Below are 52,873 nucleotides of genomic sequence, written 5' to 3'. Positions count from 1 at the left end.
CCCAAAACACCTCCGGTCTCGGGCGCGGCCACCCCCTCCGATAATGACAAGGCACAGCTCGTGCGGTGACATAAATGCATTTCTGTGTGCAGACCCTCGCTGTGGGATGTTTGAACACAGGGGTAACTGCCAGGGGAAGCTGCCTTGGGCCGCACAAGCGCAGGGCGAGCCCACAGCCGCGGCTCTGGCGCGATGCCCCTTAGCCCTCTCCGGGATGTCCCCGGAGCCCCAGGCCGGGCGGGAGCAGCGGGCAACCGCAAGCACAAGGTCGGGAACCAGGGCCGCGCTGAAGGCGTCAAAAGGCGAAATGAAAACTCAAGCAGTTCAGTTGAAGCGCCCGCGGGCAGCGAGGGCCGGGCCGGCCGGCGGAAGTGACGCAGGCGTGCGGGCGGAAGCGCCGCCCGGGCAGGGCGGAGGTGCCGGGGGAGCGGCGCGGTTTGGAGCAGGTGAGTGTGGCCCGAGCTGCCCAGAGCAGCGTTGGCTTCAAAGCTTAAACGCTGCTGCTCGAAAGCATTCGGGAGAGCATTGTGGAGCTCCGTTTCTCTGTAAAGTAAACGCCGTTCGCTGTGACACACTGGTGCTGCACTGGTGCTTAGGGCCCTTCACTGTCATAACTGAGCTTCCTGCCCAGGCTCACACTTGAACTAAAGTTGGTTGATTCAGAAGTGGATGTTGGCCCTCGAAGCAATCTATGGCTTTACTGCCTTCTGTGCTCTTATGTTTTCTTTAAGTCTGACTGTGATTTCTCGTCCCAACCACGCCTGTAGAACTTCCTGCAGTGCTGGTGGGATTTTCAGACAGTGTCTACGGCAGGTCCAGACCATGACAGAAAACTCTTTTGTGAGACTTTTGATATAGACAGGGTGTGCAACAGCAGATGATAGTGTGGCCACACAGCAATCAGTATGTTGTGGAGGACAAAGGTGCTCATAGTCCTTGGACAGCATTTCTGATCCCTTCCCTGTGTTCCTAGGACAATATCTCAGTGTGTGGCTTATGCTGGCTGGCTGCTGGTCCCTCTGGGCAACCAGACGGTGTTTGGTGAGCTTTTAAGTAGCCAGTTGCAAAGCTGGAGGTTCGCAGGCTGCAGGATGCTGGGGTTAGTGCTGATCGTCAGGAGTTTGTTAGTTGTCCTGCGTGTTTTCTCTGAGCTCTGGTGGGCAGAGATGCCAACTCCTGACGGCCAAGGGGGTGTTGCTGATGTGCTGCAATGGCTTCCATGGGAGGACACAGGAAAAGGAAGCCTGTGAGGAAAGCAAAGTGTTTTCCCTAGATTCATTCTATCTGCAGGTCCCACGTGTACTGAAGCAAAGGCTTTGAGGAAAGGGTTCCTGGAAGAACATCCCAGCTCATCAACAATGGCTGCTTAGTTGTCTTCTTGTGCTGACAGTTTCCCAGAGAAACAAAGGCAGTTTGAAGCCACGCTGCATTTCTTGATGAAGTGTTTTGGTGGGGAGAGACTTGTCCAAGTTCATGTCGAGCTGTGTGTGGAGGAGGCTTCTTGCAAAGAGCTAAGCAGCAGCCTTTGCTTCCAAGTGTGTGTTTGGTGCCTGTTAAAGCAGACATCCTCCTCTTCTGGGCTTTGAAGCCTGTGATGTCAGGGCAGGGAACACTTGGTTTGGGATGCGTGTTCCACTCCTTATGGATATGAGAGAGGGTCTGAGCAAGTGAAGTCTGGCTGTGGGAGCTCTGTTGTGGCAGCAAGCTCCATAAATAAACAGCAAGTAGGTGTGTGCTTATGCTAGGAATACGCACAAAAAAAGATGGAGCTGTCTGTGGAGGTTTCAGTTTTTGCTGTGCAGTTGCGAGGGGAGTGGGCTGGAAAGGAGCTTTTCTGCATTCTCAGCATCAGTCAGAGCCACAGTGAGATCCCAGGTGTTTTTGTGTTAGTCCCTTCCCTCACAGTAGCAAGGTACCATAGCAGGGTGCTCCTTCCTGCCTTGAAGTGGCCTTTGGTTGATGGTTTTACACCAATATCTTGCATAAAACCAATAAACAAATGTAAAACATCTTAGCCCCCTTTCTTCTCTTAGAACCAAGATCATCTCACTTAACCAGCCTTTGTAAAGAATGAGATCCCTGAAAACAGTATAAATATTCCAAGTGTAGGTCGTAAATTCTAAAGGCAGTAAATCTTGTGTCTGAGCATCTTTCCCAGAAGGTTTCTCCCCACATATTTTACAATCAATTATGGTAATAGTATAAGTGAAACCATGGCATCAGGTCAGTGGCTGTGCCTGCACAATGGTTGAACTCTGTTTTTGTCTGACATTGGGGCAGAGATTTACTTCCATGCTTTGCATATTCTCATGTATTCTGCCTATCCCCATGGCAGATAACTGTAGTTTTAAAATCCGAGTCCACTTTCTTTTCCAGCTTCTCGATAAATCATGAAAGTCCTTCTGGTTTTTTAAAAGTGGAAGAAATCAAATATGCACAAACTATTTCAACATACCAAGGGTGGGAGGGTGCCAAGTCTGCAGTATTAGTGCTGATCAGTGACTGAAATAAACGTGAAATGTATTTGCAGACAGTTTACTTGCTGCCTGTGAGAAATGAATTGCTGGTCCCAGGCTCTGGGAATGAGATGTGGGGAGCAATAGTCACCAATATTTTCCTGCCTGGTAGATGGGAGGTGGAGTGGAGCCTTCCTGGTGAGTTGTCATGTACACAGAGGTAAATAAATCTCACTCTTGTTTTTCAACCCCAAACTGTCCTGGGCAGTAAATGAAGATGCTTGGAAATAGCATGGCTTCTGCCAATAAGGGTCCAGTGAAAGAGAACTAAATCAGGGGGTTCACATCAGGAAGAAAGACATTTTTCACTTGGGAGATCTGAGTGAGAAGGAGAGCAAACAGAGTCAGGGCTTGCATTGTCCAAATCTATGTGGACAGGCTCTTGCATCCTGCCAGGGATGTTAAAGGGAGATCCGGAGAAGACAGCATGCTCTGTAGTGAGGCTTGTGGAGGGAGTTAAAGCAGATCAATACATTCACAATATATTGGTGAGCAGTCCCAATTCCACAACAGTAGGACAAATCCAAACAGAGATAATTACCCTGAAAATTTAGGTTTTCAGATTTCAATAGAAAAGGTGCAACCCCCGTTTTCTGAACTAAAGCTTCTGAGAGTATGGTGGAGGGGAGGAACTGTGTGTGTCCACCCCAAAACCTTGACTTCCCTTGAGCAAATTAAAATTCCTGGATAGAAGAAGGAGCTACAATGTGCCCTTGCTCTGCTGGTAATTTGGAGAAAATACATTCTGGCTTTCTCCATCATAGCCTTCCGTCATAATGATTTAACACACCTGAGGTCCACCTGTGACTGGACCCCTGTCCATGCAGAATTCTTAAAATTGTTAATATTTGAGGCTGAGTTATATCAGGTTTTAGGACCAATGCATCCAACAGATCTACTTCATATCAACTGGGGCTTTGCAATTCATGGATTATCAATGCATATGTGGAAATGGGGTCCTGAGGGTCCGACTTGGCCTGCCAGGGTTTATTTGCACAGCTCTAAAAACTTTATTCAGTTTGGTATAAGTGCCTCTAGCACTTAGTCTAGCTTTACAGGGAGCTGAAAAAGTCATATGGCAAGAATCAATTATTCTAGTGGGACCTTTCAAGGTCTTGTAAGCTGTACTGGCCAGAACCCCACCTGGTGTGGGGGTTGCACAGGGAGAAGCAGTAAGAAGGTGGTATGAACGGAGGGAGCACCCAGAGTGCTCAAAATACAGGAATTGCCTGGCAGTCTACTGGAGCAGGAGCCTCCCTTCTTCTATGAAACCTACCCCTCAAGTTGAGCCCCACCTGAAAAGTGTGTGGTTCACTGAAGCATCTTCCAAAAGAGAGGGAAATACTGAGCAGTGTTCCTGCGTGTTGATTCAGGGGACAGAATTGTGACAATGGGAGAAGAAAGTGCTCAGATGGGAGAATTGATAGCCATGTGCAGGGTGATTGTTAGAGGCTGACAATAAAGAACCAGTGTTTGTACAAACCCCTATGCTGTTTTTAAAGGATGCACCAATTGGCTCCCATTTTGTGAACAAAACCAGTGGACAATCTATTGAGTTGCTAGTATGGTAGTGAGAGAAGTGGGAAGACATCCTAAATTTTTTAAGCAAAAGTATTTATTGGTGAGATGGAATCCTGCCCGCCAGAAGAGGGACAATCTGGCTCACCTGTTGAATAACCAGGTAGATTCATTGCCCCGTGTGGCAGATATGCAGTAAAGGTAGAAGAAAAATGGAAACATCTGCTAGAGTGGTTACATGTCAAGGGATACCATTCAGGAATCCAAGGATCTTTTTAAGGAAGCTGGTATCACAGGGTGACCTGTCACCTGGAGACTGTGTAACACTGTCATCTCAGTCTGTGGCCAGTGTTGTACAGGGCTAGAGAAACACGTGCCCTTGCCGGGGGCATCCCTTCACTAATGACACGGAAAAGGCCTCTGGGAGACCTGGCAGGTGGACTATATAGGGCCTTTCCTGAAGTCAGGGTGGAAGTAATGTCAGAGCTCACTCAAGCTGAGGCAAGAGCAGCAGGGCATAGCACTGTAAGGGGACTGAAGCTGTGGTTTAGTTATTTGCCATGGCCCCAAGCCCTCCAATCCAACAGTAGTCACTTTACTGCTGGGGTGGTTCAAGAGTGGGCACGGATGAAGGAATTCGGTGGATCTTTCACACTGCATACTACCCCCAGGCAAATGAGGTTGTTGAATGCACCAATGGATTCGAAGAGGAACCTGAAACCTCATGAATCTGAATGGGCAAGAGGGTATCAAGTGGGGTACATGGAGTCAGTAGCTGCTAGGTAGTTAATGGGTGCCCATAATTCGCAGCCTTTTGTCTTCAATCCCCACCCATCTCCCTGGAACAGAAGAAGCTAAAGACCCTGCAAATCCTCTTCATTACCTAGGACAACTGGTTTAGCAGAATTACCAAGAGTGGGATTGGTACCCCTGACCTTAAAAAAGTCACTTAACTTGTGTGCCAGGTGGTGGATTGTTCCCTCCTTTTAATCATGTTTTGTTTTTATGCATGTATATGTTTTACAGATTATCTGAAATCCAGTGCTGGACCTATGCTTTCAACTGTTGAGTGGACGGATCATTTTGTGTATTTTTTGTTTGATTTTTCTAGGCCTATTTTGCCTTTTTAAGAGAAAAAATGGTGTGGGAAAAGTTTTTGCTCTTATGTTACGGATGTATGATTTTGTCTCAAGCGACTGAGAATCAGAGTACTGAACCAAATTTAGCTTGGGAGTTGATACAAGGATTTATGCATATTTGGAATCATACAAATCAAGGAATATGTATTAACCTCCCCAACTCTGCATCAGAGGGGTTTAAATTTATGATGATTTGGTTAAATTTTTCGGAAATATTAACGAGAGAACTTGATAATCTTAAAAAAAAAGGAGGAAATGTTACATGGGGAATGGTCGAGTCCCGGTTCCTAGACCAGAAAGAAGGACAACAATGGGATGCAAATGGGACATGGGTAGAATACAAGAACACCTTTTACCAGCTCCCACGTGACTCTACCTGGAGCCATTTATGGAATCAGACATGCTATCAGTCATTAGACACCAACCCTACTGAGACATTGCAAAATATCACTTCTATCCCTTGCACTGTGGTACCGTGGTGGGATTCTCCTGCTGAGGGTGGGTTTTTTGAACATGAATACAATTTGCATTGGGATGCAGGATGGTGTATACAAATCCCTGATAACCCAGGAACCGCGCACCAAGTTAACCGAACAAATTATGAGTGGGCTTGGTCTCTGAAACAAATCTTTGACCCTGTCTCTACCCTACAATGGGCTTCCAGGGACCCCACAGGGAAAATAATAGAATGGGAAGTGGAGAAATCAGACTGTAAAGACCATCAGACCATACTACCTAATGGAGAGAGCATCTGCTGGAAAGTGAGGAACCATAGAAGCATTGCCCAAAGTAAATCAGACACCTCCTTTCTGAATTGTTCCCGGATATTAGATTGTACCACAGGAGCAGGTGAGCCTATAGAAACCTGGTACATCTCAGAGCTGAGAACTTTTATCCGGGACATGTGTACCTGTTGGGATTATCCCAACTATGGCTACCTAAACCAAGACACCCGATGCAATGGTTCTTATGAAAATTCGGAGACAGCACTGTCCTGTGGCATTCCCGTTACACACGGCCCTGACCGAAGTAGGGTCTGGAATTCAAGTAGCGAAGCACAGGAAATTCCCCAAGGTGACCTATATCAGTGTTCACAAGCCAAATATCCAGCTCCACGGGGAACGGTATGGGCATGTTCAGATGGGAAAATGTATTCCCACTTGAACATGTATGATATGGCTGGACTGCAGTGCACTATTGGGTTTCCTACCATGTGTCCATCTAAAACGTTCAATTATACACTTTATCGTAACAACAAAGTGCGGAGAGAAATCCACGATCCAACAGATGCAAAAGGGTGGATTCGGGGGATTCAAGTCCCCGACTATTATACCTGGGGACAAAATGTTGCTTTAGACTTAGAATCATTTTTTGTGTCCAGTGGAGTTACCCAACAGCACAAGTATGTCTTGGAGAACTTGACTAGGCAAGTCCATGTGTTAAACAACTGGACTGGACGTTCACTCAGGGAACCGAATGTGCAGGCCCAGCAGGCATCGAAAATGGCTTTGCAGAACCGCTTAGCCCTAGATATGTTGTTGTTGAAAGAGAAAGGAGTGTGTGGGATGCTAAACCTAACGGATGGAGAATGCTGTGTCACTGTCCATAACGCCACCACCACCATAGAAGAGGCTCGTCAGAAGATGAAGGAGATTGCTGAGCAAACGGGAGAACTGTTTCAAGCAATGCAACCGAAGGACTAGTTTGATGGACTGAGCCTGGATTGTGGATCTCATGTACTAAAGTGCCTTGGATTTATGGGATGGGGAAGGTGGCTTGTGTGCATGGCCCTTATGATATTGTGTGGATTTCTTGAGTTTGATGGTAGTCAAAAAATCACGTCAAACTGTGATGAGTTCATTATGGTTATACAGGAAAGGGATAGAGTTTCTAGCACTGTATAATTCCATACCATTCATGTAATGGCAAGAATGTGGTTGGAGCAGGAGGAAGTCAGGGGCTGGAAGTGGAAAGGTGACCATCTTTTGCTGTGCTTGTAGCTGTAGCTTTTCTGGTTTGGTGCTCAAAGACAGCACTGGTGAGTCCAAGAGCTGGTGAGCTCTTTCTGAGAGAAAGAAAGGAGAGTAAGCAGCAGCATGGCAGAGCCCAGCGGAGCCATGTGCAGCCCAGGCCGCAGCTGCTGTGACCGCAGCAGCCACTGGAGCTGCTGCTGGAACCACCAAGCTCTCCAGGCCCACTCCCACAAAGTCAGGCCCAGAAGGAGGGTCCTCTGACCTGCTTCAGAGCCCTGTCAGGTCCCACTGGGTTATGCCCTGGCCCTGTTCTTCCATTGCTTTTAGTCTGAGCGGGGAAAGTTAAGTTGCAAGCCCTTCCAACATTCTGCTTTTGTTTTCCCATATATACCAAGCTGCCCAGTGCGGGCTAGTCATCATTTTGCCTTTGTCTTGGAAAACCACACTGGGTGTGGTCTTTGGGAATTGTTTTTATTTGTTTGGTGGTGAATACCCTTTTGTGGGTAAAAGACTCTTTTGTACACTCTTTTTATTAATATTGTTGTGGTTATTGCAATTTTTCAGTAAACTGTGATTCCAATTTATAATCTCTTCTAGTGTTTCCTCCACTATGGAAGGGGGCAGGGGAAAGGGAGCAGCTCATGTGGGTTTTAAATCAGCACGGAGCTATAAGAAGGGGATGAAGGAGTTTGTTGGGAATTGTGAAAAGACTGGTGACCTCATAAAATAAAAAAAAGCTCATAAAAAGTCTCATAAAATAGCTCTCATTGAGTGAGGAATATTTGAGTTCACCACCAAAGACTCTAAGACATGCACTGCTGGAAATTTCATTGCTAGAATTGCTTAGCAAGTCCATGCAAGCATGTTGGGTTGGTACTTATAATTTTATAAGATAAATATGAAGACACACAGGCATGATTTATTGATAGAGCATAAGCTATATATAGTATCCTTAACTGTATTATTAAAACTGAAGGTAAATAATTAATAGAATGAAGGAGAGATACATACAGCTCTGGCAGTTTTGATGGGAAGCATTCCTGCCTTGCAGTAATTAAAATCGAATATATTCTGTTTGTATATCTTTCTGGCAAAAAAGATTATTTCCTCATTTCACCTGCATGCTAAGAGACACTGTGTGTGGCCACAGAAGCTGTGCAGCCAGTGTGAGAGGAGTCAGGGAGGGAAAATGCTCATGGCTGTCTTGAATCAGAACCATAAGCAGTTGTCAGACAGTCAAAGCAGTCCCAAGACTTCACCCAAGCACATTCCAACACAGCCACGGCCACAGCCTCCCTGCCTTACTGTCCAGGTGGGAGACCTGAACTGTGTACAGGGGGTGCATGGGAAACCATTCCCAAGTTCAGTCTCAGGAAAGCCTTGAAGTGAGAGAGAGAAGTCTTCTACTCTCATCACTGCATCTGCCCCACCCTTCTGTAAAGCCAGGGGTGTTCTGATGCCTGGCCTGAAGATGAACAGAAATCTAGAGATTTAAGTGCTTTCAGTGGTCATAATCTATAAAATTTGTTTCTGGCTGTAATTTTTCAGTAGCATTGCAGCTTTCTAAAGGTATAAGAAAAACCCCAAACAGTGAAAAAGTGCTTAATTTTTTACAGCATCAGGGCACTTGTGGTGAGTCCTTCTGAAACAGTGAGCCCACCTAGTCCAGTCCAAGCCCCAATGGGAATCTGTGCCTGTTCTCATGCTCAGAGAATTCTTTTCCCAGGTCTGTCATCTTTATTCATCTAAACAGTGTCTATCAGTCTCTCGAGGGAGGGTGTCAGAGGATGGAGCCAGGCTCGTCCTGATAGTGCCAAAAAATATGACAAATAAAGAAGGGGCAGAAACTGATGCACAGGAAATTCCAATTGCACATGAAGAATTTTATTGTACCTGTGACCGAGCACTGGAACAGGTTGTCCAGAGAGGTTGTGGAATCTCCCTCACTGGAGATATTCAAGAACCTGGATGCAATCTTCTGCCCTCTGCTCTAGGATGCTCTTCTTGAGCAGGGAGGTTGGACCACCTTACCAACTGTGGTCTCCTCCGAACTGACTCGTTCTGTAAAAAGGCTGAATAACCAACATTAAACTCAGAGCTCGTGCAAGTTCCAAAAGTTCTCCCATAGTTTCTAATAAATCTTGGCACGTATTACAAACAAGCAATCAGTCATAAATAATAAATTGCAGCCACGTTCACAGAGCTTTATGTATCTGCTCTCCCAAAACACCTCCGGTCTCGGGCACGGCCAGCCCCTCCGATAATGACAAGGCACAGCTCGTGCGCTGACATAAATGCATTTCTGCGTGCAGATCCTCGCTGTGGGATGCAGGTGGCCGGTGTTTGGACCCAAGGATAACTGCCGGGGGAAGCTGCCGTGGGCCGCACACGCGCAGGGAACTCGCTGGGCCGTGGCTCGGGAGCCCCGGGCCGGGCCGGGCGGAAGTGACGGCGGCCGGGCGGAAGCGGCGCCGGGAAGGGCGGAAGCGCCGGCGGGAGCGGCGGTGTCGCGCAGGTGAGTGGTGGCCGAGCTATGGCGGCAGCGAGGGCTCTCCTGCCCGCGGGAACCCCGGGGCGGCGGCGGGGCAGGCCCGGCCCGATCTCGCTCGGTGCAGCCGGCAGGGGCCCAGCACTTCGCCTTTGACCTAATGTAAAGAGGAACGCGGTTACGGGCACCGCGCGGCCCCCAGTCCAGTGGCCGTGCCCGCCGAGCAGGGAGATGCTGCGGGATGTGTACCGCTCTGTGCCTCCCTCCCTTCCCCCATCAGAGAGGCCTTGCCAGGCCGAGTCTCCGTCGCCTGTTTAAGACTTGATTCAGAGTAGTTTGTGAAAGTCTATGAGGACTGTGAACGCGGTGGGAACGCTGGGACGCATCAGCTCCTCAGTGTGTTAATAGCAGGTTGTTGTTTTTCATTTTATTATGCGCTATTCTGGTTCCTGTTTATTGCAGAGAGTCGGGACGAGCTGGGACAGCAGCGTTTCTGTTGGCAAGGTGCTGTGTGCATGCACAGGGTGTGTGACCGGCAGGTAGTCACAGTCACTGAGTCTTTTGTGACCAGCATGAGATGTGGAGTCTCTTTGAGGAGAATTTCTTGCAGCTAGGGTTTTTCATATGGGAGGAGTGTCTTTCCTCTGTCTGCCTTCTCTGGAGCAAGTAAAAGTCTCAAGAAGACTGGTGGCCATTACAGCATTGAGTGCAGAAAGCATTTTTGTGACAGAGCAGAGAATGCACATCACCGTTTTGCAAAGGAGCCAATAATCCTGACTGAGGCTTTCATTGCCTGCTGATCTGAAGTGGAGAAATTGCACTTTTCTGCTGGCTGCTGGGCTGCCCAGGAGAGACTGAGATTTGACTCTCTGCTTCTCCTTTTAAATTCTTACCACAACCAACAAGGTCTGAAGAAAGAGGTTAATTTGGGGCATTTATTGTGACAGCAGGACCTGGTATTCCTCTTTTGCACAAAATTGATAACTTTATCAAAATAATGCGAAGTTGTAGACTTGAGAATACGTAAAAAGGCCTTCCCCAGGGTCCACAAATGACAGTCGCAGTCAGAGATGATTTTTTCACTTCAACATACAATTCTTTTCTCTTTTGACTGTGTCAGGTTAATAGATGTTACTGACTTCCTTTGCATGTTGGGCTCTGCTGCTGTAGAAGAAAAAATGCATTGTAAATGCAAATGAACCAGAAGAAATTAAAAAGCCTACCAGTGTTGCATTTTATCAAATAAGATGATAGTGTGTCAACACAGCAATCAGTATGTTGTGGAGGACAAAGGTGTTCATAGTCCTTGGACAGCATTTCTGATCCCTTCCCTGTGTTCCTAGGACAATATCTCAGTGTGTGGCTTATGCTGGCTGGCTGCTGGTCCCTCTGGGCAACCAGATAGTGTTTGGTGAGCTTTTAAGTAGCCAGTTGCAAAGCTGGAGGTAAGCAGGCTGCAGGATGCTGGGGTTAGTGCTGATCGTCAGGAGTTTGTTAGTTGTCCTGCATGTTTTCTCTGAGCTCTGGTGGGCAGGAATGCCAACTCCTGACGGCCAAGGGGGTGTTGCTGATGTGCTGCAATGGCTTCCATGGGAGGACACAGGAAAAGGAAGCCTGTGAGGAAAGCAAAGTGTTTTCCCTAGATTCATTCTATCTGCAGGTCCCACGTGTACTGAAGCAAAGGCTTTGAGGAAAGGGTTCCTGGAAGAACATCCCAGCTCATCAACAATGGCTGCTTAGTTGTCTTCTTGTGCTGACAGTTTCCCAGAGAAACAAAGGCAGTTTGAAGCCACGCTGCATTTCTTGATGAAGTGTTTTGGTGGGGAGAGACTTGGACAAGTTCATGTCGAGCTGTGTGTGGAGGAGGCTTCTTGCAAAGAGCTAAGCAGCAGCCTTTGCTTCCAAGTGTGTGTTTGGTGCCTGTTAAAGCAGACATCCTCCTCTTCTGGGCTTTGAAGCCTGTGATGTCAGGGCAGGGAACACTTGGTTTGGGATGCGTGTTCCACTCCTTATGGATATGAGAGAGGGTCTGAGCAAGTGAAGTCTGGCTGTGGGAGCTCTGTTGTGGCAGCAAGCTCCATAAATAAACAGCAAGTAGGTGTGTGCTTATGCTAGGAGTACAATGAAATGTATTTGCAAACAGTTTACTTGTTGCCTGTAAGAAATGGATTGTGGGTCCCAGGCTCTCGGAATCAATAGTCACCAATATTTTCCTGCCTGGTAGATGGGAGGTGGAGTAGTTGCCTTCCTGGTGAGTTGTCATGTACACAGAGGTAAAAGTCTGTATAAGTCTCACCCTTGTTTTTCAACCCCAAACTAGCCTGGGCATCAAATGAAGATGCTTGGAAATAGCATGGCTTCTGCCAGTAAGGGTTCAGTGAAAGAGAACTGAAGCAGGAGGTCCACATCAGGAAGAAAGACATTTTCACTTGGGAGATCTGAGTGAGAAGGAGAGCAAACAGAGTCAGGGCTTGCATTGTCCAAATCTATATGGACGGTCTTTTGCATCCTGCCAAGGATGTTAAAGGGGGATCTGGAGAAGATGGTGTGCTGGAGGGGGAGGTTTCTGTCATACTGTGCCTCAGAGATTCTTGGTGGGTGCTGATACTCGAGTAGGTCAAATGTGTTGTCTTGGACAAGATGTTACTCTGACTTTGCAGATGCCAGGCCACTTTGTTGGCATTCTGGCAGTGATACAATTTTTGTCTGGCTTTTTGCTGGCTGCATGCCATTCTGCTCCTAGCTGGCTGAGAGACCTTGTGCAGACTTGTTGAATAGTCTTTTGTTCAGTGATGAAAAACAGGATTTCGTTTGTGTGGGACTCCCATTTAAGTGTTTGTATTTGGGTGATCCTGAATTAGGGAATCTGTAGTATGTACATAAGAGTGGGACCAAAATGAGTAGTTTTCCCATGCTGTTCCCATCCTATCTCCAGGAAATCCGGTTCTGTTTCCAGTTTTCCATGTGTTCGAGTTCTATGTGAAAATCACGTGTGGCTGGGCTGCAAGAGCAAGAAGGCAGGATGTTGTCGAGACCAAAGCCTGGGGAGTCCGAAGCAGACCTGCTGCACTTTCAGAACCAGTTCCTGGCAGCCAGAGCTTCACCTGCAGTGAAGATTGTGAAGAAAGCAGACAAGAGGAAAGGGAAGGAAGGGAGCACAGATGCTGAGACACCCCCGCTACAGGACAGCAAAGATGTAGTCATGTTGGATGGTAATTTGTTTGTTTCTTTCAATTATTAAGATTCTCTGTCTCTCAACCCAGTATTGCTTTCTCTTGCATTTGTGCCTTCTTCCAGTGTTATTTATTCCTTAGCCTGTTTATTCCTTAGCCTGGAAATTGGCTTGTCTAATGTTACTAGCATCCAGTAGGACCACCTTTGGTCCTTTAGTCCACATTTATCAACTGTCTGTGGTACCTTGCCAGCAAGAGGTGTTTTCTGTAATTTGTTGTGTTTGGACACTCACTGCTTATTTTGCCAGCTATTCAGACCCGGTGTCTTTGAGATTTACCTCTCCTAGCAGCTCCAGGTTTCAGCCAGCAGATCTGGCTTGCTTTTGTTTTCTGTGTCAATAGTAGCTGTAACACTTCTGTCGTGTGTTTGATCTCAGAAGCACAAGGTGCATTTTTAAAAGCACCACTATAAATCTTGCAGTACTTTCTTCCAGGTGGAGGAAATACAATCTGTTTATAGCAGGTGGAAAGGGGTTTGTTCATGATCATACAAAGCCCTCACATTTGACAGTTTGCAGCAGAAATGTGCTTTTTTTCTGCCTCAACACAACCTAGAAGGACAATACTTGTTTCTGTACAGCCTTACTTCTTTCCTTAAAACTTGCAATCAGACCTCAGTACCTTTTCCTGCTTATGGAGCTCTTTGGAAACACCTTGTGTCTTGTCCAAATAGAATCTTCAAGCATGTTTCTCTCCACTACACACTTCAGGTTAGAGACGGGGGACTCTTAATTGTCTTATTGCTTCCTTATCTTTATTTCTCATCAGAAGAATAAAAGGTGTGGTTAGGAGGCCTTGGTCTGGTACCTATTGCACAGTGGTTATACAGCAATAACTTGACTGCTTTTTTTTTTTTTTTCTTATTATTGTTTCCCCTGCGCAGGTTTTCCTGATACTCTCCCAGCTCTTACTCCAGCTCCTCCAAAAAAGTCCAAGATCAAAAGTGCTAGTGTCCACTTTGAGGATGAAGATCCAGAGGAAAGATTGGAAAGTCATGATCGACACATTACAGCAGTCTTCAGCAAAATTATTGTATGTCTGGTTTTTGTGTGATGATCTAGACTTTGTTTATTTGAATGCTGTGAAATATGCAGGGATGAAGGGCTCTGTGGCTGCTTTTTATTTCTACAGTGTAGTGAAGCAGCACTGTAGACCAGTGTCCTGGAGCACCTTGAAAGAAAAAAGCTCTTTGGGTGTGTTTTTGCTCTCAGTTAAATATAGATGCAGATCTGCTTTCCAGCCCTGACTGCTGGCAGGTCACACTGATTACATGCAGGCATATGCCATAGTGTGGATTTGAGTGAGTTTCTGGACTCTGCTGGGGATGTTCTCCTTGCTTTTCACTGGCCTAAGTTTTCCTTCATCTGACTCTTTGAGTGATGTGTGGAGTTTGGCAGCCCAGTCTTTTGGACAATAGCCTCATTTTGTCTCTAAATGAACACAAGGTATTCTGAGCCTGATGACGATGTGAGTTGCACAGTTGACATATTTTGAGCCTGCTCTCAGTTAAATGATACAAACAAGTCTGGCTGTTGCAATGGTTTTACAAGGTTTGAATTCTTTTCTTCAGGAACGAGACACAAGTGCAGTGGCAGTGACCATGCCAGTGCCCACAGGAGACCCATTTCCAAGGGCATTTCACCGCTCTGAGATAAAAAGTGAGGTAAGATTAGGAGCAGATGTTTTATACTACCTTCATGAGCAATTAAACTTTCTCCCATTAAAGCCTAATGCTTAGTGGGGCTTGGTAGGACTCAAAATAACCAACTTAGCATGCTGGAGACTATGAACTAGCTCAACTTATCTGCATTGCCACCTGAGTGAGGAGAGAGTTCTACCAAGCTGCCATGATGTAGCTAGCTGCTCCATACCCTGCAGTTAAGTAACATTGGAATCTTCTTAGTTTAGCTTTCTTCAGCTAACTTCACTATGGTGGATCAAATCTGCAGAGATGTAATAGAATTGATCCTGTTCTGCTTGTTTTTCTCTGAGGAGTAATCTCTGTTGATTTGTCCACCAGCTTCTTACTGAAGTTACACGTGATTTCTCCTGATATACCATTTGAGTATGGTTGCTCAGGTTATCTTTTGCAGCTTTTTTGATTTTGACATTTTTTTCCTGAAGCTGTAAAACTGGAAGCCGTGGTTGCTATTATCAGCCGTTACTGTAGTAGCAAGGACTGCTAGCTGAGTGGGAGTCAGATGCTGGGAATTGATATGTGATTGACAGCTGTGGTTGCTTTGAGGAGGGAGCTTATTTTGAAGGACAACTTTTTTGAAAGGCAGGAATAATACTTTTTAAACTATCAGTTTTGTTTATCTGATGCAGAAGCGCACAAAGCAGCTACCAAATGTTCAGACTGCCTTTTAAGCTTCTTCTCTGGACTAGGGACATGCAAGAGATTTTTTGCTTAGTCTCCTTTGGATTTCCTGTGCATCCCCTGTGCAAGGCTGTTCAGAGCCATGCCCTTCCATTACCTAGGCAAGCAACACAGTAATTTAGCCAGGATTATTTTAGCACTACTTGCCCACTTCTTACTGTGTAAATCTCTTCACCCTGCTGCTCACTAATCACCTTATAAGAAGCCTGTTCCAAGCATGTGGTGAGCACAGTGAAGTAGAGTCCCATTTATACTCAGAAATCCAAGGTATTCAGCTATGCAGAGCTTCCAAACAGCAGGAAAGCTGGAACTATTGTGTTTGGTGACATTTTAGGTGTATTTTCCTTGCTTGAATATAATTAATCACCTTCCTTCTCTAGGTGCCAAAAATATCCATGTCTTTGTCTCTCTGTCACAGCAGTAAACTGTGTGTTAAAACAGAGTCACACACACAGAGAAAAGGGCAGGTCACTGCCAGCAGCCTCCCTGTAGCATGTCCCAAAGTCTGATCTGAGAGTGCCTTTAGGATCAGATCTATACATTTGTGGCAGGTGTGCAGGGAGACTCTGGATAGAAAAGTGGACACGTGGCTTGCCCGTTTGCAGGTGCAGCTGGGATCTGGAAGAAAAAGCATCTTTGCACAGAAGATGGCAGCGAAAAGAGCTGCTGAAAAGGCAGCCACGGCTCCCTCTGCTGCCGAGTGCGTGCAAGTAAGATCAACTGCTCCGGATGCCCTGGATCCTGTGGGATCTGCGGGAGAGGCACCTCTCCCCAGCAGCAAGGGTGGTAAGTGGAGAAGGTTCTGCTTATCCAGCCGACTGTATTTACATAGCCTTAGTAACCATAACGTCAGTGCACCATATTTTAAATTAGGTTGTCCTCAGTTTGGGAATCTCAAGGTCAATTGGAATGTCTGTATTGGGGCAATATTTTGAAATGATCTGAAATTCAAACTAAAAATTCTAAGGAGAAAATTCTGAGATTCTAAAAATTGTGATAGCTTTCTCACTGCTTTCCTTTTTGCTTCACATTGGGAAGTAGATTTATTTTTCAGGGTTCTTGTCCTCCTTTTCCTTTCTGTTATATGTAAAGTTTTTCTTATTTCATCACTGATTTCCACAATTTTAGGAAGAGGGTGGTTCTTTGTTGAAAGCGTTTGAGACCACTGTGATGTGGGTTCTCACTCCTACTGAAATGTTTGAAAGCTCAGTTTTCCGTCACCAGATCTGCTGCCATGAGACTGTGGCTTTGCTCCATAAGGAATGCTGTGAGGCAGTGCTGATGAGTCAGTGCCACCTCCAGCAGTTACTTGCTGTCTGACAGCAGCGTGACAAGGAAAGATGAAGCCAGTTCAACTGTTACCAGCATCTCCAGGCTTTTTTTTTTATTTGTATTGTCTGGGACAGTCCAGTTTGCTTAGGACCACCCTGTGTCTGGGTTTTATCCTGACACCTTCTTTTGCACACTGAATTAGAAGCCAGATGTCATTTGAAGATTATCACCATTTGGCTAAGGTTTGTGTCAGCCCTGCCCCCTGTCAGAGAATTGGTAAGACAGCTGCCAGGTGTGCTGTGCTGTGTGTGCACAAATCCACCATCTAGGTCACTGTACTGTGCTCACTGTGTGTTCTATTACAATTGGACATTTCTAATTCTGCCTGAGAAAGCTGAAAGGGAAGTAGAGCAGCCTTATAACTGTCATCCTCTTGAATATGAATGCTTCTAAAATGTAATAGCATGACAGAGAGATTACAAAATGGCTTGGCCTCTTCAGCCAGATTGTTGTGGCAGGATCACTAGAAGCAAGAGAAGAGGGGGAGTTTAATTTCTTGTAGTAACAAAGTGTTTGTCTGTTGTAACCTTTAGTTTAATTTCTGGCGGTGGGAAGCTTACTGAAGCTTTTGCCAGGTCACCCTGTCTTATCTCTTTCTGCTCAATATGCAACACAACTGTGGAAATGACATCAAATCTTCCTGGTATTATGTTGAGAGTCATTGCTGCTGTTTGAACAGGGATTTGATGCTTTCAGGGCTGGCTGGTTTAGGGGCATAGGGATGGTCCAAGTCAATATATGGAGGACATGAATGAAACATAAGCAGTAAAGTCACAAAGTCAGGTCCTCGTATAGTGGGTTACATGAGGGCTGGAGGGTCTCACACTGACCAAAGGAGCATGTTACCTGTGCTATGAAATGAAATGAACATTTAAAATGGATTTAGATCAGGTGATAAAGGGGACTCTGTTTTCTTTAGAGTAGGAAGAATGCCCCTTACTGTAACTTCTAATATATTTAACCCTTGAAGGTGAGTACAGGACATTGTTAGAAGCAAACATGCCTGTGTTGAGAATTGATCTTGTATCACTGGAAGCTGGTTTACCTAATCTAATTTTCTGTCTTACTCAGCAGATATTTACTGGGTCATAGTTCAGCTGACATATGAATGTGGGTTCAGGCATTCTTGGGCAAAGAAAGAATCTAGTATTCACTAGCTTGGAAGTGAATGCATCTGATGCATCAGTTTGTGAATTATGCTCCAGTTTACCTTCTTGTGCTGTTGCTTTGCATTAAAGAAACATAATTCCTTTCCCCTGCCATCCCTCCTCAAGTTCCCCAAGAAACAAGCTGGAAATGATGTTAACATGTTTGTTGTGACATGGGATGAAAGCACAAATGTTTCAGTTTTGTTTGAAGCTAAAGTAAACTTCTTTAACTTTACTACCAAAGTAAAAAAAAAAAAGAAGGAGAAATTATGCAATTCTCTTAATGACAGAATTGAGATTTATTCATGGTGCTGTAGACACAGATCACTAACTGCTTTCTCTGTTGCTTCTTATAGATAAAGATGGTGACTTTTTAACCTCTCAGCGTCCTTGTCTCATAACGGGAGAGGGTCTTGGAAGCCAAAAGAGTGAGGAGGAAGCTCAAGCTATTCACAAAGAGAACTTGGAGAAGCTGCGGTCCATGTCTGAGGAAGAGATCCTGCAGGAGCAGGCGAGGCTTCTGGCTCAGCTGGGTATGTGCTTCCCAGGGTCAGCTCTAGAGTTGAGGCAATTTATTGAATGTGTAGGTGTCCTGAAGTCTTAGCAAATTCACGGGTCAACGATGGGAACTTGAAATTCCTGCTCATTCCATATGTGGATAATCTTGCTTCCATGTCATGTTAATAGCTTATGAGTAAGAAATAAGTGTGAAAAAAATTAGAGTGTTTCTTTTTCAGTGAGGGTTGGTTTGACTTAAGTCTTTCTTGTCATCCCTCTGCTGTGGGTTAAGATGATTCGTGCATTTTATTGCCTTGCACTCCGAATACATGGTTGCACATAAATGTTTAAGGTCCTAAAATGTAATTCTCTGAAGCTGATAAGAAAGCAGTGTCATAGCAGTGCTGAGATGAGAGAGAACCCTTGGTCTTCCTCTCCAAAATACCTAAAACTCAGGCCAGAGCTATCAGTACCTGGATAGGGAGAACATATGGGCGTGTGGGAGATTGCAGTTCAAACCTGTACTTGTAGAGCAGAAAAACTTGCACTTAACCTTGACTTTTTGAAAAAGTGTTTTAATTATCAGGCTGTTTGGTACAGGCATATTCTGGTAGGGGTCTGGTCTCTGTTTTGGAGCCTGTCCACAGTGGTGCTCTGGGAATGCCTATCCCTGGGCAGCTGATGCCAAGGTAGAGGAGAACACTGAATGTGCTATGTTTGATAAGACTCCTGTGATCTGGGGCACTGCAACACTTGTTGGCATTGGTTTGATGAATTTATGTGCTCAGGAAGAGCAGATGTACAGATGTAGGTGGCAGACAAGGATTTTTTAAATTCTCAGGATTTCAGGTCCTCTAGCATCCAATTTAGATGTGAGCGGCATTTTAGATGCATAAGTCTCTTGTGGGTTCAGCTTAAAGATCACATTAATTATCTTGACTTCATTGCAGTCAGCGTGGGTATAACTGGAAAGGTGGCAAAGGAAGTACACAAAATAATTGCAGCCAGATTGTTTAGGTACATCCTTCATTCAGAGACCTGGGTATTTTATTTGGCTTCACTGCTTATAACAATGGCACGTGTATGAAAAATACCGTGATTACATACTTGCTTCTTGTGAGTGATTTGTGATCTTTGCTCCTTGTCCCCACCACTCCATTGTTTGGGATATTAGAGAAGTGAACACTTATGGCATGTATTTTAAGTATTTTTGAACAATATTTTCTGAAGCAATGTATGTTCTATATGTCTTGTAGATTACAATTGTAGGTATTTTAGTCTTTTGAGGCCTTAAAGAAAATGGGAGTAATTTTGGAATTCCAGGAATATCTGTGGGTAGAGAATTATACATGATGAAACAACTCCTAAACTAAATTGCTGACTTACAGATGGATTTAGGAACTGGACAGGCACAGAGCTGTGAATTAAGGAGGCTTTTTCTCCACATTGACGAGTGTGAATGATTTGTGCGTGTTAAATGCTGTCCAGTCCCTGAATTAACTTCTTAGTTACGAAGCAGATGATACTCTGTGGTGTGAAGTATGAGAATGGATGCACAGTTCTGTGCTGGGCAGTTGGTACTGTGCTGGTTTTGTTCATGGAGATTCTGGACACAAGTAGGCTTGGTTTCTGACATAGTATGCACAGATTGACATCAGTGACTTTTTTGTCACTGTGTGGAACAATGAAATAATGATTACAGTCTTTCCTTGCTGTGTATAGTAAAGTGTAAGAAAGTGAGAGATCTGCTTGCATTCAGAAAAAATAGGAATACTTTAATGAGACTAGGCTCAGTGCCTGTCCTTCACCAAGGACAGTTTAAACTGCATCATTGAGGAGAACGTGCAGCAATCATGAGTGTGATAGATGTTTCAGAGACGTAGGAGTCATTTTTGAGATGACTTATCTCAGGTACAGAGTATTTCTTAACTGCTTGTTCTTTGTCCTCCAAAAAATAAATAAATACTGTAGGTGTTATGTTCTAAAATATCTCTGACACTGCTTGCTGGAGTATTTCTGTACCTTGTTGAGGTACACGATCTCTCACTGTTTACCTCTGGCATAAGCATCCCAACACCATCGTTTGGAGAAGAGTATTCAGAGACAGTGCACTCCATCCAAAATTATGTGGGATATCTGTAGCAGTTCTGAAAGTAAAATGATGATCTTAGAGCTGTTTGAACATAAACTGTTCTTCAATACACATCTACCTCCCAAATGTTTCTCTTCAAAGCATGAAGAGAATGGCTGTGTCTTTTTTCTGGGTGTTGTCAGACCATAATTGGAATGGGGAGTCAGTTCAGAGCAAACAAAGGTCACCTTGTAACATAATAGCTCAGCTAAGACTTGCAGTTCTACTGCAATTCAGTAAAGATCAGGTAATTCTTTTTATGGTGTCTGTCCTGTGTATTCTTCTGGTGTTCAGATTGATGTCACTGAGTGGTCCACAGGCAGGAAATGCAGACCAGAACTCTCTCCACAGTTAATAGTCTTGTTTAGGTGTCCCATTTGAGTGGCAGTGAGGGGAAAAGAAGCAATTATCTTTACTCGTTTGTAAACTGGGAAAATGGAGTTTTTGTGGTTGCTTTACCCTGAAAGACATTTGTCAGTGCTTTCTCTGGTGTCGCCTCACCCGTCAGTTACACCTACCTTATGTGCCTAAGAGGTCATAAAGCAATGGAGTGCCTCAGTTTGAGGAGAAGTGACAGCTGGTAAGAGAAAGAGGACATGTAGAAAAGACTGAAACATAAATAGCAGGAGCTATAGGCACATGAAGTATTTTGAGACTTTCTGTCATGTCTCTGTCTGTCTCTTTGTCAATACTTGCAGATCCCAGTTTAGTTGCTTTCTTGAAATCACAACGTGGTAACAATGAAGGCCAGAAAAAGGAATTAAAAATGGAACTGAACAGACCGGAGGAGTTTGTGGAATCTCTGCCTGTGGCTCAGCATGGTGTAAGATCATCTCTTTCCATGCAGGAGTCAGGTCTGGAAGAACCTGTAAGAAAGGAAGAAAATATGAAGGTAGAAGTCATAGGTAAGAAACAAAGTGCATATTGTTAATTTTCTGAACAGAAATGTCAGATTTGTATGGTGTTTACATCCGTCTACATCGGATTATTGTGCTACTATGTAGTGATCCAAATCTGAATTTTATCATGATATTTTAAAAATACGTATTTTGGGTTCAAAAAAGAACATCTCTAGATGGGCTCCACAGTTTAGAAAGATGGTACACTATGTAACAGAATGACCTGTCTATTGGGAGGTCTTGCTTTTTGAAATTTCTTCTAAGGCCTCTGAAGGGAAAACGTGTGTTGAACCAGGCATCATTGCTCTTGTGTTAAGTCATGTGAACAAGGAAACAGAAGAGTGTAGTAGTGAGATTCAGCTGGTGCCTGAATAATTTCTTTTAACTGGTACTGGTTGGGGACGAGAGAGTGTTGGGTAGGTAAGGGTTAACTATTTGTTCACTGGATAGCACAGAGATGACAGTCACTCTCACTTCAGGGAAATTGCTCATATAGAGCATGTATGTGTAAGCATGGCATTGCTGCTGATGGCCCCACTCTGTGTGTTGTATCTCAGAAGCCACCCAGTGATTTTCCCAGGATAGAGTTATTTTCTTTGTGCTTTGGGTGGAGGGGGATGTATTAAGCCATAGAGTGTCCTGCTTTTTGTGAATGCTACAGAACTATTGCCTCTTATGACAGAACCCCTTAGTTCTCCATATGTGCCTGTGTGAGGAGAAAGCTGCTTTATCTGCAGTAGCTGGAGCAGCCCCATATATTCTCATGGCAGAGAAAGGAAGAGTTTTCCCTTTATGCTTCTGTGCTTGTTGTTGCTTTCCTCGCTGCATTTTTTTCTTTAGAAATTTCTTTTTCTCTGTTGTGATTTTTAAGCTCCTATTGTCATTTTTCCCACACTTTTGTTCCTAACATACTTGTCCCACAATTTCATGCCTTTCTCCATCTCTTGATCCTCTTTTCTAATGGATCCTTCTGTTCCAGTGTAACCTGCAGACTGATTAAAGAAGTCTCTGAATCGCTTTGGGATTTCAGTTTGATGTTTACAAGAGATAACAAGCATTTACCATTTTCTTGCTAGGAGGGATGAATCTGTCAGTGTGTATGTGTGTGTGTGCATGTGCAGGAGAAGTAAAGCTCAGCCTCTTTTTGAGGAAGATGCTTCACTGAACAGTCCTTTTGCAGTTTCTCCCCAAGTTTTACTTTTCCACAAATCCATTTTAATCAAAGGGACTATTTTTAGTTCTTTTTAGTCCCAGAACAACTGAGTGCACAAGTAGCACCAGGTCAAGTGAGATCTTTTCATCTCCTGGGAGCAATAGAAGCATGCTGTTCAGCCTGTAATGGTAATAATAGTAATGCTCTTGGGAATAGCTCAGTGCTTAAAACATTGTGTGCTGACATCTTTTGCCTCCTATAGATGATAACACAGAAAAAAGAGGAGTTTTCCCAGCATATTTGAAACAACATAAAAAGAGTGAGCTGAAACACAGTTAAAAAAGCGAGGGAACGTTTTCCAGTAACTCAGTTTATGCCTGCAGCCAATCTTGGCCAATAGGAAATGTAAAAGTTAATTTGGCATTAACACTTATTGTTGGAATTTTAGCATCTGTTTATACTCAGAAGTAAATGCATCATGAATAGCCCAGCAGAAATGGTCACACTGAATTTCTGGTGATGTCAAAAGTCAAACTTGCCTCTCTAATGACCTAAAAGGCTACTATTTATTAGAAACAAGATGGTCAAACCTTTATCTGGCAACTTGTAACCTTATCAAACGGAAAAGTTAGTTCTGTCACTGAGAGAAAATGGGAAGCAAAGCAAAAAGTGAAGAGGTTGAGTGGTAGCCTTTAATGTAACCCAAGTCTGAAAAAGTTCAGTGCAAATGTTGCGTTCACACTGCCAGCTTGTGCTTCTGTAAAGGGATTTCTCAGTAACAATCTGCTGATGGCTTGAAATACATAACCATCTTTTCTTGTTGACAGGATCATTGTACAAAGGGCTGCTGGTAACATGCATAATCTTATTCACAGAATGATTAGCTCAACCATGTCAATTTAGTGATTAATAGAGAAAACATTTTGTTAAATTATAAATGTCGATATATTTTGTTTTTCTGCTGGTTTTATTTCCTCTCATGTTGCATCTACCACCCACGAACATTCCACTTTCGTACATTTCAGATGGTTTTTCCTTCACTTCAATTAAAATGCATGCTGAGCCTTTGGCTGAAATTCTGTGGAACAGCTTTCTGGCTGAGCAAGATAACCCTGTGCTTGGTTTCTTGCCTGATTCAACACCACATTGATCATAAGTGTGAAGCTTCATTCTGGAGAGGATGAGTGCCCTTCTTGAAAGTTTATCTGCTAATTGGAAGAAAGTAAAAGGTTAGGTTTCAGGCCAGTTATCAGCAGGAAAAGATCTGATGAAAGAAGAGCATCTCAGTGGGACTCGTTCCTTGCAAGAGAAGAGTGGAGTACTAGGATGAATAGCTGCAATGCAGATGAGTTCTGGGCTGCTCCAGGAGTGATGCTAATGCTTTCCATGCCCTTAGACTGCCTGTTACTGTCCTTACATGTACTTTCTTTTGAGATAGCAAAGACTTCTCAGCTCATCTCTTCTCATCCTAGTTTGGGGTGTTATCCTAGTAGCAAAGTCTTACCTTTCCTGGTTATATCTCTCTGGTCTTTTCACTTGCGAGATTCTTCCACATGCTAATCTGTCTCTTTCCTAGGGCAAGTCTTGTGATGTCAGGCACAAATGTCTTATTTCTCAAATTCCTGTAGTCAAAGCTCTTTAGAAAGTTAAATTAGTAATTTCTTCCTTTAGTACTTGCACCTTGGAAATTCCTGTTCAACTGTCCAGTTTCCCCACTGAGCTGGCTCTAGAAAGCTGTGCAAATTTTCAGCCATTTTTATCTTTTCTTCCTAAGCTGATCTCAAACCTTTAGGGAGGGATACTGAATAGCAACATCACAAATGCAACTGAAGAACAAATATTGTGCTGCCTTCAGTGTATCTAGGCTAAAATCTTACTGGATTCTAATGATTTGCTGGGACTCTGCATTAATACTTTTCAATTTCATGTCGCCCCCAAACACTCTTTTCCTTGATGATATTAGTTTGCTTTCTCAAAAGTAGGGCTGGTATTATTTTTTCTGCAGTGGTTCTGATAATTTTGCCTTACTTGTGTCCTGACTTCTGTTCAACTTCTCCTAAATTAGTCTTGTCTGAATTTCATTACAGTGCTGTTTACTTCCTCTTCTTGCTCTCATGAAAGATGAAAATAGCTTTAAACCTTTGATGTTTATGCATCACACAACAGTCAGTTTGAAAATTGTTTTCTTTTTATTTTACATAATCTTATATTTGATACAGTCTTTAAGCTGAGTAGCTTGGCAAAGAAGGAGAGTAGTATTTCCTTCATCTCTGCCTTGGAAGGTAAGACTGACATTTTTTTCTCCCCACACAAAGATGATGATCTGCCTGTGAAGCCCAGGAAGGAGTGGATTCACATGGACAATGTAGAGTTTGAGAAGCTGGAATGGATGAAAGATTTGCCTTCTCCTCGGCAGAAGAAAACCAAAAAGGTTTGAAAGCAGAAACTGATACTTTGCATGTTTGTGTCTGGATCATGCTTCTCAGCAGTAAGTTTTGAAGGCTTCAAAAATGAATCCTCTGGCTACTCAGTCTGTGGGATTTCATCAGGTTGAAGAAATCCCCATTTTTTTCCACAGGATGGGATGATGCAGGATCAGTTCAGTCTGTAGCACTCAAGAGAGCTAGGAAGTGAGAGTCTAGCCACTGTAATCTGGGATGGAACAGGTGTAAAACTGAGAAAAAAGGAAATATAGGAATATTTTTTTTAAAAGAATTTGAGGCCCGAGGAGATTTTTTGAGCAATCATCTTCCAGCAGGTGATGTAAAAAGTGTTATTTTAAGAGATGAATTGACTGGACAGTAATAGAAATAATAGTTTTCTCCCTCCACCGTTTTGCTGTAGGGAATGCAAGCTCGATTCAGTCTAAAAGGAGAACTGATTCCCGCTGATGCTGATTTGCCAACACATCTAGGCTTGCACCACCATGGAGAAGAGGCAGAGGTAGGTGGGTGTAATATAATAGAAAAGGCACTTTTATTTTCTGTGTTTGATTTGGTAGATTCCTTTTGTGTCAAGCTTTTTCATGACAAAAAATCCCTTTAAAAAATGCAGTAATTTTTCTTCAGAAACAAACTCCTGAAGACAAGGTGTGTCTGCATGCATGAACTGCATTACTCCAGAAAACTGTTGATGCTTTTTCTCTTCAATGCTATTAAAATTTTGTGGTGTTGGAAAAAGGTGCACATACTTCCTATGCTTAGGAATTCAATTTTCTCCTGTGACATCTAAGATTAGAATCTCTTCTGCAATTGCCACAAAGTGGCAAACAACATTGGCTTGCAATTTATCTTCTGTTACTCAGTATGTTACAGGTAATCTTATTTTAAGGAGCCTGTTTTTAGCAGTAGCTGAGGATGTTTTATGGTTTCTTTGTTTTGTTTCCCCTTGCCATTTAGAGAGCTGGTTACTCTCTGCAAGAGCTCTTTCATCTGTCTCGCAGCCAAGTTACACAACAGAGGACACTGGCACTACAGGTCTTAGGTCGTATTGTTCAAAGGGTAAGTCACTTTAAGGAATTTCTCCCCATAATTCAAGTTTCTGGTGGATCAGGGCCCAGATTCTCTGGTAGTAGTTGTTTCTTTTCTGCTGTTTAGTGAAGATGAGCAAAGTCACCAGCAAGGCATTCTGTTGCACTGAGGATCCTTACTGTTAGATAAGCTAAGTGTTGGGATATAACAAACTGAGGTGCAAGTTTCTCTGGATGGTTCCAGAGTGTTGTTCTTCCAACAGGTTGTTTCAAGTGCTGTTCAGCGGCAGTGGTGCAATTTCAGTTCTCTTGTTAATTTGGATGCAAGTTGATTTTTTTTTTTTTTAATGTTACTTTTGTGACAAACCTATTCTTGGCATTGACCCTTTCACTCCTGTTGTCTGAGCCAGCTTCATGATGTGCATTTTCTGTAGGAGGTGAGAAAGAGCCAAGCCTACTCGCAGAGCAATGTGCCAAGAGGAGAAAGCAAAACGAATACTTCTGTGCACATTTCCACCTAACTTTTGGGGGAAGTGCTAACATTCCCCCTAATGGCACTGGAACAGAGAAGAAGAAACATGGTTGTTTTGAAAAGGGTGATAGGGTAGAACAGGATGAAGTCAAAAGATGAGTGCAGACTTTAGAAAGAAGGGTTTCTTGCACTAAGGAACTGTAGTTGTGTTCTTCTGTAGTATGAATGGAGGATAAAATAAAGGAAGAATAATCTCCACACAGTTTAGCAGCTTTACAATAGACGTGGAAAGAGGCAAAGATACAAAATGTTGAGATGTGACAGCTCAGAGATGTATCCAGCTGAGATGAGACAGCCTTAACCTTGGCTCTGTCTGGCACTTTGCAGGCCAGGGCTGGAGAGTTTGCTTCCTCACTGAAGGGCAGCGTTCTGCGGCTGCTGCTTGATGCTGGCTTTCTCTTCTTGCTGCGCTTCTCGCTGGATGATGCCGTGGAAAATGTCATGGCAGCATCTGTTGGTGCTCTCCGGGCTCTGCTGGTGTCACTTGATGATGAGGTAAGATGGTCATTCAGAGCCTGGGTTTCATTTCATGCTGAGCTGCTTACAGGGATCAGAATAAGACATGGTAAGTAGCTTGAACAAAGGTTTCCTGGATGTGTTAGCTTAATGGTAAATAGAATGTAATTGCTGTGCTTTGAGACAAATGATGGAGTGTGTTATCCCAGTTTGAGAGATTCAGGTATCTTTGTTTTCCTCCAGTTTGAATTAGCTCTGCTCTATGATTAAATTCCGTGCATGTTGCTGAGTTTCTTCTTTTGATATCTTTGCAATCACTACTAATGTATATGTATAATTTATTTTTTAATATGTCCTCTTATGTTGTTTTGTTATTTCATAGTTTTCTGCTTCTTAACAGATTAAATATTCTCCATACTTTCCCTTATGTCTCATAATAATGCTGTGATCTTTTTTCTAATTGTCCATTTTCTACTGTTCCAGTGTGTAACACTGATACATACCTAATTTTTCCTGTTTGTGTGTTTATTTTCTCATTGATGCTTTTTCCCCTGTTGGAAGATTGAGACTTCTTTTAGATTTTCAGGGCTACTGGACAACCAGATTAAAATGTACTCCTGGTTGGACAGAAGCAGTCTGTTATAGGCAGAGCATGCTGTAGACTGTGTTACAAGTTCCTTCCTTGAGAGCTGCTTTCCTATTTGACTGCAAAGGGGCTGGTGATAGAAGAAATGGGGTAGAAGTCCCCTGCAACTTCTACCAGGCCCGTAGAGCTGTCCCTAGTGGAAGGCAAGAGAAATGAAGGAGTAGGTAGCTTTCTCCACATTTTGCTACTTTTCTATCTATGAGCCTAATGGAGTTCTACTAGATGAGTCCTGCCCACCCATTGTAGATAATTAGTACAATGAATCAGCTTCTTAATGTACTTTTCTCTCTTCTGGTGTTACTCTGGTTTATAAGTGTCTGCAGTGCTCTGATTTTTCAGATAATGTGATGTCTTGTGTAAGCAGGGATTGCTGACTCTTGCTGCCAGAAGCAGCACTGTGAATGCTATGTCAGTATATTTCCTAACCCAGAGAGTCATTCCTAAAGTCTCATGTTGCTGAATTTAAAAAGGTCTCTGAGAAAGGGACAGGGTTGGAAACCTGGTCTTCTGCTCCAGGAATTGTAAGACAAGTAGGATTTATCCACACTATAAACACAGAGGACCAGCACACATAAAAATCATTCTGTCTGAAGGGTTTGTTCATCCTTCAATGGCTATAGGAAGGAAGAAACCTTCTTTTTGTTTCCTTTGATTACCTAGCTACCTCCTCTTAATGCTTTTCCTTCTACTGGTGAAAGGAAGATTATAGTCCCAAACTCTGTATTCCAGATGCACTCATGGCTTCATCCCCTCAAGTCAGAGCCCTTCTGACCATGCCATTCACTCACCATTTATTCACTTTAGTTCATATTGCATTGGGGTTTTTTTTAAATGTCTGATAATAGCTTGTGCTTCCTTGGTACTTGGCAATTGAAGTCTACCACTACTTTTCTGACTGATGTGGTGTTTGTTTCTGATTGTGGGTGCAGGAAATGGAAAATTATAGCAGTTATTAAGCAGAGCAAGCATTTGATTTGGCTGTCTTTTATATTCTGAAACATTCTGGGGAAGTAGGTCTGTTACGGGAGCAATCCCCTGTCTGAAGAATTGAAACAATTACCCTAGTTGGGCTATTACTCTACAACTTGAGAGTACCTGACACTCATCAGCTGTAAACAAAAAAAGAGGTTTTTCTGTTTGCTTAAGCTGAGGGATGTTCAAACAAAGTGAAGAAAATATGAGCAAATAGGCCAAGCAGTCTTTGTTTTATCATATCAATTTTTGCATGATATGTCTGTGTTATTTGTGGCCTACATTCCACACAGGTCCAAGAATAGGAAGCCAATAAATATCAAATTTGCATTTAATGCCTAGAGCCTTGGCAATTGTTTTATTTATTTATTTACTTATTTATAGTCCTATGTTTTTTTCCAGCTAAACTAAACGAAATTTCTGTTAGCTGGGTAGTGAATTTAATTCATGTTACAGTAATTCTTTATAATGGTTTTCCAAGTCTGTGTGTGTGTCAGGCCAAAATAATTTGCCTGAGAAAGCATTGAATTCTATTTGTATATGTTTAGAATAGCTTTTATTGTCTTCACGTCTTCTTGGGATTATGTAGAAATAAATTAAACATTCCATATTCAAAAGCATCCCTGAAAAGTTTTTGTCTTTTCATCTTTCTTTATGAGAATTTTATTCTATATGCTTTAACACTCCTTATAGAAATATCTCGATTGGACTTTCTCATGGTACCAAGGGATGGCTGCATTCCCCTTTGTCCCTAACAATGAGGAGGAAGAAGAGGAGGAAGAGGAAGAGGTAAATGGAACAGAGAAATCTCAAGATAAAAAATTAAAGGATGAAAACAAGCCAGACCCAGATGTGGCCCGATATGATGTTGTAAAGGTAAGCACAGAGTTAGACCCAGAATCTTTTTATGAAAATAGGCTCAGCACAGTGCTGTGTGTGCTGTTGAAAATCCACCCTCCTGTGCATGCTGGACAAGAACATTCTGAACAAGAATTAGAACTCTTTCCTGGCTGTTGGTCCTTGTGTTTCTGTCATATATTACCAGGAGGATAATTTTATTGGTCTCTAAAATTGCGACTTGACTTGTGTGATTTCAGTATCATTAATATCACTTAATTTCCTCTAGAGAATTTAGCAACAAACACACTGATGACCTGATAAGACTTCCTGAAAGACTACAATACCGACATGACTTGCAGGCTCACTTACCTGAATTAATAATGAAAGGGTTCCAGCCATTATTAAAATGTCTATATGCACTTTTTAAAAGTTAAACAAGAGTATTACAGCTAGATAGTTCAGAACTAGACTCTTTTTCTTTGACATTAGGTGGCTATTTACCATTTCCCCAAATGTCATGTTTGTATTTCTCAGATTAAGATTTTTACAGTGTTCAGAAGGAATTCCTCCCACATTTTAAACCTAATCCTGTATTTTTGATATGAGATCTAAAAATAGCAAACTTTATTATCTCAAACTCAGCCTTGGTGGAGCCAATGCACCCCTCTTGCCTGCTGCAATTATTAAAACCTGTGATCCCATCACTTGATCCTTGAGCTTGTGTTTGAACAGCACTTGGTCTAAAAGCATCATTGGGTGAATGAATTACTGTACTTGGATATTTGGTCGTGTTTAGAGGCTTTCTGATTTCAGATGTGTTCTGCTAGGCGTGAGGCACTGTTTAAAAATAATAAAAGAGTGGTAGATAGATTGGAGATCAGTTTGTGATTCTGTTAACTGTGTCATGGTTCAGCATAATCCAGCTTGTTCTGAGTGGCACGAACTAAGAAGGTGTTTGGGATAAAATTCCCCTCTGTTCCCATTGCTGTGCAGTTCCATTTCACACTTGTTTATTGGCTGGTACAACTCAATTCCCACTGTTCCACACAGTTGGAAAAGGAGTATTTAAACTAGCTGCTGAACTTGGTCAGGCCTAGAGCCACAGCTTGCTTGGCTGCAAATTTTTGAAAGTATCAGTAGGATGAGCTCAGGTATTATTTATTTGTTTGTTTGTTTGTTACTCAGGTATTATTGATTTGCCTTTTCCCAGAACCAGGAATGCATCACACTGTGTTGTAAACTGATGATTTGTTTCCTGGCACTGCTGCTGATCATAAAGTCACATCATCCCTATGCATCTCTTTTCTTACTGCAAAATAGGAATTTGTGTCTGTTCTCTGTTTCTGTCTCTCTGACGTGACAGGTACTCTCAGACAGAGTGCTGCATTAGCTGGAGGTAGTGTCTAGCCAAAATTATTCAAGGACCTCAAGAACTTTCTTCATCAGCAGTAGGTTTTAACAGTCTTTTATAGGGAAGGTTATTTCCCTGGCACTAAGAGTTTTATACTCTGAAAAACCTAAGTATCCACACCCCACCAGTGGTCTGATTCAGAACAGAAATAAAGTTATTTCTGCTCTGTTCAGATAACCCTTGCTCATTTGCTAGCATACTTGCAAAAGCACAGAAGCTTATTTGTTTCATGACTGCTGATTTTAAAACAGTCCCTGAAGAAGATGCAATCTTATTTTGGCTTCCATCAACTGAAGTACAGAGAGCACTTGTTTAGACCTTAACAGATTTTTAAATTTTTTTTTTTACACCTTTCAGGGGCTTTTGAAGACAAGGATCCAGCACCGGCTGAGGTACATCCTAGAGGTGGTGCGACCTGTTCCAGCAGTTGTCCTGGATATACTGCACATCCTCACCCATATAGCAAGGCATTCCTCTGAAGCATGCAGCCAGGTAAATCTCCCATTGTATAAGAGCTTGGGAACAATAGAAAAAGGTTTGGAAAAGGGAAGAAATGTCAGGTGAAATTTTGGCAAGGAGATCAGACAAACTTGTCTTTTTTGCATGTCTTCTGCATGTCTGCTTGACTGCATACCTTTAGTTAATTGTGCTCCCTTCTGTTTCTCTGCAGCTGCTTGACTGTCCTCGATTGATTGAGACCATTGTCAGGGAATTTCTCCCTACTCAGTGGGATCCCAAAGTGGCTGAACCAGGGTTTTTACTTACCAGTCTCCACGGAGTTGCTTGTGCCAGTGCTATGAAGTTCATCAGGGTGTTGGCATCTGGAGGCCGAAATGCAACAGCCAGGCTGGTGAGTGGTTCCTGGAAGAGCTTTTCTGATTGCTAAGGCCTTTTTTCTCTATGCCTTCCTTCCTAAATAAAGAGACAAAGCTAACTGGAGGTGACTGTGAGCTGAAGCTGAAGAAACCAGGATGAGGAAGGTGCACTAGTGTGTTTTGAAGGAATTGTTGGCAGTGTCATAATAATGATACTTCTCCTGCATAATGGTAGATGAGCTGTCTCAAGCTTTACTCTGCCTTTTATGGTTTGTGTAATGCACTCATGTGAAAGTCACAGAGCCCAGCAGGGTAATAGGGACCAGGAGCAGGTGTTTAGAGCATGCATTGATGTGTGATGCTCTGTACACTCCCGTGTTTCAGGAATTGACAGCATAAGACTCTATAAACCAGAGAAATAATCACTATCCTTGTGTTTTACAACCCTGGTTGAACTTTTCTGCCATTAATTTGCCTTAATAACTCTGTGATAATTCATCAGTGTTTTCAACTCCTCTTAACTTCTGGACTGGTTTTCCACTTCAGAGATAATTGCATTCCTTCATATAGGTTGTCATGCTGGTGCTATAAATGCATGAAATCTACCAAGAGCAGCACTCATTACAGTGCAAAGAGCACTTCTTAGGCTTTTTGGTTCACTATTGTTAACAGCATCTAACAAATTGCTACCCAGGAAATTGCTACTGTCAACAGAACACTGCTTTGTGCTGTAAAATGCAGAGAATAATGATGGATAGCGGGATATTTAATGACTGTAAGTGGTACGAGGAATATAACAGAGTAAAATTCACATATTTTTCTACTTCAGGCTTTGTGTACTCCAGGTGTTTCACGGCATGCAAAAATTGCTTAGAAGGTTCCTGACACTCAGGCTTTGCTCCTGTTACTCTCTCATATATTCTGTTACATGGACTTAAATGTGGAAGTGGAAGATAAAAAACTAAATCAAAACCATCAATGTAGGAATTTATTTTAGCTAACAACAAAGTTCTTCCATCTTCCTCCTGGAAGTAAATTTGACTTTGTTCTCTGTTCTGTAGGAGAGGTGTCAGAATTTATAGTTTTGACTCATCAGCTCCTTTGCTTTCTTGCTGGTGTGCATTGATTTGCCTACAAGATGTCTCTAAAGCATTTGAAATTTAAATTACCTATAATATGTCCTTGTGCTGTGAAAAAGACATTGTTGCCTCATTTGTTTAGACAGAGCACATAGAAGCTTTTGTATGTGTGGGAGAAGGAAAGAGAGGCTCTATTTTATGGTTAAGTAAAAATACCCAGATGTAGAGGAGGATAAAAATTATTTCTAGAGAACTGCAAATGAGTCATGTCATGCTTAATTCAGTACCAAAATAACCTCAGAACATTTACAAGGCATCAAAATTCGATAACCTTATGAAAGTAATAGGCAGGAGGTACCTTTTGCATAAAATAAACACTGGATTATAGAAAGACTTAGGTTGTAGAACCTCTGAAGCCCATCTAGTGTGACCTCCAAAAAATGTCAGTATCAGTTCATTACTTTTGTAGACATCTTTTTCCACACACTATGTCTTTACATATAAGCTTGATTCAGAGAGTTGTATTTTTGACTATTTAAAGAAGGATAATTATATAATTTTTTTTAAAATCAGTTAAATGCTGCAGAGAACATCCAAAACACGAGTGTGTGTGGGGCAGACAAACCTCCATCAGAAATTATTTAGGTGTAGTTGACTTGTATTAGGGATGGATTAGGTACCCCTAGGCATCCCTTCCTTCTCTCCTAATAGCCATTGACCATTTAGTAGTCTGCTCCTTAAGACTGCACAAAACAAAAGCAGATTTGAGCAGTGCAGGAAGAGTTCAGAATGAGCTGAGTTGAAATCTGCAGCTCTTCGTGTGTGTCAGAGCAATGAGGTAATGATGCATGCAGCTGATGCCCCTTATCCCTTTGTCTTTGTTGTTCTTCATCCTTTTCTTTTTCCTTGGTTTGGTTTACAGCTTAACACATTTGAGATGAAGAGTCGGCTAAGTCGCTTTATCGCTGAAGAGCCTCTGGATGTGCCTCTGCCGAGGGAGGAAGCCATGAGGCTGAGCACCGAAGCCTTCCGGCTCTGGGCTGTGGCTGCTGGCTACGGGCAGGCCTGCGACCTCTACAGGTACAGCTCCGAGCTGGAGGGATGGGCGTGGAGGGCACAGCAGGGACCGTGGACATCTGTTCCAAAGGGGCGGAGAGAGGGCTCTGCGGGCTCAGTCTCTGTTCCTTCAGGGTGTCGTTCCTCACTTTGTCTGTCCCCCTGCAGTAAAACTCAGTTTCTAAGGGTATTCAGGCTGTGTATTGCCTTTTTCTGGTTGTTCACTATCTCCTGTGTTTAAGCACTATTTTGTTTCTCCTTTACAGTGGGAGACCACTGTAGCTTTTTAGGGCTGCATCTTTTTCCCTTTGAAGGGATGAATAATCTGTGCTTGTATGGCATCAAAACTCGTGGTTTGCAGCACACCCAGGACTGAATCTGCTTGACCTTGAGGGGCAGCATGTGGGCAGCAGCCACCACACTGAGTGGGGCAGGCTGGTGCACACAAACTGCACGATGCATCGACTTCCAGGTCAGGACAAGTTCTTGTGCTTGACTGCCAAGGTCTGCCCCTGGTGTAGGTCTCACCTACGTCAAGCATTAAATCTTCTCCCTGTAACTGCATTGAAGAGAGATGACTGTGGAGTTGCTCTGAACTGGAGTAAAAGGGAAGCCAGTATTGAGTTTCAGAAGGGAGATTCTCATCCACAACAGCATTTTGTGTTCTTTGGCACAACCTGGTGTATGATTAAAAAAGAGTAAAAACTATATACTATTTTAGCACTGTAAATAATGTTGAGGAAAGAGACAGCAAATTCCTTAAAGATTATAAGTGTGGCTGAGAATCTGAGAACTACTCTCCAGCAAGAATAGAATCAAAGTAGTTTTTTCAAGAGGTAATCAGAGTGTTTGGAGGCAGTCTGTTAGGTAGGTCCCACTCAGATGAAATTGGAATAGCAGTAATCTTCCTTTGTTATCTTTTTTCTATGTCAGTTTATTTTTGTTATTGTAGTGGTTCTCATAATCACATTTTAGAAATCTTTATAAATAAATGATTTGAGAGTGTAAAGAAGATAAAGCCAGATTCTTCCAGCGGAAAGTGAAGAGCTGATGGGCCCAAATGGAAATACAGGAAATTCCACTGAAGTGTTTTTACTGTAATCTTACTAACTTTACTGTAAAGGTGATCAAACACTGGGGCATTTTTGCACAGCAAGATACTGAACTCTGCATTCTTGAAGATACTCAAAATCTGACTGGGCATATCGCTGTGCAATCTTGCTCTTGCTGGCCTGTCTTGAACAGGGAGTTGAAATACAAATGATCTCCAGAGACCTTTTCCAACCATATCTATTCTGTAATTCATACACAGTGATCTCTACCCTGTGCTGGTGAGGATACTGCAGTCCCTGCCCGAGTTGCTCAGCAGGAAGAGCCCTGTGGTTGAGCTGTCTGTGCAGCGAGCTGCAGCAGTGGTTACTCTGTTGACACAAGTGACACAAACAGCAGGATACACGGCAGAGCTGCAGGCCAAGTTGAGCAGGTAGGCTCTCTAAGTAACCATTCTGTGCATCTCAGTAGTTGGCATCCCATCTTCCCATTCTTTGGTTTGGAGACCTGGCTGTCACCTTTTTTTTTCCCTCCTCATTTTCTGTTGTTTACTGTCCCACAGGTGGGCCCCTGCATGGTGGGTATATACCCCTTACACAAGGTCAGAAGTGGCATCTGGTCTGACAGCTGTATGGCTGCTAGCATGCCAGAGGCAGGAGTCAAAATCCACATTAAGCTGGGGCCTTAAAGGGCACTGTTAGCCAAATGCCCTGCTGAAAGGAGCTAGGAAGCTGCTTTGAACTTCTCCTGGGAGTAAAGAAAGTAAATGTCTTGAGGTTTGGAGGAAAGAGCCTCTATGCAGAAACCAAGATGAGTCAGGGTTAAGAGGTGATTGGTTTTGATAGACATCAGCAGTAGGATTTGCTGCAGACACAGTTACTTTCTCTGGTGGAAAGCAAGAAACTCCTTAACTAAAGCTGAGTACTGAGATAGCATTTCTGGTAAGGTTAGAGCATAGGTCAGGGGCAGAGTAGTGCAGGAGAAGAAACTTCAGCTTTTGTAAGTACATTCTACATTTATCCTTTCTGCCTAAATTATTTGGTCTGGGTTGTGGGACTATGCAAGGACTTTCCCCCTAGTTATGCTGTTGGATATAATTTTCTAGACCACATCTTTCTATTAAAATTGATGATTTAGAGAGACATTTGTTTGATACTTATTTGCTATCCTGTGTCATTCTTCCATTGTGTTTCAGCAGTAACTCAGAAGACAGCGAACAGATTCCACCTCCTCCAGTAGCATGGAGTCAAGTGTCAGGCTTACAGCCCTTCCTTGAGACAAGTCTGAAAAAAATCCTTCAGCAGATATCCCAGACAGAAACTTGGCAAACTCTCCAGCCTCTGACCACAACTTGTGTGATCTTCATGGGAGTTTATTACAGTGCCTACAGTCAACAGGTAAGGCCTGACAATACAGGCTGTCTTCTCATCTCACCAGCATCAGCTTGTGTATTACCTCTGAAAACTGGAACTTACTGGCAGTACTAAAAAGACAGATATTAAGGCATCTAGCTGAGCACTGATTTTGTTACCATAGCTCATATCTAGGCTGCATGACATTCAGGGTCACTGAAGTCTGCTGACCCTATATGTTAGCAGTGCCGAATATCTGTCTTCCTTTTGTGTCCTTTCATCCTTTGGGATCAGAGTCTCAATCAAGGTATGTGGTAGTCTGTTATTGTTCTGATTTACTACAGAGCTCCAAAGCATGAAGCAAATACAACATAATTTTATTTGGCAGTCGTTTTTCCTAGTGGGATAAATCAAGTCATGTGTTTTTGCATTTGCTTTGGTATGAGAGCTTACATGTAGACACCTACACTGCAGTCATCTGGGTGGAAGATTGAGCATTAAGGGTCATGCCATATGAACTTTGGATAGGAAATAATCAAGATAGATTTATTTGTTGCCCCACTGACATTCAAGGTTAAATTCTGTAACACACAGTTGTAGTATGTGATCATCTTTTAAAGTGAGTTTTCTGAAGGTGACATCTCAGTGTGATGCTGTTATAGAATAATGTCTTACGTTTTAGTTGCCTTAAAGATTCATGTTCTAAAGATAAATGCAATTTTCCTCTTTGCTGCCCAGCTGACATGTCTGAGTTCCAACTTGGGAGAGCTGTGTTGAAGGTGTGGGGGTAATTTAATGGCTGTAGTTATTCACACTTGTGCAACTCCTCTGAAACTTGCCAAAAGCAACTGAGTTTATTAGTTATGGCTGGGGTGGAAACTGCCAGGATCTCTCAAAGATGTCTTCAGGTCCCCAAAGGTTGGCATACCTTTCACAGGCTGTGAATATATCCTGAGCATTAGAGAACCAGGACAGCCAAGAGGTTAATGCTCCTTTTTAACCTTTTCAGATATCCCAGAAGAGTGGCTGAGGAAACAATTTTTTAAGTCCTTGGATTGTGCTGGGATTTTGAAATTCCACTTAAAAGAGGTTCAGTCACCTACCTGTAGTTAGCTGATGAAAAAAACCAAATTGTACGTAGCATGTTTAATAGATTAGTGCAAGAAAAATCAACTTGTATAATAATTAGATTAGTATATACTGGGACCTTCTTGGAATATTTTTGTTAGACTATTAAAAACTAAGGTTAACATCTTCACAAAGGTTTTACTGATTTTTGGAGGTGGATTTCACCTGGGGGAAAATCAGATTTTATGTAATGGAAATGAGTATTTCTGTAACCCAAAGCAGCATTTTAATGAAGATAAAAAGTGTTAAAATTTGCCAGCATTTTCCTTCAACTAGGAATATTGCTTACTAGGGTCAGAAGAATTTGGATGATTCTCTAAAAGCCACAGTTCCTTCTCTGTGCAATGTTCATCCACAGTCATGCTTTGATGGGTAGGTCAATCACACTTTATGCAGCTAATTTTTTTGTTTTGTTTTGTTTTTTTTGGAGACCCTCATGGTGCCACTCAGATTTCTCAAGATAGTTCTGATCACCTTTGATCTGGTCATCTTCAATTTAAATAAAAACAAGTAGATGGTAGGAGGAGGGGGCTAGCCAAGTTTTCATTTAGGGAATCTTGATTCCAAGGATCCCATAAATTGTTTCCAGCCAGTTAAGAATCTCTGGGATACATTTTAATTCTTGAGAGTGAGAACACCTTGAGGTGCCAGCTCTCAGCTTCCACATTATGAGCAGTGAGGCCAGTTCTAACCTAGAGTAGTACCACTATGTAGGTGGTGGGGTCTGGCAAAAAGATGATAAACACAGAGGAAGTAAATAAATCAGTCTGTCTTTTTTGCTATCACTGGATGCTATGGTCATTTACTCTCTTTTCCTGTCATTCTCCATATCTTCTGCAGCCATCAGTCAATCCAGTTGACTGCTTAGAGGAGTTGGAACGTTTGACTTCAGAGATGCTGCAGCCCCTTCTCAGCCAGCCAGCCATAGACAGCATGTGGGATTTGCTCAGGTAAAACCATTGCACTGCTAAGATGCTGTTGTCAGAAGCTAAGGGAGCCCCATTTCTATACTGTACTGTGTGTCAGCTCTCCTCCCTCTCTCCTCTTTTCCCTGTGCAATATGCCCCAGGTATGGGAATTGGAGTGCAGTAGGGCTGTGTCTACACCCTGCTCTGTCCTCTCCCCCCCCACAGAAAAGGCATGATGGCTGCAGAGGTTTGTTGCTCCTCCTTTTCTGCTGGTGCTGCTGCATGTCTGCTTTGCCATGTAGCTGGGTTTTTCATAGCAATTTCAGATTATTTTAGTCACTCTTGGCATTCATTCTTCTTTGGTTTCACTGGTCTAAAAGAAAATAGTACAAGTAGCATTAGTTGAGTCCCTCTTACATGATGAAGTGAGTGTGTGTGTTCATGTACCATTTGTGTGCTTTGTATGGTGCTGCTTATATAAAAGAATTTGACTAGATTCACATCTTTAAGCTCCTGCAGAGCTTCACTAGGGCTTTGAAAACCCCTGCAGAGAAGTGCAAGAACAGATACCAAACTGTTCTTCCAGACACTTGGATAACATAAGCTCTGGCTCTAGGAACAGTTAAGCACTGCAGATATTCTGTCTTTCTGCTGTAGAGGGAGCCTCCTTACTAGGCTGTGATTAATCTTCTGGAGTGGGGAATCCAGAAGGCCTGACTTGCAATCAGAGAGGCATCCATCCACCTCTGAGAACATCTGATGTAAAGGGCACTTGGAACTTTTGTTTTCAAGTGGTATTTGAATGGTCACCAAACATTTTGGCCCATGTTCTTTCATGAATGAAACAGATCTGAAGCTCTTGGCACCAAAGCTTCCAATACAAGAGCACTCCTTAGACCCTTTTCTGCCTGTCCTCACGGTTTGAAGACAATGGATATAAAAGCTCATCTGCAAGAATTCTCACTGTTCTTAACACTGGATGGTAAAAACCAGAGTGAACTGATCCCAGCCCTAATATTTTTACAATTTTGTCTAAGCTTTCTGGGAAGTTTATGTCCAGGAGTTCAGGGTACTTTGTGAGCCCCACATGTGTTTATACATTTCCTATATGTAATACCAGTGGTAGAAAGAGCAATGCATTTAAGCAATTAGTTTTCTGCCATGGAGTAGTGATGTGGATCTTTGACAGGGTTTGCCCTATTACCCCGTTACCATTGAGCAGTTTGCTTGTGGTCAGTCTTCTTTGTGGTGGTCTTACCTATACAGACATGATGTATCTACTCTGGGCCCCACAAGCACTGCTGGTGTGGGAATTTGTAGTTTCACCTGCAGAGAAAACACACTCCAAGAGTGGTCTGCACAGTCATGTTTATGTACATTAAAGCTATGTTCTTTCTGAATAGAATTTAAAAATGTGCATTTCATTAGTACATGAAGGCATTAAGTACATAAGCATTTTTGCAATGTCAATTTTAGGTATAATCTGGATTTTTGGTTTTGCCTACAAGTTTATTATTGAAATGTCTTGAGTGGGTGGGCAGCCTTATTAGCCTGGTGTGCGTATGTATGTGGGGAATGGAGCATTTTTTTAAAATCCAAGGTCCAACACTTTCAAGTCTTTGACATCAGAAATGCGTCACTGCATCAGTATTTCTGCTCATCATGACCAATTTAGCTGTTGGTTCCTGACAGCTCACTGGCATTAGCTTGTATGGCAGTAGTGCTTGGTGTACCAGCTGAGACACGGGCTTTTCGCTTTCACTGTCTTCAGGATTTCCATTTTGCTTCAATGTGTGGTACAGTTCAGATAGCAACATTTCAACAAGATAATTCCTCAGCACTGTGAATGCTTTTGGCCTAACCCCTCTCTCTTTATTTGTTCACACAGGCCATGTTCTGCTTTGTGCAACCCTCTGTCCTGTTCCCCGGCACCGGAATCTGTCGGCAGCATTGCATCTCTGAGTTGCACTGGAGGCAAACCTCCTTTGAGCCTGGTTGGCTCCAAGTCACCTTTCCCCTTCCTCACTGCCCTCCTATTTCTCATCAATAAAATCACTCACATTCACAAGGGCCTGACCAGCAAGGTGAGAATAAACCTTTTCACTGTAAATTCTAGGTGAACTATGATATACTTATGAGGGAGATTAGTATTTGTACCTTCCCAGGCATAAAAGAGTTGTAAGAAGGACTGTTAAAAGCAAATTGTTGTGCATTTTTATTTTAAAAATATTAAAGTATTATAGAGAGAAACAGCCTGACTTTCAGAACAAGTGGGATGAGGATCAGAAAAATATCTTGTCTTTGAATTCCAATATTCAGTTCACACCAGAAAGCTGGAATTACAGAGCAGGTGATGCTTAAAGGATGGATTTAGAAAGAATGTTGTGAAGAGTTTAATAACTATTGTTTGGCTAAGCAAAATATAAAACTTGAGTGTCAGTGGAGGAAAATCATGGTTGAACCATATATAACAAAGAAAAATAGGGCAATATTAAAGAAGAGAATGAGTGCTACAGTGCCACTGATGACTGTCCTTCCTACTTTGGTTTTATTCTGAATTTTTAGAATGAGCGAGTCATGGAAGATTGCAGACTCTAAAGAGCAAATGTCTGAACCCTAGAAAGGTGGAATACCTAGTATCAGCTTTCTCAAAGCCTTCCTGTGTCACCTTGTGTTGAATGAGCTGATTGGCTACTAATGGAAATATCTGGCCAGATGAGGGAAGAACATTTTAAGCCACTGGCCAGATTTCTGCCTTACAGAACATTATGAAAATGTAGGCAGGGACTGTTGATTATCTGTGATGGGGATGGTCATGATGGAAGCAGGTAATCCTGAGGAAGAAAAGCAGATAAGGCTATTCTTAAATACGGATTTTGGAGTAGCCAAGAGGAATTCTCATGTGAAAGAAGGTAGGGGGTGGGCCTTGGAGAGGGATGTGTTTTGCTTTCCTCCAAACACAAACTGTCTTAATGTTATTTGTCTTCACTTGTGATTCCTTTATAGTACAGCTCTGTGCTGGGCTTCAGAGGCTTGAAGGATTATCTGCATCAAAGCTGGCAGACTGGACCTCCCTCTGTGACTCCCTCATCTGCGTGGATCCTACGCCATGAATATCACCTGCAGTACTTTGTGTTGGCCTTGGCTCAGAGAATGGTATCGTTATTAGTCCTTCCATTTCTTTCCCCCAAGGAACTGACTTCACTGGCAGTTGATCTTTATGTCCCTGGTCTTTCTTGTATCTGACTTAGGTCTGGCAACTCTTCTGCTGACTTTTATGACTCACTAGCAAATAACATCTTTCCAGTTGCTGATATGGGGATTTAGTTCCAAAATGCTTTGGCTGGAAAAATTATATTTTTGCTTTTGTTTGGGATAAAGGAAGAACAATGTTTTCAACTGTGTTGCTAAAAAAAAAATCTTAGACAGTCGGGGGAAGCAGAAATATCTCTTGGTATAAATGCTGACAGCTCTTGCAGTCTGCCTCAGTCTTTCACTTCGCAGTGAGATCTGTGTCTTGTTTGACCCTCCTGTCCTTGTTGATTGTCTTGTTGACAAATGATAGAGTGCTTTTATCTGTTGTTTTGTTTCCTGTACAGGCAGGCACTTGTCCAGATTACACCCAGCATGCCTCACTCCATCACTGTGTTGCCATGGCATTGCTAAGCCGTCTGTTGCCAGGGAGTGAGTATCTGGCTCACGAGGTCCTACTGGATCTTGCCTTTAATCCAGAGTTTCTTCCGTAAGCTTTGCATTTTTTCCTTTCTCTAGTCTGGTACGTGGGAAAACATGGGGAAAATGGAAAAAACACCTCGGCACTGCAATTTTGTTATGATTTTTGGCCTTTAACAGGGCCTGTAGTTAAATTTTACTTACTCATTGGCTTATTCTCTTGGCATGGAGCCTTCTAATCAGGCAAGCGAGGTGGTTGTGTATTTTTCTCTGATATACCACTGTTGAGAAATGTAACCAGTTTCTTTTGGTTTCCTCTGGGACAAGGCTTGTGTGATTCCTGATAGAACTGATCCTCCCTCAGGCCTAACATCTTCCATCCTGAGAGTCTAGAAAATAAATGAGAATTTGACATAGCCTGAAAAGCTCAATGAACCGTCCTCAAACCCTTATTTATCAAGTTTACTGATTTGACAAATGCCATGTCTTCCACTTTACACTGGAAGAAATCATGAGCATCTCAAATGTGAATCCTCTCGTATCTGGGCAAGAAGATGGTAGCAGTTTATCTTCTTCATCTCAATCTGTTTGAAATTAGCTATGGTGTATCCCTCTAGGAGGTTAAACCAAGGTTCTGTAAGGATATATTATGTTTTTTCAGAAGGAAGGAAAATTTGTTAGTGGATTTGTTTGTGTGGTGGTAGTTTGGTTTTTTTGTTGGGCCAACAAAATGGTGAGTCTTTGGTCTGAGATTGTGGCATATGGATTTGACAAACACCCTCCACATGCACAGTTCCTATCAGTCCATATGGCTCCCCGACCCTGCCACTGCCAGCTGCAAAGTTTCTGTTCTGAGAATTGTCTTACTGGTTTGTGTAGGCCTTATCTGATAGGCAGTATTTCAGCTCAGCATTCTCATGTCTGTGCTGGTAAGTAGGCTGCCTCTCTGGGCAAGGGGTTTCAGGCTCCACACTAGACTGGCATTGTGTGGAGGGTTTTTATGGCACAGCCTCAGTGTTGCTGACTCCAAATGTGGTTCTGTGAATTCCCTCTAAATACCAAAGTAGCTGATGCTTTGCAGGCCCTCTGTATTAGAATAGCTCAATGATGTACAAAGTGTTGAGTGCTCTGCATATACTACTCTCCCTGTTCCAGGAAGACTGTAGAGATGAATTTATGTGATGTGTTGTTTGTTTGACATTTCAGGTTTTTGTTTGTTTGTTTCTTAAAATGTTGTTTGTCTTTACTTTACAGTGAAGGAAAAGCTGGTGGGCCAGAAGCAGCTGACTTCTCTGATATTCTGCATCTGGGCACCAGTGCCAAACTGGCACAACCTGGCTCTGCAGCAGCATTTCTTCCAAAGGTTACTCGTGGTGCCCTGCTGAGAGAATCATACCAGAATCTGCCTTCCATTCGTTCCTGCTACCTCTCTCACTTTGTCCACTTGCAGCCCACCCTTATGCGTTCTCAGGTGTCCTACCAAGGGCGGAATTACCTCATCCAGTCAATGTTGCTTCCTGAGGTCAAAGGGCCCATTCTGCCTTCAGACTGGCCATTCTTTCCACTTATCAGCCTCTACAACAAAGTGACTAATGCAGAGACACGTGGGGCTATACTGAACTCTCTCCCACTTGATCTCATCAACACTGTGACCTGGAATCTGCAGTGGGTCTTGTTGCTGGAAACCTGGCGTTCTAAAATCCTTCAGAGCATCCCGACTGCTGCCAAACTTGCACGACTTATGTGTGTCTTCCTCACTGGCAGTGACCTCTTTCTGGAAGCACCAATCCACCGCTACACAGCTGCCCTTCTCTCTGTGTATTGCCAGCCCAAGGCCCTGGACTCCCTGAACTTGGATGCTCCTCTCCCTGGTTTGGCATCTTTCCATGATCTCTATATAAGTCTCCTGGAGCAATTTGAGGGTGTCTCCTTTGGAGATCCACTCTTTGGAGTCTTTGTTCTTCTACCTCTACAGAAGCGTTTCAGTGTTCATCTGCGTCTCTCTGTTTTTGGGGAACACACAAATACCCTGCGGGCGCTGGGAGTGCCATTACAGCAGGTAATCCTGCCTTATGGGAATCGCCTGTCACTCTATTTCTGGCTTACTGGGCTCTTGCCTGTGATTCTCCAGCCTTGATATGTGTGTGTGTGGAGGGCAGGAGCTGTGAAATTGCTCAGTCTTCACTAGAAACTGTCCCAAACCTTGCTTGGTTTAACCATTGAGAACCTTCTAATTTATAGGTTGTATGTATGAAGGGCTGGCTGCTCCCTGTGTTCTGCTAGCAATTACCTTTCCCTTAAATAAATGTTTTCACACCTTGGTGGGAACTTTTTCCTTGCCCATGCATAGACAAATAGTCATTTTCCCTCTCAACCATCTTTCCACATATAGTTATACTGGAAAGGTGCTCTGCTGAGTAACAGCAAGAAGATTTGGTCTGTCAAGTGTAGGGCTGCGTTTCTTTTGAGAGAGCAGAGCGCGAGAGATAGAATTTAGCAGTCCTGTCAAAAATACTCTGCTTCTTATTTTATAAGCACTCGTCTTATCTGTGCCAAAAATCAGCTGCAGTGATAGGACCAGTAAAACATCTCTCCATGAAGCTGAAGAGGTCTTGACAACACATCAGTCAGGGTGGGCTGTAGCAGTTCTGCTGCAAATGGGGGTCATGCCGCTGGAGTACCTTACATTATAGGAGGGCATGCACAAGGAAGGGCTCTCTAGGAGTCATGAACTTCCTATCACTACTTAGACCTTGACCAAAATTGTAATGTTGCCTCTGGATGGGTTTGTTGCAGTTTCCTGTGCCTCTTGAGCGTTACACTTGCCCTCCTGAGGATAACCTGAACCTCCTGCGACTCTACTTCCGAACGCTGGTCACTGGTGCCCTGCGCCACACTTGGTGCCCTGTTCTGTACGTGGTGGCCGTGGCTCATGTGAACAGTTTTATTTTCTCCCAAGAAAGCACGACACAGGTAATGGATAGCAGAGCTTCAGGGCTGCAATCTTTGGGTTTTGCATCTGCTCTCCCTGTAAGTCCAGTGTGCCTTGCAATGAATCACAGACCTTTGGGACTTGAAAACAAAGATAGTAAGCAAATGTGTTGAGGACTGGTCAGTTGTTTGAGAATCTGCATACAAGGCAGCAGCTTTTGTTCACTACACCCTAATGCATTTTGGCATTAATGCCAGTCCTCCCTAAATCTTTGAGGTCAACAATTATGTGTGGCGGGAAGAATAAGCAGAAAGAATAAGGAAGGTAATCATAAAGAGAGAGCTTGTAATAGATTTGGCCTCTGCCTTAGCAATCTTAAGGTGCAAAATACTCTTTTCTTTGACTTTGCTTAAGTAACTAAGCAGAAGCCCTCCTATGGCCTTGAGGCCTCTGTAAGTGAATAGTTGTGCTAACAGCACTTCACTTCTGATTTGCAGTTCTACCTAAAGGTTGAGAAGTCAGCTGAGTCAGATCAGGGAAAGGAGCAGAGAGGCAGCATTTAAGTGATGAGACATTTTCTGCTGGAACGAGCTGTTCGTCATTATAATGAACAAATCATCCTGGAGAGCTGCAGGCCCCTGGGCAAAGGTATTACTGCACCATATTAAGGAAAGTATGTGTTTTGTTCCCAGGAGATAGATGCTGCTCGGAAAAGCATGCTGCGGAAGACATGGCTGTTGGTGGATGAGGTAGGATTTGTAAGATTCAGTTTGTGCCTCTGGGAATTAAGTTTTCCATGCATGGTACTCTTACGAACTTGTATTTGGCTTTTCAATTTTGTTTTTAATTACCTTGCTAATTTGAGAATGAGAGGAGATTAGCAGCAAGATTTTGGCCTGCAATATCTGTAAATACGCTTAACCAGTTCTTGTAGTAATTGACCTCAAAACACTGAGCCTGTTGGAACCTAGATGAATCTCCTGTACTGTATTTCCATGCCTCTTGTACAAGCAGCATTATATCTAGATGTTAGAGGAATGATTGTAGCACAATTATGAATAGGTGGCCAGCAGTGATCTGTCTTAACTCTTAGTTGGATACTTCCCCTGAAAAGGACAGATGTAAACTTGCCAAAATCTGTCCTTTGTGGGACGAGCTGTGTCATTTGGCCCTCTGTGATTTGTGTCTACGGTAAATTATTGGATCACACTGAAAAATCCACTTGGGTTTCTGGCAAGAAGTCATTGTGGGGGGCTGTTGAGAAGACAATGGTGTTGTGTTTAGAAGAGGAATTCTCATGCAAAAAGAAGTGAATTTTATTGGAAGAAACTTGCCTTCAATAGCTCTTCTATTGAAGAGAATGTAATTAAATATCTTGTGCATAATGGAATTGTACTATTTGCAGATTTGCTTTGTTGTTGGAGACAGTGGAAAAGATTAGATACCTTTCTGTTTCTTTTTTCAGAACTTGAAAAAGCACCTGCTGTACTACAGACTGCTGAATGCAGAGAGTCCTCTGGGATTTGACCTTTATGAGCAGCTCCCTCCCATGCGACTGAAGTACCTGCAGATAGTGACACAGAAAGAAATTACAGAGAATGCATCAGCAATAGACTCATAGCCAAGCACTTGTAAAAGAGCAGGGCCGAGGCAAAGAATGGAAAAGCTCAGTTTATACTTCACTGATGAAACTACTTTCAGTTCAGATGGTTTTAGTGTCTTACCTGGACCCTTGGCATCTTTGCCTAGTGAAGCACTAGTAGAATGCTCCCAGCCCTGCAGAGCAACATGCATGTTGTCAAGGTATGACAGCATGTGTGTGTGTGGCCTCTCTGTGATGGATTTTGGAGCATTTTCCTCCATTCTCCTTCAAGTTGTTCTGCTTCTTCCCAGAGGAGGTGAGAATGTGTCTGAAAGGCACTGGACTGTTGAATAAACTGAAGGAACTGGAAAAGCTGTTTTGTACAGTCAGGCTGGAAACCGGGTTCTCAACATAATGTCTGTTTTCCCCAGATCTTTCTATTGCTTTTTTTGTACCTCGAGTTTTGAATGATCCTTTCCTCAGGCTATACCCTGCAAACAAAATGATAGTGTGACAGGGAGGAATCTGATCCTGACAGCTTTTTTTAAACGTATACATACAAGCAGTTTCTCCAAGATAGTGTTTTGTGCATACACTCAGTAACAAATGTGTTGTGTCAGACCTCCAAGAAATATGAGTTCCTAGTGCAGTGGTACAAACACTGAATATCGTCCCTTGGCTGTCTTTTGGATGGTCTCTGAACTGCTTTCTTTTCTCCCTTAATTTGGTTACGTGTATAACAAGATCAAAAATAATTTCTTTGCAGGCCAGAATGCTTGGCAGTAACCACCCCTCATTAGAGAAAGAAAAAAAAAAAGTAAAAAGTAAAGCCTGTTAGTTAGAATATGTATTGGTTGCCCTCTGAAGAGAATGCAATTTACATTTTGAAGTGGAGTTTCCTAGCTCAAACCTAATTTTAAAAATGTCTAATTTGATCCCACTTCTACATCCAAATTCTGAATTGCAGCCTCAGACACAAGGGCTGCAAGTATAGAGCCCTAAAAGGCTCATCACAAGTGCCACATCAAGTCCAGAATTTAGTCTAGGTATATGATCTCACTGGGTATTCTCTTTATATTTTTGTATGGTCACTCTGGCAGGCTTTTGTTTGGAGAACTAGACTTTTATGAACAAAACTTTTAAAAGAGATTTCTAATGTTTTGTTCTTATGAATAAATTCCTCTGGAAGGTGCAGGGTGATGCCTGGTCCGAAGAGCTCAGCCTCTGTCTCCACCAATCAAAGAGGCTGAGCTAGCTTCCCTCTGAAGAAACCATGCCTGTAATTAACCTTGCTCCAGTGAATGTCCCAACAGGAGTGTGAATCACTCTTAATAGGCCCACTTGTCATGACTGAAATTGTTCCTACAGGAAACAAATTCCGGTTTAATAGAATCAAAGAATCATTGAGTTTGGAAAAGACCTTGTGTCCAGTCATAATACAGTATCTTTCACCTGACATTCAAGTGTTGCTGCCTCCTCAAGTGGCTGCATAATCACATAAGGCTTAGGGCATTTGTGACTGATACTGTCTTTGTATTGGCAGTTTTCTAAGTGCACCAGTCCCCTTCCTTAGGTTGCCAGAAAATAGCCAGTTTCATCTTTTTTCCTCCATATTTCAGAGAGGAAATGGGCAGAACTGATGTTTCCAGTCTCTTTTTTCTTTTTTTTTTTTTTTTGCTTCCCTTTTGATCTGTTGCTTCTATCTGCAGCAGATCAATGTCATATAAAAGAGCAAAAGCACAATGGTCCAACAAGATTTTTTAATTGTTGTTAATTATTTTTAAAGTATTTGATGTGATTAAAACTTTAATCAAAGTCGTTCAAGTTCTAATCTGTTTAGATGGTGAGAGCCCAGCAGTTGTCATTCAGAGCAATGGATGGTAAAATTTAAGGACTCCTAGCTGCCCATTTAAGAGCAGCCTTCATCAAGGACTTTACCTTTTGCTTTTCAGACCTTCAGTTGTAAAATCTCTTCCAGTCCTTCATGGGATGCAAAATTCAGTTTTGTAATGTGTACAGGATGTAAATAAATATTTTGATAGCTCTGCAGGAGTTTTTTTGAACTATGAGAATACTTTGAGTCTTTCTTGAATTTGGATAGCAGTTCTGTTTGCAGTTTATCAGTATCTTGGGACAGCTGCTGCATTAAAGAATTCTGCTAAACTTTGGAGCTCTGTAAGAAAGCACCTCAAGCCAAAAATGACATCCTGATTGTGTGATGGGTTAGTAACACAGGGTACCAAATGCTGTGTGTACTTGGGGAAGGTGCAGGGTGTTGTGATTTGACACGTGCCCTAGGTGGGAAAACTGTCCACAGATGGTATTTGAAATTATGATGCAAGTATCAGCAGTGGAGAGAAGGAAAATAATGGAAATATAGTTCTGCAGGCCACAGTCATACACAGAAAACTCCAAGGATGCTGCATATGAGCTGTAAGCTTTCAAAACATTGACTCATTTGAGATGGTACATTAATTTTTAAGGCTTTTGGCAATCTTGTATGGGATTTCTCCACAGAACACTAGAGGGCATTGCTTTATCTAGTTTAAATGCAAGATTTCTCAGCCTCAATGCTATTGGGACCTGAAAAAGAACAACCACCTTATACATTGTTTGAATTCTTTATTTTTGCATATACTTATGGAGCAAGCGTGGAGAGCTAAATATTTATGTGATGGGTTGCTAAGAACCATACAGTGCTTTGCTGGCAGGAGCATTTTTGAAAAATCATGATACATTGAATGTAAGACTTAAATTTAGGCTGAATGCAGTCTGAGGCAGGACCAAAGCATGCCCATTCCATTAATCCAGTTTAATCCTGGTCTGGGTAGGTGAGGAGAGGAAGAAAATGAAAACTGTCCAGAAAAATGGATGTGACTTCTTGAGTCCTTACTGAAGGCTTAAGATTTCTTTAAGAAGAAAATAATTCTGCTGAAACAGGACCCACAAACAGGTTTCTGGTGCTGAAGTTCTGACTCAGAAAAACTTATGTTGTCCTATAACTCTCATCAGAAGTCAACAAAACCAGTAACAACAGCCATAAAAATTCCTGCCTGTCTTAATTCTTAAAAAGGGCACCCCTTTTTCTGGTCCTTTTTCACTAGAGTATGCTTGGTTTCATCCAAGCTACTGATGATTGTCCCATGTGGGTAACAGTGGAATCTCTATTGGTACAAATTTAGCATGGGCTGTAGTGGAAGGCAGCAACAATGTGGTTTTAAAAACACGTGGGTGGTTGGACTAAAGATGAGTTGGAGATAATCCTTTTAGCATTGTTGTTGAATAAGCAGGTGAGAGGGTGGGGCTGTCACAGGTTTACATCCCATGACTTGAATGGCATTCTACTGAATTTTCCTTTGCATTTTGAAAGGGAAGAGGGAATTCTCCCATCAGCTTGGAAGGATGTCCTTTTCTGCCTAGAAGAAATGGGAGTTGATCTGTGATCCTTCAACTGCATGAGTGTTTTGAAGTCCTGGAGTTTTGAATCTATATGTGGTGACTTGGCTCACTTTGCTGGGTAGGGATGGTCCCCAAAAAGATATAAGCAACTCAGTAGCTGGCAGTATTACACACTGAGGTGGAATAAGGCCTGACAGAAGGAAGTAAAGGGTTAGGCTAGGAAGAAATCAAAACAGGACTGAAACCTCACTGTATGGGTATTTTTTAACAGTACACATAAAGCATTATATAATTGAAGGACTTTAATTCCACTGTATTTATTGACTACTTCAATTTGACAGTGGAATTTAATAATCCATTTCTAGACTAATGCATTCTGTCTGACCACTTAATGCCAGGCAAACCCTAAACACCTTTTGCTGATGAAGTCATTGACAGAGGAAGCTGCAGGATGTGGGTGTACAAATACACTGAGGGTCAGACAAACACGTTTCTTTTGGTGTCAGACATAAAGTAGACTAGAAAGGCGTGTTAATCTTTGCTTTTGCTTCTTCCTGGTTCTGCAAATTCTTGGAAATTTCTCGCTGATGAAGTGGTGCTGCCTCCAGCTGATGATCATATTTGGGAGGCAAAAAATGTTTATTCCCATCGGCTTACAGAAGCTCATATAAGATTTACATTCACAAAGCTGGCTTTCCGATGTTCCATGTTTAAATAATTTCGTGGTAATTTACTGGCCTTTGCCCTAGTTTTTAAAAACTGGCTTCCCCTCTCCCTTTAATGGAGAATGTGCAGGGAGGCCCTGCTCACAGAACTGCTGTGTTTTGCATGGTAAGTGGTGGTTGTGAGCAGAGATAAGTTTGCCACAATGTGCTCCCCTCCCTGCCTTTATTGTGATAATCGTGAGTCTCAAACCAGCTCAACAATGCTGTGTTTAGGTTTCAGCACAAAGAGCTGCAGCTCAGCCTGAGGCCGGTGCTAAAGGGGCAGGCACTGTGAGCCTCTGTGCAGGTTAAATGAACAGAGGTCATTTCAGACCGAGCAGCACCTGGCCCAGCTTCAGCTCCAGTGCTTTATTTGTAGGCGGGCTGTAATCAGCAGATACCAGCAGACACCTAAGGCTCCAGAGAGCACATGAGTGTCCTTTAATGTGTGTCTGGGCAACTTCTGTGCAGTAACCAGCTCATAAGCTCAGTCAGGGCAATGAATATTCCCAGGAAGTACCGTGTATGGACATCAGAACCAAGTCCAAGGCACAGGGGGAAGGTTTGATGCAGCCACCCTGTGCATCCCCCTGCCCTAGCCCAACATCCGTGACAAAGCTGACCAGTGGTTACTGCTCATTGCAAAGCAGCAGCTTGTCCTGGCCGCAACAAAAACGGGGTTGTGTGATCTAAAAGTACCACTGATGTCAAAGCACAGCCACATACGTGACAGTGCATGCTGAAATCTGAGGTATTCGTTGATGACTGAGGCTGAAGAAAAGTTTTGTGGAGCAATGTGGGTGCTGGGAGCCCGTCCTGAGGGGCAGGGCAGGGAACAGGGAACACCTGGGAGCGCCGGGAAGGGCGGCAGGTAGGAACAGGGTGTCGCCTTTTATCTGCTTCTCCGGAGCATGGCTGAGGGCTGTTGAGGACACAGATCAGGTTAGTAAAGCTAAAAACTACGTGTGGTAAAGTTAAACTACGTGTGTCTTGTGCTGGGGCTGATGTGGTTGTTGGTTTTCGTGTCTATGCTGCCGGTGCTGCCATCACGTTTTCCCCAGGGAAGGAGGGAGGGCTGCCCGAGTCCTGAGCCCCGTGGCCACCCTGCCTTCAGCAAGGGCTCTCTTTGGGGTGGTTTGTGGGGCCCTGGGTGCCATGAGGGGTCTCGGCAGGATTGTTTGCTATGGGAACGGGAGGCAGGAGAAGCCCAATCCTTGCGGTAACTGAGGGGACAGCAGAGCAGGAGTGTAGATGCTGGAGGTCCTGTCACAGCACAGCCTTGTTCCCTGACCATAGTGACCAGTCTGACGCTTTGGGAAGGGACAAAGAGAAGGATTGAGTGAGCTGGTGGGCTTGGAGAGTGGCTCAGCTTTTGCTTCTGGGTCTTTCAGATCGAGAGGAGTTTTATGAGTCTTCTCCTCTCTTCTGTGTTCCATGACTTTCTTGTCCTTAACAAGACTGTCCTTCCCTCTGTTTGCCTTTTTATTTTTAATTTACCACCATTATAGTAACTTGTGTTGGCTTTTCTCACTCCTTTGGCTGTTTGCAGAAGCAATCAGTAATTCATCAGTTAAACTGGAGAACTGAGATGTTGTTACTGAGTTTGAGGTGGAAGCTCACATCTCTTGAGCTGTTCATGTGAAGGTCTGGGCAGATGTCCATAAATAACATGCACAACATGCCCATTTGGAAACCTTACAGCAAAGAAGTCTGTAACTTTACTTTTAAGACTCAGATTGCCGTCTGGTGTAAGTACACCACGCCATTTGGGTCTGATCTGTCAAATATTTGATGACACTTTAGCAATTAATATATTGGATCTGTCTTCTGAAAGGGAGACTGATGCTTGTGTATCAAGTGATTATTTACTGTTACTGCTTCAACCACAGTAAACTTTTGCCTCAAAAAATGAATATCTCCAAAACAGTGTTCCAGGTTTCCTCAGTGCATGTGGACTTTTCTTAGCAGTTTTCAGCACAATGCATGTTCAGGGAGGGTCTTTAATATCTTCCAAGTGCAAAGAGCTCTGAATTAAATTCAGGTATTACATTGCTGGCAGTGAATTGTAGTTTCAGAGGGGTGTACCATACCATGATGATACAATGACAGCCATTGTGAAGGTATTCTGTTAGCATCTTTCACAAAAAAGCAGCTTGCTACTCCTGGCATCAATGCATCTTTCAATATAGATTATAAAAAACAAATTTAGAATGATACAAAAGTTTCTTAAAACCATCATGCATCTCTTGTCTCTGACATGAGTGTCAGCTCACTCAGAAAATGCTAGTTGTGCTGCCACCCAGAAGACACCACAGATGGTGGCTCGTTTTTGTTCCTCTTGTCTGCTGTAAGATTGATCATGTTTGGATTGATGAAATTATTTGGGCAGGAGCTGCCATTGCTCTCCTCCTGTCTGTCCACTGTTAAAAGAAGTGGGAGGAAAAGGCATGTAAAATATACTT

At 42.9% G+C, this 52,873-nt stretch overlaps 1 protein-coding gene and 1 long non-coding RNA gene across 5 annotated transcripts; one reads left to right on the top strand and one right to left on the bottom strand.

The window, feature by feature from the left end:
* Nucleotides 1–8,088: 8,088 nt before the first annotated feature.
* Nucleotides 8,089–9,182, bottom strand: LOC148223312 (uncharacterized). Its single transcript, XR_015804429.1, has 2 exons — nucleotides 9,040–9,182; nucleotides 8,089–8,950 (listed from the first exon to the last, which is right to left on the bottom strand). It is a non-coding gene; the product is annotated as an uncharacterized LOC148223312 (long non-coding RNA).
* A 372-nt stretch (nucleotides 9,183–9,554) lies between these two features.
* Nucleotides 9,555–48,377, top strand: RPAP1 (RNA polymerase II associated protein 1). 4 transcript variants are annotated; one of them, XM_088166976.1, is made up of 25 exons: nucleotides 9,555–9,661; nucleotides 12,570–12,846; nucleotides 13,751–13,899; nucleotides 14,438–14,530; nucleotides 15,853–16,033; nucleotides 18,084–18,260; nucleotides 21,055–21,261; nucleotides 24,724–24,839; nucleotides 25,253–25,351; nucleotides 25,807–25,908; nucleotides 26,737–26,904; nucleotides 29,177–29,359; nucleotides 31,092–31,226; nucleotides 31,405–31,584; nucleotides 33,551–33,708; nucleotides 34,997–35,167; nucleotides 35,933–36,131; nucleotides 38,055–38,164; nucleotides 40,011–40,206; nucleotides 41,129–41,278; nucleotides 41,722–41,864; nucleotides 43,049–43,853; nucleotides 44,591–44,767; nucleotides 45,419–45,475; nucleotides 46,192–48,377. In XM_088166976.1, the coding sequence occupies exons 2-25, from the start codon at nucleotides 12,657–12,659 to the stop codon at nucleotides 46,345–46,347; spliced, it is 4,302 nt and encodes a 1,433-aa protein (XP_088023102.1). In that variant the 5' UTR covers nucleotides 9,555–9,661; nucleotides 12,570–12,656; the 3' UTR covers nucleotides 46,348–48,377. The 4 variants fall into 4 exon arrangements, with proteins under 4 accessions (XP_088023102.1, XP_088023099.1, XP_088023100.1 ...); XM_088166973.1 differs by having other exon boundaries at nucleotides 35,930–36,131; XM_088166974.1 differs by having other exon boundaries at nucleotides 9,620–9,661; nucleotides 12,591–12,846; nucleotides 35,930–36,131.
* The last annotated feature ends 4,496 nt before the right edge of the window (nucleotides 48,378–52,873 follow it).

Source organism: Sturnus vulgaris, chromosome 6 (genome assembly GCF_052056855.1).
Source record: "Sturnus vulgaris isolate bStuVul1 chromosome 6, bStuVul1.hap1, whole genome shotgun sequence".
Classification (NCBI taxonomy): Eukaryota; Metazoa; Chordata; class Aves; order Passeriformes; family Sturnidae; genus Sturnus; species Sturnus vulgaris.
Note: the sequence above shows the minus strand (reverse complement) of the source record. Positions and strands in the feature narration are given on the sequence as shown.

What these genes read in the sequence shown, in the direction of transcription:
- RPAP1 (XM_088166973.1), top strand. Translation starts at nt 12,657, where the DNA reads ATGTTGTCGAGACCAAAGCCTGGGGAGTCCGAAGCAGACCTGCTGCAC. An exon ending in CAGTCTTCAGCAAAATTATT is followed by an intron (nt 13,900 to 14,437) that starts GTATGTCTGGTT and finishes TCTTTTCTTCAG; the next exon opens with GAACGAGACACAAGTGCAGT. An exon ending in GGCAGAAGAAAACCAAAAAG is followed by an intron (nt 24,840 to 25,252) that starts GTTTGAAAGCAG and finishes GTTTTGCTGTAG; the next exon opens with GGAATGCAAGCTCGATTCAG.